Source organism: Camarhynchus parvulus, chromosome 12 (genome assembly GCF_901933205.1).
Source record: "Camarhynchus parvulus chromosome 12, STF_HiC, whole genome shotgun sequence".
NCBI lineage: Eukaryota > Metazoa > Chordata > Aves > Passeriformes > Thraupidae > Camarhynchus > Camarhynchus parvulus.
Genome location: NC_044582.1, coordinates 16,674,876 through 16,739,622, shown reverse-complemented (window position 1 = coordinate 16,739,622; position 64,747 = coordinate 16,674,876). Strand labels below are relative to the sequence as shown.

Here is a 64,747-nt window from a genome sequence, read left to right as displayed (position 1 = left end):
CCAGGGATGCCCAAGCCCTTGCCCTGGGGTTTGGTGGCTGCTGCTGCTCTGGGGTTTGTGCAGGGAGTTGCACTCTCAGAGGAGCAGCTGGGATTGTGTAAGCGCTGCCATCAGGACGGTGCCTGTTGCTATAACTACAGAGCTCAGGATCCTGCCTGGCCAGCAGCACTCCCAGTGGGGAGGGAGCAGGAGGGCTGGTTTGATTCCACATTTATGGTATCAGTTATGGTGGAGCTGCATGCTGAAATCAAATTCTAACAGATTGCATCTGTGCTTCAGAGAGCCCAGGAGGAGATTGGATCCCCGGTGTCTGGGCGCTGCCTGGCACAGCTGGGGGTGCCCCACAGCCACTGTGTGCCAGTGTTGGCAGCTCTGGCCCTGGCACAGTGCCTCCCTGAGCTGCAGGGCTGGCCTCCAGCAACAGGCAGGTTCATCCACCAGGAGAGATGTCTATCTGGGTCAGGGCACTGCAGCAATGCTCCTCCAGCACCTTGGAACTGTTTGTGTTGCAGAGAGTGCTGCCTCAGTTTCCCTCCATCTCTCCAGTAATCTCACCGCTACCCATGGTACAAACACAGCTCCTCTCCCCTTCTGTTAGGAAAATGTGGTGAGGGCCACTGTGACCTGTGTGGACAGTCCTGTCCTTGCTCCTTCACCCCATAGCCCTCAGCCACCCTTTTAGCCCTGCCTGTCCCTGCCATGGCTGCTCCTGCTCAGGAATATCTGCAGTGGGTCAGAATTCCATTCCCCTCGGGCTGGAGGGGTTTCCCTGGAAGCCACACTCTCAGCATGGTCTGATCAGGACACTCTGGCCCAAACTGGTACCTTTAGCATATCCTGCTCTGATCCCTCAGTCCCAGGCATCGTCCAAGGGATGTTTCCTAGCAGAAAGAGCCTTGTGGCAGAAGGACAAAGTCAGTTGTGCCTTGGCAAGCGCCCCATCAGGAGGGATGGACAAAATCCACCACCATTTCTTCCACTCATTCTGGAAGCTGCAGCATCTGGGACATGATGGAGGCATCAGGCAAAGCCCCCAGGGCTGCTGCACCCCAAAGTGCATCCCTTGCTTTATTCCCATCAGCCCCAGAGCAGTCAGTTGGCTGTGAGGGAGGTCAGAGGGCATGAAACCCTCTGCAGAACGTGGCCAGGTTGGGCCAGGGTGGTTTGGAGCAGGGTTTATCTGCTCCCATCAGCTGCAGCAGGATGAGGTGGTGGCTCTGCAGGGCCAGTGGTTTGCAGCTGTGCTTCATTTGGGGCTCTGGGGTTTCTGGGATGAATAAAGCCTCCTAGCAGACCATCTCAGATGTGTGTGCATCCTCTGCTGCCTTGCAGTGAGGATCTCAGGCGGGTAATGACTTTGCTTGGCTAATTTAGCCCCTGCCCGGCTCTGACTAATTACAAGCCCTTTTAGCTTTATTCTTGCGTAACCCTTTAAGTGTTTCCTTTGGAAAAGGCGTTTCTTGTGCTAAATGCAGAGCCTATGAGCTTCTCAGAGCCTTTTTTTCCAGGATAGCATCAAATGCAGGCTGCCAAGAAACCAGGCTGCAACACGTGTGGAAGTGCTGCTGAGCCAGCTCGGGAGTGCCCGGGGCAGGGATGGGGCCAACAGCAGCCAGCGACTTCATTTTCCTCCTCTCCTTTATACAGAGGGAGGGAGGGAGGAGGAGGAACTATGTTGGACATCTCCTGACTGCACTTTGAACTGAGTAATAAAACTGTGCAGAGGGATTGATTTTTGGTGCCTCGAGGCACCTCTTGCAGGAGAGGTGTGAGATGTAAATTTGTCTGTTGGGTCAGGCTTTGCAGCCAGGCAAGGAGGCAGTGTGGGGCTGCTGCCCTGCTCCCTGCTCCCACATCTGCAGGGTGATCCTGTGCCCAGGGCAGTTGTTTGTCATGGGCTGCGTGGGGGAGTCACCAGCAGCCTGAGAGGCTTCTTCTCCCCCAGCCGTGCTCATGTAGGGCTGCTCCACGTGCAGAGGAGAGTGCTGCAGATGTGCACCCTGCACTTGGCACTGTTCGATGAGCTGGAGGTCATTTAGATTCATTTTATAAACGAGATGGAGCAGGAAAGGGTCTCCCTAGGAGAAACTCCCTGGAGGGAGCAGATCTGGGCTGTGGCTCCCTAAAAGCAGCAGCCTCAGCAGCAGAGCCTGGTGCTGCCCCTTGCCCAGCTCATGCCCACATCTGTCCTGATGTGGCAGCCTGGGGAGGCAAAGGCTGGGCAGGGAGGGGAGCTGACAGTGCCCTCCTGCTGGGCACCTGCAGGCTGGGATCCATGCATAGTACATGGGCAGTGATGGAGTTAAAATAGAAACAAATTGTGTGGCACGGGCAAAGGTGATTTATGGCAATAAGCAGCTGCCAGAGTTATGAGATGGCTCTGACAATGGCTTGGTGTAATAAGCTGTGAGGAGAAGACACAGGGGGGAACACGTGGCAGAGTTATGCAGGGATCAGCAACCCCTTCAAAATTCATTAACAGCAAAGATTCTGTCTTGATGTTTTAATTATCTGCTAGACACAATGCCCTGGACAACCAGTGGCTTATTGTCTCTCCTGGGCTCTAAAACAGGAATGATTCTCTCTCTCCCAGCTTAAGAAGGGATGGAGCAGTGCTGGAAAAAGGCAGCATGCAGGCTGGGGAGATGGGGAAGGACCTGGGTGTGTTCCCAGCATCACAGTGTAACTTGTCCTGCAGCCCCATGGAATATCTGGCACCCAGCACACTTCCAGGACAGGGAGGTGTGTGTGGCATGGCTGTGACACCGAGATGTGTTTGTGAATGTAAAAGAGTTATTTAGCAAACTGCCAGAACTGGAGGCTAAGTGATGGTAAATGGAGCAGCTGTTGGCTTCTATTTTCCTCCAGCAGCTTATCAGAGATCATCTCTTCAATCAAAGGCACTTAAAAAATCTTTGACAATCAATTCATATTCTCCTCTGTGCCGGGGAGAGAAGAAATACTAATAAAAGACCTCCCATGATTGCCTCTGTAATTTCCTTTGTACAAGATAAGTTTAAGTCCCAGTTCATAAAGTACAACACGTAGGACATTAAGTTGTTGTTTTATTCAGAAAAATGCTGCCAGCCCCTAAAGAATTCAATTTTGTGATTCATAAAACCTTTATTCCACATCTCTATGTCACGCTCTTTGAATACATAATCCCAGACAGACTTGATTGGTAAAAAGATAGTCCTATTTTTAGCTTGGAAAAACATCTATACAACAGCAAGGAAAACTTTCCTAGCAGAGCAAGGAAAAATATAAGATCCTGAAACATTAGCTAACAGCAAAACACTCATTAAAACTGATGGCTTTATAGAAGCTACCTGGAGCCAGGGGAAAGCCCGTTCATAAATACTTGAATGGCTCTTTGTTGTGTCCTTATCCCTTGTTATCCGTGTCCTTGAAGTGTCTCCTGCAGGAAACACGGTGCATGTTGGGATCCCGTGGAGATGTCTGAGGCTGGGGCTCCCAGTGCCAGGGGAGGATCTGCCTGGGGCAGGAGATGAGAGAGGAGGAGAGGAGCTGCTCTGCTGCTCTGCTGGGACAGCCAGGCAGCTTCTGCCCCAGGAGTGAAGGGGGCACCACCCGAGGGGCTTCAGGGTTAAGATGTGACTCTGCTGCTTCATTTTAACCTTTGCACCTCAGTGATACAGGCTTGCAGATTCTGTGCTGCTCAGCTTTCCTCCTGAAGAATGAGCTGGGGTCTGTAGTTTTATTGCCTTTTCCTTTTGGTTAAGGTCTGCACAAGAGGCTGGCTGCCCCAGAGCGCTGGAATTGGGATGCTTGGGATGCTTCAGAAAGCAGCTCCACTCCACTGGAGAAACAAGCCTAATAGGAAAATGCAAATTCACCAGAGAGCAGGTATCAAGTGGAGATATTCTCCCTGTGCAGGTGTTTGTGCTCAGAATACAGGCATTTGGATGTGCCAGCTTGGATTTTGCTCTTTCTCCTAATTGTAAGTAATGGGAAAGCAGATGTTTAGGGCAATACTCAACAAGGCACTGAGGTATCTAATGGCCACTGAAGGGTTTGTGAGCCCCAAACACACATACTCAACTCCCTTCCTCCAAAACCTCAAATCCCAAAATGTTGGGGTTTTTTTCACATGATGCTCTTTCATCAATTTGAGATCAAACTAATGAGCAGATGGCAAAACTGCACCTGCAACACCTCTGCCAAAGCCTCCCCTGGACCCAGCTCCTGAACCTCCCCAGCTCCTCCTGACAGATTTGGGGTTTGTGATTTGAATTTTTCGACGGGGCAGCTTTGGGCAGACAGGTACAAAGGTGCCCAGCACCCCCACCCCGACCAGGACCCCCCGTAAATCCCCAGGATCCCCCTTCTGCCTCTCTTTCTGCCAGCCCTGCTGGGAACAGAGCTGTTTGTGCGTCCTGATTGATGGCAGGCATAAAACGCTGCCGCCGAGAGGAGCGTGGTTTATTGCTCTGTAATTCATCCCCGGGGGGAGGCGGCTGCCCTGCGCCCCGGCCGTGGTACCTGGCTGTGCTGATGGATGGCTCCAAGGCCACCGCGGTCCCCAGCGGTGGGACAGGGCTGGCAGAGGTGGGGACAAACCCCTGGCACTGCAGGGAGGGTTTGGTTCGGGCGCTGGAGCTCTGCCATGCGCACTGCCAGGGGGTGTATAGATGCATTTTTATGTATTTATGTGTACACATACATCTAAAGACCCTCTCCTCAGGCTGGGTGGGTCGAAAATCTCCAAATTAGCTGGAAATTAGCCCCGGGCCATGCAGGGAGCAGCAGCCTGTGGGCATCCGCAGCTGTCTCAGGGCAACAGGTAGCGGAGGCAGCGTGGCGGAGGAGCATCCCATCGGCTCACGGCTGACCTTTATCTGCCCGAGGAAGGAGAGTGATAACTCACCGGCAGCGCTGCCACCTCCGGCTTAATTGGTCTCATCTCCCGAGTGAAGATAAAGGTCGCCTCGGAGCTGAGTTCAGCCAATATGTTCTCCATATGGACAAGAAATGTTGCTTTTGTGTTAGCCATGTGCTGAAGTAAGGCTTATTATTTTTTTTTTCCACGGGGTTTAAAACTTCGGTGTAGCTAAGCACCAGTCATTAAAAGTAGCTCCAGCTATGACAAGAACTTATGGTATTTATAGGCAGTTAAAAGAAATCGCTGCTTCCCATTTAATGCTGCAGTTCAGTAAATCACTTAAGTGCACGTTCAAATTGCAGCGTGTGATGAATCCTCCCCACGATGGGCATGGTTGTACCTTCTTGTGCTCTCCGAGGGACTTAAGTGTGCTCTTAAGGAGGGAAAAGCGATATTTATGGGCTGTACTCAGAGCTGGGCTGAATCGAGGCCGTTTTATTAGGAGAAAATGTAGCGATATTACATCAAAGCTGATGTTATTTACAAAGAGAGACAGTCCTGATGACGAGACAATTGTGGGCAGTGATCAAAGAGGGTTTGAAAGCCACGGCGAAGGCATTGTTTGTGGCACATGGGAGAGGACTCCTCACCTCCTGCTTATCTGCTGCCGCTGCTCCCAAGCCAATATTGACACGGGCTCCCGGCTGAAGGGCACCGCGTGTTTAAGTAGGGCTATTTAACATAACAAACACGCTAATCATTGTATCAACACTCCTGCCTGGGAGATCTTGCATATCTGAGGAGGGCTGCAGCCCCCTGGGGCTGGCTTTGCGGCAGTGGCGGGGGTGGCTGGGGCAGGGGGAGCATCCTCTCCCGAGCCGGCTCTGGCAGAGGTGCGGAGCAGAGGTGCCGCAGGTCTCCATCCTGTGCCCCGCTTCTCCAGCGAGCCCTGGGTGAGCAGGGCAGGGGCATCGAGGGCAACAATCCAAAATCCAGTCCAGGGTTTTGGATTCCTGACGCTGAGCACCGTGTCCCTGCCCTCCGAGGGTCCTGAGATGCTCAGAGCTGGTGGCAGCAGGAGGAAACTGAAGGGTCCCGGGATGCTCTGAGCTGGTGGCAGCAGGAGGGAACGGGAGGGTCCTGGAATTGCTCAGAGCTGGTGGCAGCAGGAGGGAACGGGAGGGTCCCGGGATGCTCCTGCCCCGTTCAAGCAGCTGTGGGCATCTCCCACACCCTGCTGCTGCTGAGCACAGCTGAAACCTGGGCTAAAAAGGTGAAGTCCGAATTCTAAAGCCGGTTCTGGAGCGAGGAGGCAGGGACAGGGTGAGGCATGAGTTGACGTGGAAACGGAGGGTCCCTGGAGCCCAGCCTGGCAGGGACATTGCCTGGGCAGCCCCAGCTGCATGGACCTGCTGGGACAGCGGGTGGGAAGGGGTGGGAGAAGGCAGGGAGGGAAGCCAGCCACCCTGTGCTGAGGAGTTCCCTTTCCATGTCCCAGGGTGTAGGTCTAGGATGGCAAAGCATTTCTGAAGGCTGTGTTGTGAGCCTGCCTGCTCTGACATTCTCAATCCTTTGCAGCAGGGCTCACAAAAAAAAAAGGAATATTTCCTCTTTTGGATTTTTCCCTGCCTTTTAAAGGATTTTCTCCCTTTTCTTGGAGTGCTGGCTTTCTTCAGAATATAAATGCCTGAAAAATCTCAGCTGATCTTTCTTCACTCTCCTCTTGGGACTGAGGTGTGGAAGATAAAATTCCTCCCCCTCCTTCCTGGAGCCTCAGTTTATCCAAAGCAATCCTGTTGTTCTCTGAAGAAATGCTGTCCAGGGGAGCTCGGCAGTGGTGCCCAGAGCGGGTGCCAGCCCGGGGAGGAGGGAGCAGAGCAGGGCAGCATCCTGCAGGGATGGCCCCGGCCCAGCCTGGGCTTGGCGGGGTTGAGGTGAAATTCGATTGCTTCCTTTGCAGATGGCAGAAAGGCTCTGACCCAAGGGCTCGGGGACATCTCCGGTTCCTGAATTTGCTTCCCTTCGGATTCTCAATGCCAAAAAAAAAAAAAAAAAAAAAAAAAAAAAAAAAGAAAGAAGTAGCAAGATCCCAAGATGTTTTGGTCTGACAGCACTGTGAGCTCAGAACCATTTGTGTGGGAGATGGTGAGGGCAGCACCACAGGGGTGGTGGGGCAGACCTGCCTTGGAGGAGAAGGCTGCATCCAGGACCACTCCTCCCTTAGATATCTGTGAAGGCTTTGAGCCCTTGAAATCCATTATTAAAAACTCTCTTTGACTTCAGCAGGAGCCGGATTTCATCTTTAGTCCGAGTTTTGAGCAGAGAAGGGATTTCAGCTTGGGGAAGCTGGGCTGGATTAATCTTTTGTGTATGGGCTTCAAACATCTTTCACATTCACTTTAGCTTTACCTGTGTTGAACCAGGAAATAAATAATGGATATGGGAAGTAGGGTAATGCATTGTGGCACTGAAACCCTGGAGATGGCTGAATAATAAATAAAAGCCTTTTATCAGTGGCTTATGTCCTCGCTGGCTGAGTATCAAGCTGGGCAGCGAGAAGAGCAGTGCAAGGGTGAAGGGAGAGGAGAGGAAAAGGCAGCAGGAGCACAGCAGCCCTGGGGGAAGCCCCTGGGACAAACCAAGAGCAGCAGCAGGCTGCCAGTGCACTGTGAGGATGGGGTTCTGTGCCACAAAGCCCCTCCCAGGGGGCTGTGACTGCTCACAGGCAGGATTTGGGGAGTTCTGCTCATTGCCTGGCTGGGAGCTCACACTGAGCTCTGCCAGGGGAGCATCAGCACCTCCAGAATTCAGAGGGGAATCCAGTTCAGACTAGTTTAGAGAAGAGTGTTAACTCCTGACCTCCATCAAGCCTGGAGTCATGAATTGCAGGAAATGCAGGGAGGGACCGTGGGCAAGGGGAGGGCTGAGGGGGGAGCCTGAGGCTGAGCTGAACCCCAGGAGGAGAACGTGGGGTAAGGACCCCAAAGCAGGACCCTTGTCCAGGGAAGCAGAACCCAGCCATGCTGCTGGGAGCTATGTGTGTATCCCAAGAGCCATCAGCTGCTTCACACAGAGATGCCTTGGAGCTGAAAGGAGGCGTTGGCAGCTACAGGCGTGGATTGCTTCTCTCTCTGCACATCTGTCTCCAAACCCTGTAACTGCGTTGTTGCTATTTGCAGCAAAAAACCCCTGTTTTCTACTTAATGTTTGTCTCTGAGGAGTGATCCCAGAGGGGCTGGCAGGTTCTGGGGCCTCTTTCCCCTGTGTGTGCTCCTGGAGGGTTTGGGACATCTGAGAGAGGGAGCAGATGGGGGAGGAGGCACAGGGGGATGAAACCACTTCCCTACAGAGAGAAACACGTGGAGGAGTTTGTCTCTGTGAGACCTGCTGAATCCCAGCTAATTCCTGCAAGTCTCTGTGGCCGCTGGAGTTAATCGATGCCATTTGTTTGCCTTTGGGGCAGAGGGTATCGATCCCTTTGTCTCCCTCCTTCCTTGTGTGATGCCAGGTGTCTGAAACACGTCCAAGTTGTGCCTGTGCCAGGCCGAGTGGCAGCTGAATTATCACCTGGGTCACTCGGTTGCTGTTGGAAATGCACAATAAGCTCCCAGCCATGAAAGAGAAAGAAGAAAAAGCCAAACAAAACCCCCAGCAGCTGCAAGCTCTCTGTGCTGGCTGGAGAAAAGCGTGGCCAGAACAATGCCCTGACCCGTGTGCTGGGCCTGCTGGAGAGGGTGTCCCCATCCCTTTGGGGCAGGGACCCCCTCCACGAGGGCTCTGGGCAGGGGCTGGCTCCACGTGGCTGCTGCAGCCCTGGTTGGTCGCTGTGGCTCCCCAGCTGCCCCTCGGCTCGGCTTTCCCCGCTCGGCAAGCCGCGGTGGCTGCGGCACAGCTCTCCCCCTCCTCCCCCTCCTTGTCCTCCTCCTCCTCCTCCCTGCAGCTCTGCTCTCATCCATAAACAGCCTAATGCAATTCCCTCCAGCCTGGCTCTGCAACAGGTACCAGCTCTAATGAGGAGAACTGGAGGGGCTGCGTGCTGGCTCGTGAGCCGACTGAGCCGCCCCATTGCTGGGCTGCTGGAGGGGGTCCCTGCCATGGAACTGGAGGGTTTTAAAGGTCCCTTCCAATCCAAACCATTCTGTGAGTTCTGCTGGTTCTGCTGGCTCCCAGCATGGCAGCTTCCCTGGCAAGGTTTGTGCAGTGAAGGGGTCCATGGGCCACCTTGCTACCAGTGGAATTCCACCCTGTCCAGCCAGAAAGGGGAGCAGGATGAGGCCACTGCTGGCCCCATGAGTGTGAGTGCTGTCTGTGATGTGTGTGGCCAGCTGTGCACATCGGCATATCTCTGTATATGTGCTCTATACTGTGCATGTGCTGAGGGCACAGAGCAGCAGCAGCCTCCCCCCTTGGGCTGTTGGATCCAGCCTGGTGAATTTTCCTCTGACAATCAGGACGTGGCCAACTGCTTAAAACTATAGAGTGGGTGCTAGAAATGATCTAAGATTGGCATTCCAAAGAAATAATTATTGCTGCTTCATTCTTTTTGCTGTGGTCATTGCATGGACCAGGATTCTTGGGGCAATTTGGAGAAGCAGAAGAGAACTGTACACAAGACAGCGACAGTCACAAAACTGCCAGAGATGGAGGCTTGGTGCAAGGTGATTAGCATTAATTTCTCAATCAGCTAACGAAAGACAATGTTGCCAGTGCCTTTTCAATGCTAGCAGAGCTGGTAAGAGCCGGGTCTGGTGGCTCCTCTGGTGCCAGCCAAGCCTGAGTAACCAGAAGGGCTCAGCCCACATTAACTGCAGCTGGAGTCTCGCTCCTGTTTGAGCACAGGGATGATGTGGCAGCATCTCAAAGCCTTTGGATGCTGGCACCTCTCAGACTGGCTGAGGCACCCACAAGAGTGCTCAGAAACCCATCCCTTGAGCAGCCCTGATTCAGTGGGAGTTGCCTGTGCAGCTCCAGGAGTAGCAAAGCGTGTTATTCCAGCAGAGCAGAAACCATCAGGAGTGCCCCTGCTAGGGCTGCAGAGGCAGGTTTAGTGCCTCTTTTGATACACAGCAGAAGCATTAATAGGAAGCAAGGAGCATTTATCAAACACCTGAAGCATTCGCCTCTGTGTGGCCGATGGGAGCCAGCTGCAAATGTTTGTATGTGTGCCCTTGCTGGGGAGCAGAGAGGGCTTTCTTCTGCTGCAAGGAAATGGTGTCAAGACTGTGAGTGAGTGTGTTTGGGCTGGGGCTGCTGGCCCACAGATCTGTGATCTGTGACCCTTGGGCTGGGCAGTGTGATGGGACATTACAGTGAGTCAGAGCTGAATAAATGGCCAAAGAAAGCTCAGCACGGGCTGGTCCTGGAGCTCTCCTCAGGTGTTACACCAGGCTGACTCCATCACCCCAGGCAGTGAGGGGAAACCCCAAACCAGGGATGAATTTTCACCGCAGCAGCTGGAATGCTTGCACTCACATTCCTTGATCGCTCCTTTTCATTTTCCTGTGGGAAATTGTAGAAAATGCCTTCTCCCTGTGCCATGTGCCACCGGGGAGCTCCCAGATTCCCTGTGCAGCTGGGAACATCTCTTAGCAGTGCCAGGCATCTCACCCCCACAGCGTGGCCCTTGGGTACCCGTGCTGTGGGAGACAGGAGCTGCAGGGCCCTGGGGAGCTGCAGAGCTCTTGGAAGGAGCATCTTGCAGATGTCATGTCACCAGCCTGATCTGCACTGCCAGCTGCTGTGTCCCCAGGCACCTTCCCTGTTAGAAGATGTGGGGGGATGAGTGCCACAGGAGCAGCAGCACCCACGAGTGCTGGGGGTGGTCACCATGTTTGTGCTCCTGCTGCTCAGCCAAGCATTGAGTTCCACAGCTGCTCTCTAGACGGGGTTTAAAATCCTGTGCACACGTTATTGCCATTCACCAAAAGGTATTTTGACAGGGCTCTGTGATACACTAATTAGAAACAGTCACTTAAAATCCACATCTGAAATGCATTGTGGAATTGAGGTTCAAGGAGTGCAGGTTTGCTACAGACACCAGATTCCTAAAGAACAATTTCCCACACCTAAATAATGATGTTTTCCATCATGTTACATCCATTAGCTATAACCTGGCAGTTGCATCCATCATAATATGGTATTTCAGAGAAATAAATGAGTGTATTTTTCTCTGTGAGAACCAAGGCAAAAATATCTCGCTGCTGAAATATCAAGCAGGTTTATACAGTGAGACCAAGTGCAGATTCCTGCTCTAATACATTGATTCAGCCATTTACATACAGCATAGACTAGTCTGCTTTCTCCTGATCCTGTAACTTCAAAACTAACATTTTTGTAGTTACTTCTTATTAAGGTTGCTTTTAAACCATGCAATCAGCTTTCCAGCAATGTTATTAAACAACATCATGACTCTGCCAGCACCAGCCTGTATTTGTGGCTGTTCCCAGTAGCTGAAGCGCTTTTTAGTCTCCTTGTCTTGGGAGGGTGTTGGCTTTCCCTTCACTTTTTAAAAGCATTTAAAGCGAATTTCCCAAGTTCTTTCCCACCATACATACGTGCCAGCAGATCCCCGATTTTCTATTTCCAGCCTGGGGACTGGGGTGGTGCGTTTCAGGAAGAAGAGTGACACAGCTCCACACACATATGCTCTCCCTGCTTTGCCCGTGCTGGTGATGGGAAGAGCACTGACATTCCCGTCGTACTCGGTCAGCGTCACTTCTGCTTTGCGTTGGAGCGGGATGCGCTGCTCCGCCGGGATGAGCCAAGGAGGAGGAGCAGAGCAGTGCTGCCCCAGCAGCACCCCTCACGTGTGCTGCCTGGCTGTCCCTGGGTGCCTGTCCTCTCACATTTTTCCAGCTGGAAAGCGGGAATGAGGGCAGTCCTTCACGGGAGGGATTAACGAGCAGCTGGCAGTGCTGGCAGCTCAGGGAGCGCCAGGTAAAAGCTGCACCTTGCCAGGATGAGGGGCTTCCCAACACCTCTAAGGCTGGTGGGATTTGAAGGGGATTTACCACCCCTTGGAAGGAGGAGAGGGATCATCTGGGCTTGATTTAAACCTGGCCCAGGCTGTAGTTTAACAGCATCCATGAGACGGCTGATGTGAAACTGCTCCTCATTTGGGAGGAGGAAGAGGAGGGAGCAGCAGCTGCCAGATGGGCACTGCCTGTCCCCCTACAACCCCTTGGCTCTTTGAGGGATGGTGCATCATCTGCTGGGGTGTTACTGAGCTGTGGGTGAGGTGAACAACACTGAATGGAAATGAGCAATGAAACGTAGCATTCCTTCCATGCTCCAGCCCCAGAATTTGCCAGCTGGGAATCCTTTCCCTGAACAATAGTGGGGAAAAATGCCTTGGGGATTGGGGATTATAGTGGGGTATCATTCTATCTTGCTCTGGGACTGACACCCAGGAAATGTTGTATGGAAACAAGTGTGTTGAGAGATGGACAACCCTGGGATGATTGATAAACAAACCACACACAAACAGCACAGACTTTGGAAAATGTGCCAGTTAAAGATTTCCAGTGATATAATCACAGGATATTTAAAAAGCTTGATTCTCAGCAAGCCTAATAAAAGGGCAGTTCCTGAACCTCAGCTACAAAGCGAGACCACATGCTGGAACAACACGAGCACTAATCTCAGGTTTTAATAGACTACAAGAGCTAAAAAGTGCTCCTGGGACGAGGGCAGCAGATACCTCATGGAGCGAGTGAGCAGCAGAGAGAAACAGGCTCTGGAATCAGCACCTTTGTCTCTTCCACCGGGTGCTGATACAGGAGATGGGGAAACACCAGTGGGATCTTCTGCTTCCAACAGTGCAGCCCCCATTGATTGCTAAAGCAATAAAATCGGCCTTTAGTCAAGCACTGCAAAGTTGCATAAAGCATATTTGATGGATTACACCTATCAAAACTTTTAGCGAGAGGAACAGTTACAATTAACAGGCTGCGAACAGGATCTTCTCTGCAATTTTTTCCTTGACATCATCAGTAATTACCTGCACTAAACGTGCTGCTGCTGCTTGGAGGGGGCTTGTCAATCAAGAGGCAGCTCAGACCCAGAAGATCATAAATTTGCTGTCGTAAACTTTGCTGCCAGACTGAGGGAGAAGCACTGACAGAAGGGTATGAAGCATCTGCAGGGCTTCACATCCCTCCCTGTGCCCTCGTGGTTGAGGATGAGGGAAATTACTCCAGGGCTGTGCCACACACACGGGCTGAAAATGCCAGTACTTCCAGCTCTCCAGAAGAGCCATCCCACAATTACCTTCTGTGAGCCTGGCAGTTCCCTCCGCTGGAGAGATACAAGGTTATTAAGCAAATATGATTAATGAATAAAAGAACCTCTGGCATGCTGGAACGAGGCCTGTTGGGCTCCAGGAGGATTCATCAGCTTGTGCTTTGGGAACTGCGTCAGATTTCTGCAGTAATATGATTAACACGCTGTGTAATGGGCTAAATCCATCCCAAGCGTCCCTCCAGTTAAGCCTCTGTGTGGACACCTGGGATGAATTTGGCCCTTTTACAGTGGATGCACTTGACAGAGCTGGAAGAAGGAAGGGTACCGAGTTACTACTACAGCTGGGAAGGGGGATGGCAAAAAGGATGGAGAGGAGGGATGGGTCTGGAACGGATCCAGACCAGCCCCTGCCCTCAGCACCCTCCGGGTCGGAGCAGATGTGTGAGGAGCCCTGCCACCCCCATGGACAGCTGCACCTTCCAGCCACAGCCGTGGGACCTGGCCCCGCTGTCCCTGCCACGTGGCGCTGCCGTGCCCAGCTCCAGCAGGCGCGGAGCCGCCAGAGCTCACCGGCGGCAGGAACGGGAAGGATGGGGAGCGCTGCCTCCCTTATCTGCGGGGCCAGATTACGAGCAGCTGCGGGCAGATAAAGAGCGATGGAGATCGGCTGCAGGAAGGCGTTTGCTTCCCCTGCAGAGCAAACTCGTTCTCCCTTTTTCCAGGCTGCCTTCTGGGCAGGGAATCTTCTCTGCCGCAGGGGTAAAAGCTGGAGGGTAAATGATGTAAGAGCCGGAACCCGAGTGACCCATCTCAGTTCATTTGCAGAGTACTGCTTTATCTCACCCTGTCGCGGTTGCTGCTGCTTCCTATCTGCCCCAGGCCAGGATGGGTGTCCCCCAGCACACTTGCCAGGCTTGGCCACAGGTTTTGCTCCAGTACTGGAATGCTCTTTCATAGGTAGGCTCTGTCTTGCTTTCATATCCTGCACTGCATTAATTGCAATATGATATTTCTTATTCATTCCAAGGTACCTTCCATTTTGGGTAAATTCCATGTTTTTGCGCTGTTTTAATAATTTCCAGAGTGTACCTTTGTTTTCCATCCTTGGATGGTTTCATCTGTGTGTTCACTGTGGTCTCTTACAGTTCACTTTAGTCTTGTAATTCCTGAGCAAGGAATGGAGCCTTTAGAGGAACTGCCTAGAAAGGGATTAATCGCAGCCAGACCTCGTTAAAATCCCGTTGCCACACCAATTCCCCACACTTACAGAACCTGACCACAGTGTGAAAATTGATATTTATGCTGAGGAGTGTCAATGCACTGCCTGTGCACTATTCCCTGATTTACTGTCCTCTGGGGATGTGAGCTCTGGGGATGCTGGTGAGATGTGCTGGTCCATTTCCAAGCCCCCCAAAATTAAATAACTGCCCACCTGGGCCCTTCAGCACCAAATGTGATCAGCACATTAATGCTGCTGGATTCTGTGGAAGATCAGCCTCCAGCTTTATTGCCTGATTTCTAAAGCCTGGTTCCAGCAACTTGTTGAACTACTGTTGCAGCAGAACAGCCAGATTTTGTGATAGGGACTGCAAATCTGCTTTAAATTCATTTCTCTCAGCCTGTGGTCTCCCTCTGTCCTGCTGGATAATGGGGGACAGCCTTGGCACACTGGTGGCAGATTTCCAATGAGACTCAAACCACTGGGGAAAGTTTTTCCAGAGGGGACATGACCCTGCAGGATTCCTAGAGACCTGTCTTTTCCCTGGGCACCACATCCCATGGCTGACTGAAGAGTGCTCCTTCCCCAAGGTCTGTAACGAGTTTCAGAGTTTGTTGAAACTGATAAAAATCTCTCTTAGCTACCAGGATTATGACACAACAAAATAGAAACTTTTGTGATTTTTCTCTACAGTGGAAAAACTCTGCAAAATAAGTGTCTGTTGGCTTTGAAAGGCCCTCGCTCCAATACTCTTACCAGATGGCCGGTGGCTCACAGGGATGTGGCTGCTCTGTGTTTGCAACCCTTTAGCTCCCGTGGAGACCTGGCTGTTTTGTCAGGAAACAGCAAGTTCTGCCTGAGATCGGGGCCTCTGTGGCTTTTTGGGGGCAGGAGGAGAGTGTGGGAACCCCACATATCACACCTGGCAGGGCACAGCCTGCCCATGAGATACCCAAGCAGCTTTTCCACGGGATGCTGCTGTGGCCTGGAAGAGCATCCTGCCCAAAAGGAAGCCAAGGCACTGCAGAAGGGGCAACGGGTGCTGAGAGTTCTCATGGTCCTGGTGTGACCAATAATGGATCTGTTAACACAGTGTCTGCAACTAGGAAAGACAGGCTTATTTCTGTACCTCCCAGGAGACAGGCTGAAGCTATTATAAAGTTATTAAGCTATTATTATACACAGGTATTAAGGCTGAATGAAGAAGTCAAGTGATAGGAGGGCATACAAAAGAGAAACCTCAGAGGTGTGCAGCAGAGTCAGGGAGAGAGCTGGGGAGGCATTTGTTGTGGGAAGGGGCTGGTGTATCTGTGGGATCAGAAGAGATAAACAGTAAGTCACCTCTGAGCTCTTGACAAGGTGTGTAAACCATTTTCTTCTGCCATATGGCTGATTTGTGAGGATTCCTGCAGGGAGCTGAGCCCAAGGGCCCTTGTGCTGAGGACATCCTAGTCACCAGATCACTAAATGCTGTTGTGCTCTGCAGCATGAGCAGGGACCAGCCAAGCTCCAAAACCCAGGGGAAAGCCCACCTGGGATTGCATTTGTTATGAGCCTCTGCAAGGATTATGTCATGGTGTGCAAAGCTTGTGTTTTTGTGTGAGCAAGAGTACAAAGCCTGTAAGGCCTGAATTCAAGCAGCCAGCTGGAGTAGGGAAGCTCAGTGAGGAAGGAGGATGCCTCAAAACCCAGCGTGGGTAGTGTCCTGGATCCACTCAGAGCTTAGAAGCTCTAAACACAGTGGGATACAGCAGCTGGATCTTTTTCCAGCAATCTGAGCATCCACCACAGGGAGCAGAGCCGGCCTGTGACAAACAAGTGCAAAATGTTAGTCAGAAAGGACAAATGGAATGTGAAAAACCACCAGAAAGTCCCAAAGTGGGTCAAATTCCTTGAGGCATCTAACAATAGATGTAGGGCGGGAAGGACAGGGTGGATTCAGTTGCTTGCCCTCCTGTGCCTCCTAAAATTTGGGCTGCACTGTGGGCCTGAGTCTGTGGTGGTGAAATTCAAAGCAGGTGGCTGAAATTGTGGAAGCTCTGCCTCCTCCACCCGGGCCTGCCTGGCATAATATTATCTTCACGCCTGAGCGGGGAGGACTTGGCTTATTAAACTTGCAAACCTGCCTTGTGCTCACCCTTGGGTATCCAGGACTGCCTGGTCTCTGGGGCAGGATGTTCTAATGCTCCTTTTACGCCACGTCTACCGCAACGAGGCCTCCTTAATTGGCTTGTGGTTCCCACCAGCACTGCCAGCACGGAGCCAGCCATGCAGGAAAAGCTGCCAGCCACAGCTCCCGCTCGCTGTTGGTGCATCATTAGCTCACATGTTGTCTCTCTCCCCAAAGACAAACACACTGTGTAGCCAAAGAGGTCTGTGGGGAGGATGCACAGCAAGATCCAAGCACAAGAAGTAAGGGGAGCACAGGTAGTTCTCGTTCCCATGCCTCATTTGGTTTCCCCGCTCTGCCAAATCTCAGATTTTCAGTAGCATGGGGGAAACTTGCAGTGAAACATCCTTTTTTTTCCCCCCCTATCTTTTTTTAAAAGGACATCCTCCCCCTTCCTTGCTTTAATCACTTTAAAACAACCCTAGAGGAGCAAGACTTGGGTAAATAAATGTGGGAACCAGGGGAGTTCTTGAACTGTTAAAGAAATCAATATAAATCGGAGTAACCTTGCCCTGATGTCTTCCTTATCACCTCTGAAGCTCTACCTGCCTTTGTCTAACAACAATCTCAGTTAATTAGATAATTAATCTAATTATCTAATTAGGTGGAATCACTAATAGCTATTCCACCTAATTAGGCCAGTGGCTGTATCTCAGCAGTGGTGGTTCTCTCTTTCTGGCTAACTCTCCACCTTCTGCCATGCCTTGAAACCAGGCTCTGACACAATTCACAGCTCTTTGTTTGCTTTAACCAAAACCACCTGGAAGCAGTTTTACATTTTTTTACTCAGGCTTTCCTTGAATGAAAGCAAGGTGGCCAGTTGGAAAGTAGAAAAGGAAGCTCTCAGAAGATTAATTTTTTTAGCAATGAATGCAGGAAGCTCTTCATTGTTTTAATTCATTCTCCTGATGTAAGATTAATTTTAGCCCTGAACACAACAACCTGTTATGAATTGATCCTAGGGAAGTATATTGCTCTGAGGCTGGGGAAACAACATAAGTAGCTTTCCCCCCCCTTTATTTGGACAAGTTTAGCTAACTCATGGCTACAGTCCTAACTACAGTCTCTTCCCTGCGGAAATGTGGATTGTGCTGCAGCTTTCCCAATCCGTCCTCTGCGTGACAGCACAAGGGAGCTGGCAGGAATTAAAAGCAGCCTAAGGTTTGGTCCCCTGGCAGCAGAGTCCCACTGCTCCTCTCTGCAGGGATGCTGTGGTTGGCAGCACCACCATGCTTGCTTTGGATCACCTCTGTTCCTTCACGAGCTGTAGGTGCCTTCAGGGCTGCAGAGCTGCCATAAGGCACTCGTGCAGTATTTTCCCATTAATGCCTAAATTGGATTTAAGGGTGTTTTGGTGCATTCCAAAACAAATCAATGTCTGTCTGCAAAACAGCCAGACTTGGCCCTGAGAAGATATGGATGTGTTCATCCCTTGTACCCAGAGCTCTGCTTCCCTGGGATCCCACCTTATGCAGCAGGAAAAGCCATTCAACACCTGAGTGGTCAGGAACTGAGACTCTTCCAGCCCCAGGGATGTTTAATGGCTCACTCCATCCCTATCTGTCACTGGAGAGCACTGCTGGATCCCCTGTGACACCCACAGCCTTAGTGAGTACAACTTGGAGCACCATTCTGTTGGGCTCAGAGTCACAGAGACCATGGGAACCCTGGCTGGAGTCTGGATGAGGTAAAAGGGCCAGGTAGGCTCTGCAAGAGCATTTCTGCAGTGAACCCCTTCTCTCACCTGGAAATGCTTCCTACCTGTAGAGCTCTCAGGTTATTCTGCTGCAATAGCATCCAGATATGTGATCTGGTTCTGGGGAGTGACCTGTTCCTGCCTGACTGGAATGATGGGCAACTCACAAATCCACAGCTGTTCATTTTTTTTTATTCTGTATTTGGTTGGGTTTTTTTTCTATATGTATATGTAACTGAAACACAACAAAATGTCTCCTTGGGGTAGTTGGATTTTTCTCTTAAAAAAACAAGTTATGTATTTCATATATATATATTTATTTTGAGCTGCTTGGAGCAAAGTTGTCTCAGCATTCTCATTTTGAAACCCCCATATTGAGGTGTTTATTACAGAGTCGTGAAAATCCACATTTAGTTGAACTTGGCGAATGTTTTTTGGCTTGAAGCAAGTTTTCTTTTGAAGGAGTATACTATTAAGTGTTTAAAGGGTTTTTTCCCCTTTCTCTCTGTTTTTTCTTTTGAAAAAGCAACACCTTCCAGAACTGGGTTCAGAAGCAGAAGGCCAGCTCTGCAGCAAGTGTGAAATCTGTGAGTTGAGCACAGAGCTGCAGCCATTCATGCTTTTTTCTGACATCTGTTAAGAGAATGGGAGGAAGGGAAATCAGCTGTACTCTAGGAGAAAAGAGGCTTTTTTGTTGTTGCTGTTTTGGTGAGTCCTGAGTAGCTGCACTCCCCCAGATGCTGCTGATCCCAGTGCCAGCTGCACAGAGCACAGCATCTCTGGCTGCCTGGACCTGGTGCTTTCACACGCCCCAGAGCAAGCCAGATCTGCTGTACCTGGGAGAAAATTGAGCGAGCAGCAGGCTTGTTGCTGTTGTGTGACTTAGATGTGTATTGAACAACAACATTCCTGACAGGGGCTGGGATCATGTTCTTACAGTTCCACTGGAGTAACACAGCTACTGCTGCTCTGCTTTGTGCTATGGCTCAATATCCATGACAGTCCACACTTGGCTTTATACTCCCAAGTTTCTCTGCTTTTTCAAGTGTGCAGACCCATTGTTTCCAAAGTAAGGCTGTGCAGTGGATAACCAGGTTTATGCAACCCCTGCTAGCAAACTGCACATCCCACAGAGCCAGAAGCAGGAAATGGCTGTTGGTGTCCAGGGGAGCCCTGCCAAACTCCTCTACTCCTCTGCCCCTTTTCAGCCTGCTAGCTGGGAGATGGGTGAGCATGAGGATGGCCAGAGCAGACAGCCAGATCCCAGGCTGCACATCGGCAGGACCAGCCTTAGTGACCTTGTGTTTGCTTATGGAAGTGGACAAACATCTCCATAGAGAGCCAGGACCTCCCTGCTGCCTGAGCTGGCTCCTGAACTTGAACCCAAATGGGATGGCTTCTGAGATTCTGAAATACTGTAGACTGAACTGACTGGAGTTTTTTCCCCACTTTTTCCCCACTTCCAGTTTCTGGCAGCAGCTAGAAGCGTGAGTACCAAAGTCTCCAGAGTGAGCCTGCTTTCTCTGGCTCTACCTTGCAAAGTCAGGAAGTTGGAGGAGGTCTGATAATCACCCTTACCTTGCGTATTTATCGGCTCAGTCTCCACCCGAGGGTGTTCCCAGTGCCCTGCCTGAGCTGGCTTTGCTCACACCACCGTGCTGGCTGGCTGCCACTGCAGTGCTCACTGTGGTAGGAGTACACAGCATTGGTACTTTTGGTTCCATCCTCCCGGGCTTTTCCCATTTTTGGTCTCCTGTTGAAAATGCTTCAACAAAATGGTGTTTGTGCTGTGGAGATAGCAATGGACTGCCACCACTTTGTATCACAGACAGGACAATTTCACTGCAATAGTTAAGGTGCCTGGCTGGAACACTTGTGGCTGGACAAGTGTGAATTTGACTTTACCTGTACTGGGGCTTTTCTGACCCTTCCACAACACATAATTCACTTAGGTGATTGAATTGCGATGTTGACTTCACTCACTCATGTCATCCTAATATTTTTTAATACATTTATTTATAAATACAATTTATTTTTTGACACTGTTCTCCCACATATCACTGCTATGCAGATATTACACAGATGTAATGACAATTTTCCATTTGTTGGGTTTCACCAGTCTGTCCAGCAACTTTGTGTGTTTCCTTATCACAGGCTCCAGTGTTCTACAAACAGCATGGACCTAGGAGATCAAGGTGCTTTTTCCTGGTTGCCAGCATCTAGCCCAAAGGGGGAGGTAGATTTGGAGATGTTGCTTGTTTCTATGGATAATAATCAATAAGATCCATTAGGGAGACAAGTACATACATCACTAAACTTTGACCTCTGCTCTCCAGATCAGTCCCAAGATGCCTATTCATATGCTGGTGACATCCAGATTGCGCTGTTGCAAAAGCCTCTTTGCTTGGGAAGGGATTACAGATTTAAATTGCACAGCCTTTGCTATCTGTAGAGTACAGCAGGCAGGATGCTTAGCTAGAGCCTCTAGTTTTTGTTGGCTTTCTTTACTACTCAGCCGAGTTTTATATTTAACGCTGTTGCATGCAGAGTGTTTTATGCCTCTCTACCTTTCAGGCTGTTTTTCACTCCAGTCTGTCTGGCATTTTAAGGGTTTACAGACCCTGGAGATTCCTGGCACTGGCTGCTGCTTGCATATTGCTCCTCATCTTTCAGATCCTTTTTCTCCTACGTTGCTCTTCGGCAGGCTGTTTCTGATAGAAAGTTTTTGGCTTGCTTTTTGAAGTTCCTGATAGTCGCCATTTGATCACTTGCTAATTCAGTTCTACAACTTTTTTCCAAAGAAACCATGAAAGAGCATCTAAAAATAGATTAAAAAAAAGAAGAAAACTTTAAAAATACCCTTATTTTGCTGAATACAGGAAGTTTTAAGTTTTCTGGGAGGAAAAAACCCACATTCCAAATTTAGAAGCAAATCAGAGATCCCAGGATGTTTGAGAAATCCATTTCTAGGCACAAAAGCTGGATGAAGAGTTTTCCTCTCCCTGTACGTCTTCCCTTCCCTTGAGAGAACATCTACTGAAGTCTGTTGGCCGGAACAAGCCAGATGAGATCCTTTGGTGTGGGTGGGTGAGAAGGGAGAGGCAGGACTCTGGTGACAGCATTGGGGTCTGACCTCAGCGGGATCACAGGGACTGTAAGCTGCTCTGCTGGGTGATTCCTTCTGTGAGTGATCAAGGTCCATCTTTACACTGAGTGCCTCTGCTCCTCCCTCTGCAAAGCTGTTTCTGTTCCGTGTTCCTCTGAAGGTTTGAAACAGATGTCTAGTTTCCATCCCACATTTCCAGCATGGATCAGTTGCGCTCTTCATTCTTGTCTAAGAGCTCTTTCATTGCTGCCATGTGCTGCCTCCTTCCCCACTGTATTTTACAGTGGTCATACCTACTCCTTTGTTTCCCCAGGCTGAGAAAGTTGAGTTTTTAGAAACTCCTGTCATAAAATAGGTTTTCCATTCCCCTGACCATCCTAGAAACTCTTCTCCATGCTTGTTCCTGCTTGAATGCATTTTTGTCTTCAACTGGAGAATTCCAACAAGATCTTGCCTGTGCACTGTTCAGTGGTGTTAAATGCTTCCCTGTTGCTGTTCATTGGTACTTCTGATGCCCCTGCTTGGCACTGGCCTTCCCAGGAGCTAAGTCACACCTGTGGCACTCAAACACCTGAGGCAGCTCTTCTCCCTCCTGCGTGCCAGACCAGTGAGCTTCTGCTCCAGGTGAGAAAGGCTGATTACAAGCAACCAGCTGCCAAAGTCAGTAACAGAGTATTTCACCCCATTTCCATTTTGCTCTCTCAAAGTTGCTCTCTTTTTCCAGTGTGACATTCTCATCTTCAGGTTATGAGCACAATCCCTCCTTTTCCTAATGGAGTCACTAAAGGAAATATCATGTAGTGTTCATCCACAGGATTTTATGAGTTTTATGAGGATCTCTATCAATTATCTCTCCAGCTTCTTCTTGCTTCATCCCTTGCCCGCTTTGTTATGCTTGTGCTCGCAGCACAAGTAAAAATATCTCACGTGACCTTGCATCCAACTCATTCCTGAAGTCTGGAAAATGGAACACTGTGTCCAACTTCTGCTTATCACTTCCCCACCCCCCAATTATCAGTAAAGTCTCTGAGTGTCCCTGTATTAAACCAAAATGGTTGTTAATTCAGTAAGTTTTGCTGGAGCATGCATACATCTCTGTGTCGCACCAGGACCATCCATCAGCCAGCTCTGTGTTTACACAATCCCTAGCACAACGCTTTTCCCAAAAAGCTTATGAACTCAGCCTGGGCCATATACTCAAAGATGTTGTCAAGTGCTACGTGAGATTTCCAAGAGTAGTTTCCTCCTGACTTCTCTCTGGCATCAGCACCCAAACCCGATGGCAGTTAATGCTGTGCTTTGAAAGCAAGAGAGGGTGCAGTATGTTAGCACCAGTGCCTCTGGGCAATGCTTGTTTTCTGGTTTGGTATTTTATTTTGTGGTGAAGACTTCCAGGCTTCTGAGCAGAGGCTCTTGCCTGCCTTGCCAAGGATGCTCTTATGTACGGCAAACATTATGCTGCTTTGTGTGAAGTCTGCCGGCCTTCACACAGCTTCTTTTTCTTCCACTCCTGGACAGTTTCTCCTCATGCTGGAAACCTGTGGAGGTTAAACACATTTAACCCTCTTCAGGAGGACACAGCAAAATGAATGCTGGTTGTCAAGGCGCTCTTATGTAGCTGGTTCACCCTTTCTACCCTCAATTGCTAATTTCCCTTTCTACCCACTTCTACTAAAAGGTGCTAATTGTGTGGTGACACGCAACTTCCCTGCTCCGGAGAGCGGCAGCATCACTTCTGATCCTTCTAGGTCTGGCTAAACTAATAGAGAGATCTGTGTCCTGAGCCTGATTCCAACTCCTATATAACAAATTCCTTATTAAATCCACAGCAAAGTCATTTACTAGTGGTTAGACTTTGGGCTGTTCAGGGCAGCAGTCAATTCTGAGAAGTTACACGTCTGATGCAAAATTTAAAAAATGTGTATTTACCACAGTGACCAAGGGGGCTGAGAAGCTCAAGTTAATATTTATATTTGGCATTGAACGCTATGCAAAAATAGTGACTTTGGCTGGGTGCAGCATCCCTGTTTATTTTTAAATCTTTTTTATACCGATGGTCCAGGTGCAGGGAATTACCCCTGTGGTCTTGGCACCCCAGGTTTTGGAGGTCTCACTGTGCTGAAGAAGCTGCTAACAGGGTGCTTATCTCGGGAGTGCATCTCGGAGCATCTCTGGCCAGTTGCTCTGGGGAGGGGTATGGACAGCCACACTGTGGGTTTGGACTGCTGCCTGCTTTCAGGGCTGAAGCAGGAGTAGCTGCGATGCCATTGGGGTGAGGGGGATGCTAAGCTGCAGAGGGGGAATGAAGCTCCATCTGTTTCATCCCAGCATCTCTGTACAGATATAAAGGATGTACTGAAGTTTACTCTGGACCTCCCAGCATATGCTGTGGCTGCAGGGTTGGCCTAAGAGGTTTGTGGTCTGTGTTGTGAACCTGCCCTCCCCACTGCCATGTCTCTTGTGCCCTGGAAACACCTGCAGTGAGGTCTCTTTACAAGGATTTTGTCATTAAAAATCCACATGGTGAGGGAAGGGTGGGAAAAAGTGGATTAACAGGATGCTCTCCCAGATGAGAGTACTCTCAAACAACACACATTTGGCATCATTGAGAAAGTGGCATCTTCTGTAGGCAAGAGTGGGAATTCCTTCAGGCGGATTAAGGACCTGCTGAACATCACTGTGAAGTTCAAACCATTTAGCTGGAATGAGCTGGAAAACTTGTGCCATGTGGGAGCCTAGAAAATTCATTCCTTAGAATTTTGAAATCCAGACTACTGGAGTTAAGGAGAAGTGTTAAATAACTTGCCCAAAGCTGCCTTGAGAGGACATGAGAGCCCAAACTCCATTAAAAATCCTGAGACGCTCACAGGGGTGCACTACATGTGCCACCTCAGTGAATTTTGAGGCTGGCAGGATAACTCACTGTACTAATACCAGACTGTGAAAGAAATACTCCACCAAGGCACTTGCCCTTTAGTTTGACTGTATTTTCAGCCCTGACTTCTGCCAGTGGCTCCTGTCTTGGTGTGTTGGTGTCTGGAGATGCCAACAGGGACGTGCTGCTTGTAGGACACAGCACCACAAAAGCTCTGGCTGGACCAGCCCACCAGTGACTGTGGCACTCCTCTGGAACCCTCCATGAAGGAAGAGACCCCAAACTGTGGCTTGAAGGGTGTTTAACAAACTGGGAATGATCACCTCCTGATGGATGTATGGGATTGAATGAAGTCATGCTGTGCTTGGCTTGCCAAGTTTTTAACACGTGACGTTGAAAGGGTTATTTGTCAAGGAAGGAAGGTTTCCAGGGGAATTGATAACGAAGGATGTAGCAGGTTTTTGGAAAGAAAACAACTTTTGCTATGAAAACAGCAACCCTGAAACTTTTTTGAGGAGATAAAATGCTTTCTAAAAATGGGCCACAGCTCCCTGCTGTTTCAACAAAAGCTTACCTTATGCCTGTGGTGGCTGTCACTCTGCTTTACACAACACTGTGCAGCTAAAGGAAACACCTGTGGCAGAAAATGGGAGCTGGACCATGCCTAAGTCAAAATTTCAGTGCTTTCTGCCTTTCTGGGCTTCTCAGGTTCTCCACTGACCTTGTCCCCAAGAATGGTGCTGTTCTTGTCCCCACACTCTCCATTGTCACAAAGGTCTGGAAGTGACTGCACACCAGGTCTCTGCTCACCAGACCCCACAAGCACTGCTGAGTTCCTGTTCCCACACAGATTCCCAAAGCAAACGTTACAGCTATAATCTAAAAGAGCAAAAATGTTTGGAAAACAGCAGATGCAATGGGAAAATGACACTTCCTACATGTGATAATTGTGCAACCTTAACTCTGCCCTTGGAGTATGTCTGCATCTTGCTGTATTGTTCAGGAACTTGTGTGGTGATGAAAAAAGTCAGTGGAAGTCTGTCTGGAAATTAAAGTGGTTGGTGGAGGTGACAGCAAGGGTTAAATTACCTGGGTGGGCATGGGGGGGCTGGGTAGAGTAAATGGATTACAGGAAGCTCTTAAATATGGGAGGTGACTCTGCCAGCATGATTTGACTGTTAAAATGGGCATTGCTGGAGGGAAAATCCTCTGTAGCTTGTGAGTCCAGATTCCTAAAGCTTTAATGCACAGGACATGGTTATGTTGCCTGCTGCCATGTAGGTGCCTATCCTGCTTTAAGCCACTTACTTACATTGGTTTGCTTTCAAGCAATAATTTTATTTTTTCCCCTTGTACTCAGCCATGGATTAACCCTGCTCAGGCTGTCTCCACGCTCTCCCTGCAGTCCCACTCACCACTCTCTCAGGTACAGCCCTGTGCTGCCCACGTCCCTCCTGTCTGCCCTGCGCCTTGCCTGGGGATGAAATTTGCTGTTCACCGATGGGAGATGTTTGCCTGGCTTAGTCACCACTGAGAAGGTGGGAAAGCACAGTGAAAAGCACAGTGGAAGAGCACGGTGAAAGAATGCCTGCACTGCAAGCCATGTGTGGCTGTACCACCTTTTTAGCCTTCACTCATCGCCCCTTGCGCCATCATTGCTCAGCTGCTCACGGCCCCCGTCCCCTCTGGCTGCCGCAGAGGAAGCAGCCCCATGTGCGAGGGGCTCAGCAAAGGCACTGACAGCTCATGCCTGGCATGTCACCATCCCAGCCCGCCCTGCCAGCGCTTCCACAGGCCCCCGGGGGGCCTGGGGAATCTCAGGGCAGGACTGCTGCTTTTCGGGAAACGCCACTTTAGGAGAATGCCACTTTTTAGGAAAGCCACGTTTTGCCACCTCAGGAGTTTTGCAGAAGCACAGCTCGTGCTTGGTGGAGTCGATAGATCACTGAGGGACTGATGGGAACATTTCTGGAAGCAGCACTACAGCAGCGCTGTCGAAACACCTTGGCCTCTGGGCGGGCCGCTGCCCTGACCCCGATCCTGAAGCCAGCTCACGGAGGCGGCAGCCGAGGCATCCGTGAGGGCACCGCGAGCTCGTCCCTGAGGTCAGGGCACGCCGCAGGAGTTATCTCCCTCTGCCCAGCCGCTCCGGCACTCCCAGCGCAGCCACCGGCCGGGCGAGCCGGCTCTGGCCGCCCTTGCCCTGACGGAGCGGGCCTGCCGTCCCCCGTGCGCCGCCGTCCCGCCCGCGGCGGCCCCGCTCCCCGGGGGACAGGCGGGCGACGAACCCTCCGAGGGGGCAGGGACGGGAAGGGGCCACCCGCGGGCTGCGCGGAGCCCGAGCCCTCCCGGCGCGGAGGGGCCGCGGCGCAGGAGGGGCGGACCCGCGGGGGCTCCGTGAGGCGGGGGTGGGACTCGGCGGGGCGGCGCAGGGGGCGCTCCCGGGGCGCTCCCGGCTCCCCCCGCTCCCTCCCCGGCAGGGCCGGCGGCGGGGCCGCCCCCATTGGCCGCGGCGCGGCAGCAGCTCCGCCCGCCGGAGCGGCGCGGCGCGGGGAGGGAGAGAGGGAGGAGGAGGAGGAGGAGGGAGGGCGCCGGGCTGCGCTGCGCTGCTAGTCCGGAGCGGAGCCTGGCAGCGGCAGGATCGGCGGCGCGGGGTGCGCAGCAGCCGGAGCCTGCTGGACGGAGGCAGCCCCGTCCCCCCGCCCTCCCTCCCCTCGCCTCTTTCTTTGTGCGCAGGGCAGGGGCGGCCCCGATCCATGGTCATGGGCGACAAGAAGAGCCCGACCAGGTGAGCGGGGGCGCGGGGGCGGGCGGGGAGAGGCGGTAAGATGGAGGGAGCGCGGCGCGGCCGCCTCTGCCCCGGCCCCGGCCGAGGGGATGGCGGCGGGTAGGCCCTGGCTGGCAGCCGCCGGCGTGTGCTTGGCCCCGGCGGGGGGAGGCGGCGAGGGGCGCCTAAGATGGAGGGAGCGAACGGGGAGGGGGCGGCGAGCCCGCGCCGCCCCGCCAGGTACGTGGGGGGCCGGGGCGGAGGGGGGGCCGCGGGCGGGGAGAGAGTGAGGGAGGCTCCTAAGATGGAGGGAGCGTGGAAGGGCAGCAGGAGGAGGAGTGCCGGTGTCTCCCAGCCTGCCGCCGGTGCCAGGGCTGGTGCGGTGCGAGCGCAGCCATGGCGGCTCCGCTCGCTCGCACTCCCCGCTCCGCGCACTCGCCGCTCCCAGACAAAGGGAGGTTTAACAAGGTGGAGGAGGGAACGCGCCTCCCAGCCCGCAAACTCGCCCACCCACCCTCCCACCCTCCCGCCGCGGGCGGGGGGACGCGGGCGGCCCGGCCCGGCGGGTTCGGCCCGGCGGGGCCGGGGCGGAGCTCGGCGCCCCCCGCACCTCTCCGGGCCCGGCCCCGGCCCCGGTCGGGGTTTGTCGGCTGCTCCCGGCCCCGCGGGAGAGCGGCGGTGCGAGCAGGCGCTGGGTTTCGGGGCTCTGTAACATGGTTTCTCATGTGTGTGTTTTCTTTCTCTCCTCCTCCTCTCTCTCTCCTCCTCCTGCCGCCTCTCTCCTCCTCCCCAAACACACACGTACACACACACGCTTCCCTTCTCCCTCCCCCTCCTCAAGGCCGAAAAGGCAAGCCAAACCTGCAGCCGACGAAGGCTTTTGGGATTGTAGCGTGTGCACCTTCAGGAACAGCGCCGAAGCCTTCAAATGCAGCATCTGCGATGTCAGGAAAGGCACCTCCACAAGGTACGTCCGCGCCTTTGAACGCGGCTCGTGCTCCGCGCTGGGCTGCGCCGACTTGTTGATTTTTTTCTCTGTTGCCTGGATATCGGCTGGATGCATCCCCTCTCTCCCCCGATACGGTCCCTTCTGTCCCTGTTCAAAAGCTTGCGGATTTTAAAAATTCTCTTTCAAGCGTTTAATTGGAACTGGAAGACATGTTTCATGGATGTGGCAGTAACCTGAATCTTTTTGTTCTGTGCTTTTTGTTTTTTTTGTGGTTGTTGTTGCTGGTGTACAGAGATCCTTTTGGAGATGCACAGCCAGCCAGAAATGCTCTGACTCGGTTTGGGTCAGATGGCTTTTTGTGGTTTGGGTGGAGGTTTACCTGTGTCTCTAAAGGAGTGGAAATGATTTAGGATTAGGGAGCGAGAAAGGAAATGGCTGAAATTAAAGATGCCGTGAGAACAACTCTCTCCCTGAGATGTTGATCTCTCGGTGACTGTTGTCATCGGAAAGGAATTGGCTTTGTGCTCAGTGTGGGAATGGTGCGGGTTTTTGAAAGCTTTAGCTGTCAGGTCTCTCTGATTGCCTTGCTCTGAGAAACTGTGGAGGTCTTTGTGAGGTGGTGAGTCTGACATGCAGTAGTTAATTTAATCTCAAGAAAACCCCCAAACTTGCTATTTCTCAGTTAGAGGGTTCGGAAAGTTTGTCCTGGCAGTATCAGTTGTCGCTAAAGCAGGCATCTGGTGCTGTGCTTTTCCTTTCTTTTTGTGATTTGTTCTACCATGTTGGTTTCTGATTTTGTTCATATTGTACCTTCCAAATTTGAGTTCCCATTGCAGTTCTCTGCCAAAGAAATAGTCTGTGAGGTTTCCATTGTGAGAGGCGTCGTTTTCCTTGAGTGCAGCTGTGTATTGAGGTGCTCTCATCAGCAGGCTGTTTGCATGACTTGGCTGTCTTGGCTTGATTGACAAAGGAGGTGAAAGCGTGTTGGATCGTTATTGTTCGCTCTGTGCTTTGGACAATGTGAAGTGCCTACATTTTTAATGGGGAGCATGTTTTCGGGCCATTGAAACTCTCCCAGTTACAGTAACAGAGCACTGAAGTGCTTCACTCTGCTTTTTGTGATGCACATCAGCTACAAGTATCTGTGCTTTTTTATAAAATGCACGGAGGTGTTGAACTTAAACCACTAAATAGCGTGGTTAGAGCATTGAATTAGGGGAGCTTTGGGACAGCAGTGTTCTGTGCGCACCTGGAGCTAATTCTTGACTCGTTCAGTGTTATTTAGTCGTGCGGCTGAACCTTCCCAGCACGTTTGATTCGTGTGGGTTTCTGCTCCTTGGCTTCTCGGTAGGCTCAGGTGGAATGTGTTGCTCTTGGACTTGCCTGGTCCTGAGCTGCTCCTCAGGAGCGTGGCCATGCTGTCCCCTCACGCTCCCAGTGCCACCCCAGTGCCTGGGTGTCAGTGGGAGCAGAGCCCTGATGAAATGTGGGAGCCCAGATGGGATCTATCCTGTATCAGACACTGTTATTTTCATTGGCCACCATGCTGCTGTTCATTTGGAGAGCAGCAGCCTGCTCTCACAAGCCTTTGCATTTTTATTTTTCTAAGAGATAATTTTCAAACTGTTTGTTGCAGTAGTAGGATGGTTTGTCTTTTAAAAGGCCATTAAGAGCAATAGCAGTCGATGATTTCAGGTTAAGAGCTGTAGCCTTACTTGCAGATGTGATCCTCGGGTCTAGAACATTGTAATTCTGTTTAGCTTTTAATGGACCCTTATGAATGGCTTCTAATTTTAATTCATTTAATTCATCAGCTTTCTATTCATTTTTGCTGCTTTTAAAATGGCTTTTGTTTGTAGAATTTGAGAAAGTATTTAAAATATTCAATGGCCCATCATGTCTTCTTGCATATTTGTATAATTTATGAATAAATATAACAGAAAGCAGGAGTGATTGAGTGTTGTGAGAGAGCATTGTGTACTGGGAAGTTCTGGGAGGTCAGAGCTATTTGTGGTGTTACTTTGAATTTTATAGTATGTGACGTACGAGTCAGTGCTTGGAAATTATTCAGAATTTTTAAAATAAATGACTGATGTAAAGATACTTAATGAGTTATGATTGATAATTTATTACTTGAAATATAAGGTGTCTGATGAGCTTGACTTTTAAGTTGCAATTTGACAAGTTGATGACACTTTTCCACAGTTAAAACTGCCTTGCTTCATTGTGACTTACTTCAATAACACTTACGGAAATTTATCAAACTCACTTTAAAATAAAAAAACTCAACCAAGTAGTGAAAGACATGGTGAGGCAACTGTTTTTCATCAAATTATTGTGTGCAATCACAGCATGCCCAGGGATTTTTTTAAGATCGGGTATGACCTACTTCCCTCCCTCCCTCTGCTGTGAAGCCAGTTATTTGTTGTGGAATTTACTTTGGCTGATAAATATTCTCTTATTTAAGAACTGGTGAGGCCCTGAGCTAATTCTCACCGTGTGTATATTTTTTCAGACTCAATATAATCTGTTGGCGTGTGGGAGGGGTGGTTGGCAGCAGTTAGAAGTTTTATCTTCTCAGATCCAACTATCTCCTTTCCCTAGGATCTCGTAAAAGGAGCTTCAAACAACAGTGAGTTTTAGAGGTGACCTGCAAAGTTAAAATCGTTGTAGAGGCTAAACAGTTAAATTGCACTCGACTGTTTTTTCAAGGAGCTGTTTATAAATATTTCAGGTGCACTTTTAAATAAAAATTAGGTCAAATCCATCTCTGAAGAATTGTTGTGCAAAGATTATACTAAACCTGTAGCACTTGAATACTGGATTTGTTACAGTATGTCACTAACTTCCTTTTCTCACCTGGATTCTTGCTATTTTACGGTTAAACTTTTATTACTTTCTATTTAAGCAAGTATGATGAGTTTTTTTACTGTTTCCCTTCTGTGAGGATGATGGCAAAGACACCAGCTCTGTTCAGCACAGAGCTCAGCTGGGTGAGATGATGATTTAGCTGGCTGCAGAGTGAGCAGTGGGGAGCTGTTTGCTGGGGCTTGCAGTGCCTTATTCCTTTCCTGGAGATTTTTATTGGTGTCACAGCACAGGGAACTGCTGCTCGTCACCACTTTCACTTGTGTCCTGTGGCTCTTCTGGTGGTTTGCTCTGGTGTAAAACACCAGCCCCTGCACTCAGGAGAAGACTGGAACTGCCAGGAAGTTTGCTCCACAGATGCAGGTTCCTTTCCAATATCCATTACTCCTTCAAACACGGAAGGAAAGTTTACTTTGGATTTCATAAGAATGTGAGGGCAGGATCTGTCCTCGTATTTCCTGTGAGTTCCTATTTGGGGGTAGGTGATGGCTGTCTATTTCTGTTTGTTTTTCTTAGTGGCATTCTTGCTCCTCTTCTCCTTTGGTTCTCTGATAGTTTACATATATTGTGTTCCTGTACACCTCTTGTAGCTTCGTCTCTCCTCCCAGGCAGGGCTGTGTTTCTACATGGGATTGTTTTCAGACTTCATTGTGAAGTGAATATTTGCTCCCCTCCTTATGATTTCAGGGAAACTGGTTTTTGAAACTTTCTTTTTGGATGAATAGGCAAGTAGCGTGATGTGGTGGAGCTTCTCTGATGTTAATTGTTCTCTAAATTTGGGATGAATGCTTTTCTTTTCCAAACTCCACATTCCCTTATCATGAATGTGCCTTGAGTACAGAGAAATGCGCTTAAAGTCAGTGGAAAATGTGGAAGCAACAAATGGATGTCTGATATGCAAATTAACAAAACAATGGGAGCTTTTACTACAAAATTGAGTTGAAATGTGTGTGTCCTCTGCAAGTATAAATTGAGCAAGCATTTCTGTTTTATTTGTTGCTAATACCTGTATACTTGAAGTGCAAGGTTTGGAGTTTGCATCAAGTGATATGAATGTACACTTCATTGTGGAGTGCCCAAGGACTGATGACAGTAGTGCTTCACCTTCTTGCCATCCTTATTTTTGAGGGGAGGCTGAGCTAAAACTGTTTATATTTATAGATGGAATTCTCTTGTATGGAACAGATGTGTCAGATACTGGCCTTTGTTTCCCTTTAGTTCTGCAGAAAATTTTCATGTTTGCAGGATCTGCACCTTGAAGGATGCAAACTACTGTCCATGCCACCATGGAAAAGCATTCTCTTCTGCATCCAAGCTGGGCTGACTAGAATAGGCACCAGATAGTCCTGCTATTCCTGGAATGAGGAATCAGGCTTATGATCCTGACCTTCATACAAATAATATGTGCCCTGCTTATTTGCCATGTGTTTGCAGGACTGTTCTGAAAACTCTTGCAGTGATGTGTGGCTGTGGTGTAGGTTGGAAGCCAAGTGGTTTAATTTGGTTCTCTCAAGTTAGTTAGCTTTCATTTGCATAAAGGTGGGTTTTATTTAGCATCATAGCTGGCCTTAAGATGGCCTAATTTCTATAAAAATGGAATATGTAACTTGTCTAAAAAAAGCTGTTGTGGCAGCAGTGTTGGTGCTTTTACTCTGGAATATTTGTTTTACTATTTGGCTGTTTAAATCTGTTGTTAAATCATCCCTGTTTTTCCTGTTGATTGCTGAATTTAAATGGCTGTTGGATTAGCAGGAGTGAGGCATTGGCCGTACCAGCCTGGAGTTGTGGCAGTGTTCCACTGGAGCATCCACATCCTGAGGATGTGTCCCCTCAGGGACTGCTGTTGGGGTAGGGGAGGGTGCAGTGTAACTCTGCCTGGGTACTGCTGAGTCAGTGAATGCACAGTACCTATTTGCAAAATGCTTGCCCACGTGCCAGGAGTTCTCGAGATCCTTTTTGTCTCATCCCTTATTCACCAGCACTGCCTAAAAGTGAGTGATTGTTACTTAGTGGGTTTGGGGAGTGCTGCTGCTAGGTCTGGCAAACCGACCAGGGCAGAGGAGCCAAGGGCAGGAGCAAACACCATCTGACAAGCAGACAATGCTGACGGTTCACAGCAAACCCTGAATTCTGGGGCTGTGGTTTGACAGCACACCAAGTTTGAATCTGTGACTTGTATTGCGGAACCACATGTGTCTCAGCCACATGGCTTGGAGTATTGATCCATTATGAACTGACTTCTGGTACAGATTCATGCCACACTTATTTTTTAAACTAGCTTGGAGTTAGTCTGTGAGTCTTCAGCTGAGCAGATGAAGCTGTTCAGCTTCAGATCAGCTATTATCTGTCAGCCTGGTGCAAGCATAACCCTGGCATAAGATCTGTGTCTTGTACTTTGGCTGTTTGAAAGAAGTGAGAGTTGTGTCCTGATTTGCTCTTTGCGGTGTTTGGCTCTGATTAATGATCTCATTACCATCACCCCAGGATTTCTCTTAGATCTCAGCACCTCTGGGAAATCATTCTCAGCAGGGAGAATCCTCAGTGTTGACGTGCAGCACCAAGGCAATACCCCTTTGCTATGGTTGTCAGATTTGGGTACCTGAGAAGCTGTGGGTGGCAAATTCAATAGGGAGTATGGTGGTTCCTGTGACTCACTTTGCTTCTATCATATTTTTTCTGAATGTCCTACTAAGTAACAATAGCTATACCTGGTTGTTTTCATTCTTTTATTAGGATAAAAAAATCTTTTGGTTAAAAGAAATAATAAAATCTTCAGCATGAAAAAGGGGCGTTGATAATATTTATGTAGAGTATGTTCAGGTTAATTGTGGGTGGTAGGGTTTAATCTCTGATTTCTTGTGGAGACTCTCTGAAGATCTAATGGATAAACTGCGACACTGAGCGTGTTAATACATCACTGATAATATGCAGTGTGGATATTATTCATTTTTCCCTTCCTCCATAGGCTGCTTTTCTGGGAGATGGGAATCTAAATCAAAGTGTGTATGTGTGTGTAGGAGGAGAGGGCATGCAGCTCTCTTTTATTGCTGTGAACAGACGTGGAGTCCACTGGGATGCTGACCCCTGGCTCCCAACAGGTCCTTGTGGGGAACTGGTAGGCAGAGGAATGCAGAGCAACTTTCTCTGCATGCCTTTCTTAATTGCCCTGATTGTTTCATGTTCCCTTCAGCTGCTGCTGCCTTTGCAGCGCTGGTGGGTGTGTTTGCACCCTGATGTGGGGTTTGTCTGGTAAGAGGAATTGGTTGAACTGGAAATAGGACAGTGTGCAGTGTTGCCCAGAGTGATAGTTGAGAGGAGGGAAGTGGTGGATGCAAAGTGTGGTTCCCTGTAGCCATCCTCTGCTCCTGTGGCATCCTGGCTGAGTGTCCTCTGCTCAACATTGGTGTTCCCCAGCAGCATGCAGCACTCTGGGACTCTATTTTGGCTGAATTTTTAGGTCCCTGAAGAAAATGCATGAGACCCAAGACCCTCATGAGGAGTGAGAGGAGTCAAGAAGTGTGCTGTGGGCTGGATGGGTTGTTTTGGCTGGCTCTACCTGGCTTTTGAGCTGTAACTTGGGCACCCCTGCCATAACTCCAGGCGAGTTCACTGCTGATCTTGAATTGAGTGTCACTCCTACTCCAGCTGCTTTGCATTATTGGTAGGCTTACTGTTCCTTGCTGTGGCACTGCTCCTTTTCTTCCTGCTGCACTGTTCTTGAACAGACAGGTCCTTCCAGGGTCCCTTGGTGAGGGACACAGAAGTTCACAGCACTTCTGGGGAGTCCTGCTGTCTGCAGGAATATGGCAGCAGAGTGAGACACACAGCTCCTGTGTCAGGCAAAGCATGTGCTCTGCTTGTCCTTTATTTCATGTGCATCTCTCCTTGTCTGGGGAATTCTTCTTTGGAGGAAACCCACTGACCTATTTTGTGGGATTTCAGGTGGTTCTGTAGGTTAGTGGGTTCCAGTCCTGCAATGTAGGTCACTCGCAAGGTGTGCTGGAGTTTTGTAATGCATAGCTCTGACCTGAAACAGGATTCATACAAACTCTCTGTGGCTGTCTTGCAGCTGTACTTTGTCTCTTTGCACTGGGCTATTTCTTCACAAGATAAAAGGAGAAATTTGGCCATTTCCAGAGGGAAGGGGTCTTACAGGAGGGTTTATGAGTGTTTATTTAAAGTTGTTTCAGACAGGTAAGGGCAAATTTCCCTTACTGCCACTTTAAAAAGACAAGGAACACTGAGTAGCCCATCCATGCTACCCTAAGCAGATGTCCAGGATTACAGGATACACCAGAAATAATGTGGAAATGCCTCCATTACGTTTATGTAAGTTCCTTTTACAGCTGACATATGCTAAATACATTGATTGTCTCTTTGTGCAGACAGATTTCCTTTACATCAAGCAGAGCTCCTTTTTGCACTTTTTTCTTGCATCTGGAGGTACAACCAGATCCTTAACATTGCTCTTCCCATAAACCAGCTATTAATTAGGAGCATGTTCTTTGTAGCAGAGTGCTAATTGGTACACCAGCAAAATCACTGCCTGTTAAACATGGGTAAGATAGTAATTCTGACTGGCTCAAATATAAATGAGAGAGAACAGCATCGCTTCTCTCGGCTGGCCCACTGGGTTTTGTTTGACTGTTCACTAACTCATTGTATTCCAAATCATGTGAATCTCAAGTTCTCCTACAATTAGTTGCTTAAAACTGGGTGTTGCTTTGATAATATTTTATTCCTGAAGTTCTCTCTGTGTTTCTGAAAGTTCAAAGTACACCCACAGCCAACCTTCTGTTAAATAATACTGGAAATACACAAGGAAAAGGGTTTGTAGGGATCTAAAATATGGATCATGGAAACAGGCGACCCGATTTGAACTGAATGTGGTCTTTTATAAGATGCTTGCCTGGGATTGTGGAGCACACCCTTGTGCCACAGGGATCAAGGTACTGAAAATTTGGAGAGGGAATTTTTGCTAGGGTGTGAAGGGACAGGACAAGGGGAATGGCTTCAAACTGGACAGAGGGCAGAGTTAGATTAGGTTAGGAAGAAATTCTGCATGGTGAGGGTGGTGAGGCCCTGGCACAGGTTGCCCAGAGAGGCTGTGGCTGCCCCATCCCTGGAACTGTTCCAGACCAGGTTGGACAGGGCTTGGAGCACCCTGGGATAGTGGAAAGTGTCCCTGCCCATGGCAGAGTGGTTGGAACAACGTGATCTTTAGAATCCCTTCAAACTCAAGCCCTTCTATAATTCTCTGTTCAGAAGTTCCAAAAACTTCAGTTTTAGGATCTTACCAGATTGGTTGTCTTTAAATAAAATGGAAGCAAAACAAGTCAGTTTTGGATTTTGTTTAGGGCTAAACAAGGAATAAATGTTTAGACATGTTTTCTCGAGCAGATTGTTTATGGGGATTTCAGAGTTATAATGAATTGTTTGTAACATGCAGAGGTGCTAAGTGAGACGAAATATCTTGCCTGAGATAAAGCTGTCTTCTTCAGATTTATATTTTTGAGTAGACAGAAGTGAGACTGATCATAATCTAAAATATTTTATCTGAACTAAATTATTTTTGTGCATGTGGAACTGTGTCTGGGTAATTCATGTGCAGCTGCACGTGGTTGATTTGGGGAGGTGGACAGAAGATGCAGAACTGCTGGGATTTGGTGGCTTCAGTGGTGTAAAGTTGATCAGAAAACTGCCCCAATGAGTAGAGAGTGTGGGTTACTCCTTGCACCCCAGTCTCATATGTGCAGTGTTTTATAAATTACAGGGATATTTATTAATGGGATATAATTGCTGTCTTTTTTGGGTTTTTTTTAGGGGGTGGTTTTTTTTGTTTGTTTGTTTGGTTTTTTGTTATCTATGTAGTAAATAAATACATGGAAGGATTTATATTTTTTCACTTTTGTTTGCAGATGACAGTGGGGCTTGTATGATGTTAATGTGATTTCAGCCTGTGTGAGAGATGCTGGAATTCACCCTTTAGCAAGTCAGCTAGCTAAATATCCTCAGGATGCCATTTTTAATCTGTATGGTTATATTCACTGTCTGTGTTATAATTTGATCAAGAAATTTATGCCTATGGTACATGTTTCATTCCTTTGTTTAATTAAAAAGAAAAAAGATCTAGTTTAGCAGAAGGATGTAAATCTTACTTGTCCTGGCTGGACAAAGCATGCTGATCTGTTCAGATTGCTGGAAATATGTGTCTCTGCTGAAATATTTGGCTCTCATTATATATCTTGGAGCTCTTATTCTGAAAGTGCTTTCACTGTTTTTTTCAGAAGTGGCACAGAGCACTTTCTCTTCCTGAGATGAGATTTCAATAAGAGAGGCAATACATTGATGGATGATGGCCCTGTGATGGAGTCAATCAGCCAGTGCAGTCATTTGTCTCCTGGGGATACAGGGTAGAGCACATCATTAGCAGCAGAAGGGGAGGCTTTCCTCTGTAATGCTAATAGGGCCAGGGAGCTGGTTGGTGTCTGTTTGCTGCCATTGCTCTGTTATTACAGGTGCCTTGAGGAGAAATAAAACTATTTTCATTTGTTATCTATGGGTGTGGATCAATTTAACAGAAATATTTAATAAGCTTTAGGAAATATTTGTGATTCAGCATAGTCTTAGCAATTTGTAAACCTGCATCACGTAAAAATGGTGAATTATTCTGAGGGAATTGTGTGTGTCTTTTTGGTTTTACACACAAGTAGCTTGACTGGTGGAGAAGAGACAGGCAGCTGGCTGATTTGAAGGGCAGTGGGTCTTAATTGGAGGAGAGGTGTTGAAAGGGAAGCCCTTGGGTAGCAGAAGTTACTGCAGCAGTCTGGTGGTGCTGGGTTTCTGTCAGAGCGAAAGGCAGAGCACGAGGCAGTGAGGGAGGGCGGCTGGGGCTGTGCTGGTGAGTGGCAGCAGCACTGAGCTGGGCTCAAGGTTAGCTTGGTGTGCTGGGCATCACCCAGCTTTGCCCAGGGAGGGTGAGTTAACCTGCACACTGCTCTTCCTCCATGGCTGCTTTGCTCCTTTCTGGGCTCATGGGAGCCACAGCAGTGATCCCATCAGGAGCAAGCATGGACTCTGCTCAAGGTGGGCAGGAGTGCTCCTGTTCTTGGATACAGGGCTGCAAACCTCGTGTAAGCAGAGTCTGTGTCCAGAGATGGTCAGTTCCAACAGGGCACACACAGAAGTTGGAAATGTTGGGAGGACAGGGTTGTTCTGAGTGGCTGGTGGGTGTTTCTGTACCCTCCAGCGCTGTGAGCAGGGGCCTGGCAGTGTGGACATGACTTTTTTGGGGGAAAAAAAGCTTTTACTTACTGTGAATCTGGACATTTAGGTAACTCACCTGCATGCATTTACCTATCTGGAAAGTAAAGGCACTATGAAGTCCACATAGAGATTGTAGGAGGTAAAGTTCATTGTTGGGAAGCACTTTAGGTTCTGAAATGTCTTCTCAAAAACTGCGTGTGAAGTCAGACTTAACAAACAGTGTTTATCTTCTTTTCTCTGAACTGTATAGATAATGGTTAAAAAAAGAGAGCAAGGGCAGCCAGAAAGCAAGTGATGTTGAGCTGCTGGAATGGTGTGGTGGGTACTTCTTGTACACTTCTTTTCTCTTGTGTACAGTGATGTCTTTGCCTCTGAAGTATGGGAGGAATGGCTCAGCTGTGTGGTACTAAAGGCATGGATTGTCAGAGTTGTGCAATTTTACATAGGGGTTAGCAGAGCATGCTTTGTCATGGGTGTGGGAATACAGGGCTCTGGCAGCAATTAAGAGTCATTAATTAGGAGTACTTAGTGCCGGATGTGAGTCAAGTTAGTTGTAAGTTGCTTAACTTCTGAGGTCAAGAAAATCTGATGCATCTGAGACATGCATCCATGGGACTGTGGGGCTGTCCACAGAGATGGGCTGGAATAGCAGAGCTCAAACGGAACTGTTGAGCTTCATTAGATGATTTATTGCCAGTGACGGTTTGGCAGCACCTCTGCCAGCTGGGAGCACGCATTTGCATTCAGAACCTCTGAAGGGTTCCTTGAGGTTCCTGGCTTCCATCAGCTGGGAATGTACAAGTGCACGCCAGGAGTTTACACTGCTGGGCTGAGACACCTGAATCAGCATTCAAAAAAAGCAACAGTGAAACTTTCTGGTGAGGGAAAGCTGTTCTGTCTCTATGAAGGGGACGAATTTTTTCCAATTACAAGTTAACAAATTGATAGAAAAATCAATGACGAGCAGAACATGGGCAGAATATCATGCCTGTGTGCTGCATACCTGTTCTGAGTGTATGGGAGATCACACCTTCATGTTCAGCCTGTGCACTTACAGAGATGTAAAACATTAGGACAATCTCACTTCTTGTGCCTGAAAGAGGCATTCGTGCTGCCAGTGGCCCAGCATGTCAAGCAAGTAATGGAAAAAGATCTGTAATAATGTACCTGTTATAGTTCTCAGGGTTTTCCCTAATGTGCAGGGACAGTGAAGGATAGCACTGAGCAGTAGTTTGGTTTTATTTCTATCTCTCTATTTTTCCTGTCTTGCCTTTTTTTTTGAGTTTTAAGCCAGACTAACTTTCCCACTGGCGCTCTGAATTCACAACTCTGAAGTTGTACAGCTGTGTACTGCACTTACTTGTTTATAAAAGCTGTCACAAGCATGAGTGGTTTATTTGGTTTTCCCCACAAAGGTGTAGTGTGAGGAGCAGGTTTATTTAGTCACGGGTGTGGGAATACAGACATTGTGCTTGGAAATGAGTTTAATAACAGTTGGTTGCTCTATTTCCGAGCGTGCTGGCATCTGCAAGTCTGCCTTGGTTCAACAGGTAGTTGATGCTTGGGGAGAATGTGACCTTTTGCTCCTTGCATTGATTTTTTGGAGTCATTTCCAGAGGCTGCAGAAGCACAGCACTTTGCTGTCAGCTGCAAGGGCTGGCTCAGGCCTCTGGGATTGAGGCACTGAGAAGAAAGGGAATAAGTTGACATGAAACTTAACATGGTTGTCTTTTGTGATCTTGCTTTTTTTCCAAGACTGTTTGTTCAAGTAGATGTTTTTAATAGATAAAAAAGATTAGAGAAATGTGTTGAATAAAGCCCTAAACAAAGACTTCAGGAAATAGCATTTTCTGTGTCCATGTAAGCAGAGAACTTCTCAGACTACTCTTTGCTCTTGGTCTTCCTGGAGCCTATAAAGTCTGAACAGACTGAGACTGCTACAATTCTGGGTCTGGTTCTTTTCTGTTTGTTTTTGGGTTTGTTTGTTGCTTTTTTTTTTTAAGAGAGCACCTCTGTGACCAAACGTTTTCTTGTTTTCAAGCAGAATGTAACAAAATTCCCAGAAAAACCCAAGAGATTCACCAAATTTTGCAGAGCTGCAGTTTTCAATGAGCCTCATCTATGTGCTCACTTGTATCAAAAAGATTACATTCCCTCTCCCTGGAGTTGTAGCCACATCCTTGCTTGTATAGCCAGCAGATTATTACTGGCTAAGACAGGTTGATTATTGTGACTTGCTGCTTTCCCTGCTTGTTCCAGTTCAGGGTATTATTGTTAACAGCTTTTAAAGTCAAGTTCCTCCTGGAAGAATTGCTGGCTTCAGGCAGAAAAAGTTTTCCAACCAGTTCTGAACTACTGGGACTGTTGAATTTTTTGAAATGCTGTTAACTGCTGCGAGTACACCTTGAATCATGCATAGCCTGAAGAGCATCCTGGGGGTAGGGAGACATAAATAATTGTTTAATTGCTCTGCTGTGTAGCTTACATCATGTTGAGTATCTAGAAAAAAATTACTCTAAACAGTGTGTTTTGGTAACAGTTCTCTGAGTCTGAAGATGAGCATTTATCCCAGTGAAGTTTAATGTGGTTGTAAGCAAGACATGCAAATGTGTCTTGACTTAAGTTTGTTAATAAAAATGTTGCCAATCTTTCAGCTTTCAGATGTTTGGTAATTATGCTAACTGAAGTCTTGAAGAGTTTTAAAAGGAAAACATTATTCTATTAGAATGAAAAACTTTGTCATTAACATGTACAAATTGTTAATAACTATTTTCAAATTTCATTAGATTAATGAATAAACATGTCTTCTGTGGTTGTTAGCAGATACAGCAGAAATCAAATAATATACTAACATTGTTTTAATTAAGAATACATTGATAATTCTAAAAATTCACTTTTGACATCCAGCTCTTGGGCTTGAAATGAATCAAACTTGGGCTTTTTTATACTCCAGGGAAATATGCTCTTTTCTCAAAGCATGCAGCAAAAGCAAGCTCATGAAAATCAGTATAACAGAGTACAGCCACTGCAAAATATCATTATAATAGTTAAGTAATTATCTCACTGCATGACTTAGCAGGAGGGATAAATAATGCATGTGAAATTGTGTTGGAGCTTGCAGGGAAGGTCCCGGCTGGCAGAGTGGCTGGGAAGGGCAGAGCCCTTGTCCAAGGACGGTGTCTGCTGGGTCCAGGAGCTGATGGCTGAAACCTTTCAATGCCTCTGAGGAAATGCAAACCCGATGCAGACCAAATTTTCTCTTTTCCCTATAAATTTGAAGGTGGCCATTGGGAAGGAATCCTCCTTTGCTGTGTTAGCAGAGCTTGGCTCCTGCTGCTGCCCAGAGCTATCCTGTGGACAGCATGTCCCAGCCCCTGATAGAACTGTGGGTCTGGTCAGCAGGAATATTGGCTCCTTTTGCAGCAGACAGATGAGGGGTTTGATTTGTCTTCCTTGCAGCTAGAACTGAATATTCTGAATCTGTCAGTTGCTGTCAAGAGGATTGTGCTTTGGATTAGTGAGCTCCTGGAAGCAGTTTGAATCATTGCAGTTAAAAGCACGCCGAACAGCGGTGTAATTAATAGTTATATAATGTACCCAACAAGCTTAGGAAACCAGGATGTAACTTGGAAAGAAACACAGCCCTGTGCAATCCCTGCATTGCCTGAGGACCACTGTGCATTTCAAGGGTGATGCTTTTTGTCCCAGGACCATTATGGTGAGGGCAGGTTTGTTGCTGATGTGTCAGTTCCCTCACGAGGCATCTTTCTGCACCTTTCTCCTTCCCTTCCTTTTCTCTGATGTCCTTCTCATCAGGCCCTGGCCAACCCAAGAACATTGCTCATGTTAGGCTTGTTGGAACTATTCTTTGCTTCTGTGTCTGCAAAAATCTTTGGCTGCTGTGTAATTATGGATGCCACATGAAAAACTCCCCAGCTGCTGAGAATAATGCTCATTTCTGTTGTGGAGTTTTTGAATAGACATTTCAGGGCAATTATGCAATACCTTTCTGCTATGCAGTACCTGTCAGCCCTTAACCACTTGTGTTTTTAGGGGAGCTGAAATGGCTATTGAGCCTTCCAGAGTAATTTCTGCTTTGTGACAAGCTCAAACGTGTCAGGCAAAGCTGTGTATTTCAGCGAGGCAGCAGGTGAGTCTGTGCACCTCAGACCTCCTGTCTTGTAGGGATTGGATTGGATTGGAGGTGTAATGCTTTCAAGTTTTTTATATTAAAATCTGTGAATAGCTTATGCACAGAGATAGTTATCAAAATTCTGAGGTGTTGCTCTAATTCTGGGTGAATTTGATAAAAAATTAATGTAATTTTCTTCCTTTAGCTGACTGTTGAACACTTTGGTTGCCTTAAACCTTTGCACTCCAACATCTAAAAGTGTTTTTTTCTCTTAGCTGATGTGTAGGTGTGATGTTTGGAGACATGGTTTAGAGGTGGACCTGGCACTGCAGGGTTGGACTCTGTCTTTAAGGTTTATTCCAACCTATGTGATTGTGTGAAAAAGGGAGAATTTTTCTGGTACAGAACTTACTATTTCTCTTTCTAGAAAGGTACCTTATCAAATGTGATTGGTTGGTTGGTGATTGATTGGTGATTAATTAGAAAGTAATTTTCATCTCTAAAAAGGGCTGCTTTAATTTAAAATGGGATGCTACTGCTAATCAAATGTAAGGTTGCCTGCCCTCCTGGTTTCTATCTACATTGTTTCCCCCAGTCAGTTTGCTCAATATTCACTGCCACTGACCTTGGATAATTAAGAAAAAAGCCTGCTGTTCTGAGATGATAAATGCAGCTTCTCTTTGGAATGAGGCTGATTAGCTCAGTTGTGAAAGTGTCATTTAATGTCTGTAGTTTCTGGTGGGATGGATGCTGCCTCTGCCAGGCTTGATGTCCCTCTTCTGCTCCCTGATACCCAGCTGAAGCTGTTGCTGAAAACCCCCTGGGCTTCCAAGATCTGAAACTTGCAGTGGACCTCTTCAATTTTCAGAGAAAATGAATTTAAGGCTTCTTTTCCTTTCTGGATCACTGACACTTCCAGCCTATTCCCAGTGCAGCTCCACGGCTGCAGTTGTGCCCTGGGTGGGAGTTTGAGATTCCTGCTTGGAGCAGCCGCTGGAGCAGGGCTTGGTGCATGAGGCTGTTCCTGTTCCACAGCACTGCCAGCCCTGTGCGCTGGGGGCTGAGTGGAGACCAGAGAAACACCAATGGAGAGAAAAGGCCAAGTCACAAAAACAACAAAAAAAGTTAAGGAGGAGAAAAATTTTTTTCAGACCTGTGAAAATATTTCTCAAAATTTCGGTTGGACAAGTTCCTTGCTCTCTTTATTTTTCTCTGTGCTGCTGCTTGGGCTTCATTATTTACTTTTGTTTTTGTTCTCTGAGTTACTTGGATTGTTTGTGACTTAAAATACCTGCTTGTTTACAGTGTGAAGGCTGTTTGTTTTTTAAACATCTTCAGGTTGATCATTCAGTTGCATGGTATTTTAGTGGGCTTTTTTCTTAGTCTAGGCTTTCCACATGAGACACTCACTACTGTATTTGTTCTGGCAAAGTACTCCAGGCTGAAGATGGTTCATAAAGTTGTGTTTTATTGATCTTTTTTTGGTTTTGTTTTTCTTTAGCTGGTGTCAGCCTCTTCTTGAGAGACTATACTCTGGTAGTAGACAGTGTATTTTGTCAGGTTGTCTTTTGTTGTTACACAGTGGGGGACTGTTCCTGATGGGATCCTTGGGTGCTGATGTGGTGGCAATAATTATCAGTAAGATTTTGAATGGCATGTGGACTCTTAGCTTTTGAAGCCAGATCTGCAGCCTTGAAAATCTTCAAGTCATCATAATCTTCCCCCCCCACAAAGGTAAAAATTTATTTGGGAAATTGCATAAGACTTGTTATGCAAGCAGTCTCTTTTTAGCCTCTGTGTAAAGTGTATTATAGAAAAAGGTGTTATTCTTTTTTTTTTAATTCAGGCAGCAAGTGGCACAAAAATCTCACAACTGAGATGTTTTCATGAAGAGAGGTTTTATTGACGGTTGTGTTGTGCTTGGAACAGAGGTAATGCAGAACTGCACACAGCTCCAACAAATGCTCACACCTGTTCCCACAAAGAGATTCAATTCCCACCATGCATCCAGTTCCAAGGAACACTGATTGAGTGGACAGGCTGTAGATAAAATCACCATAGGTCTGTTAATTGAAATACATTTTTCCTGGAATGTTGCTAGTAAACAACTGCTTAAATGAAATCTATCCATACCTTACTTTACATCTCATTTAAGGATTTGCTGCTTACCCTAAGTTCTAGGTCATTTTTCACATGTCTGTGCGTGTCCTGAAGCAACTCATTTTGTGGACATCTCTCCCTTTCCTCTGCAGGCTTTGTTTTTGATTCTCCCTGAGAACCTGGTTTTAAATAGAATTAGTTGATAGAATCAATTGATACAGTGAGGTATTGCTGGGGTTGTAGGAGGCCACTGGACCCCTGGTCCCCTTTACACCTTTAACTCCACAGCATTAAAACAGAGTGTGGCTGCTTCCCAACACCAAGGACCTTATGGGTTTTACATTCAGGTTGTAGCTGTGTGCCTTGAATAAATCTGTTTAGTTGAAGAAGGGTTGTTTCATGTAATATGTCTGAGTGGAAGAGTTACTTGAACAAAAGAGACTTAAAATGAAGCTGTTAATTGTCACAGCCGGTGACTTTTTTCTATGCATTGCTGCCAGCTGAGAGCACTTTAAACTCCCATCTGAGGTATGAGAAGGCCCATGCCTCTTATCTGCACCTCCCTGAGTAAGGAAAGCAGTTGTTCAATTATTCTCTATAATTAGTGCGCTTCAGTGGGTAGGCAGGTATTACTTATTCACAGCCTCTTTCACTCCTGCTTTTCCAGGAGTGTTTGCCTCCCAGTCTTCTGCCTTCTCAGTCCTGAGGCATCTGGATGTACCTTACCTGGGTAGTGGGTGGGCTGTTCCTAACAGCTGTGAAAACGGGAAAGTTCAGATCAGTACAAAAATCAGCCTAGCAGATATAAGAATGTCTTGCCTAGGTTGAAAGAATTTGAGAGATGCTGTGATTGCAATAATAAATGAAATATTTAGAATAAATAATGAAATATTTAGAATAATTTTTCCAGTTCTCTGTGGGTCCCTTGAAAGGAGGCTTGTCCACTGCCTGTGTAAGGCAAAGAAGTTTGCTTGAACCTGGTGGAATTGGTGTCACTGAGGTTAAACTTCATTGTAGGATGTATTGTCTGAAACACCACCGGAGTGCATTTGTCTGTGAGCAGGGAAGCCAGATGCTTCCCAAGCGTTTGGTGTCTGTACCAGCATCTCTGGGAAATGCCTGCAGCCTCCAGGGAAGAAGCAAAGGATTCTCTTCCAACTCTCACAGGTAGTTTTTTAAGCAGCATTTAAGCTACATCAAGCTTTGACTGTGTAACTTGTTGGCTTCCCCCTCTTCACCTCCACCACCTTCTTTGAGCTTAATGTGACACTTGGGCTCAAACATAGGAATTCTTTTCAGGAAGCTCTGAGGTGATTTGCTGCCTTTTCCTTTAGAGGGGACTTGGAGCTTTTTCCAGGTTCACAAGGACACTGGCTATCTGTGTCTCAAAGAGCAGCATGGAGTGGCTGTCAGGATCAAGGGCTGCTTGTTGGTTTTGGATGGAGCTTCCTGCCCGTGCTGCCCTGGCTGCCACCGGGAGAGGGAAGAAGTTGAATAAACAGGGAAACTATGAAATAAACAGAAACAAAACCAAACCAAGCCCCTGCCTCGGGGCGTGGGCTCGAGTCAGTCAAGCGGACTTTCTTTTGTTAAAAGGAGGCACATAAAAGCTTTTCTGCTTTTGTTTTTGTGCCATAATGATAATTTCCATGTGTTTTTCTGTGGTGTTTGATTGCTTTCAACTTCTTCTGAGGAAACTTAGTGGAAAAGCAAAAATTTGTGTTACTGCAGATGAAGGGGTTGATTCAACCTTTCCTGCCGCACATACCCCAGTGTTTTTAGTAGAAGTGATCGATTTCAAGCAGTCAGCTTAAGCCTGCATGTTTTTCCAAGTTGCTTCTCAACTTTTAAAGATGTTATTAGACGTTTTAGATTCCAGGTCAGGCTGCAAATACTCATTCTGGGACTTCAGTACTCAGAACCTTCCTCACTGTTTTCCATGAATGACAAAACTGCCGCTGCACTGGTGCCAACCCTTGTGGCTTCGTGGGTTCATCAAGGGGGAATAGGTGGGTTTGGGAAGCAGGAATGGCAGGAACAGGCAGGGCTGTCTCATGTAGGCAGTGCAGACAGATGGGGGAGGTTTGTTTGGTTTGAATCCTGGCACTTGCTGCTGCTCTAAGTGACTCCAGGCATGAAAAGAGATGGTGATGAAAAATATTTTCTTGTTTTTCCTCTAGATGGTTCATATGTGTGTAATTGCTCACAAAGTTATGCTAACCCCAAAGCTTGTACTCTTTTACTCCCCAGTTTTGGTGCAGAGCTCCTTAGGAAGTGGTTGCTCAACTATGTTTTCCGCAATGCGTTCGAGTAAAAACAAGGTTCTGTTTTTAGCTTGCTTTAACTTGGAAATTCTAGTGATAAGCATTTAGCTGAACAAATCCAGTAAGAAATTAGAGGAAGAAGCAGCATAACATAGTAGAATCCCACTGAGTCATTTTTGTAAATCTCCAGAAGTGAGTAATTTCTCTAATCTGGTAGATGTGTATCACCAGTGGGGTGTAGTCCCAGAGCTCAAAAAACCTTCTCCTGTAGTTAAATGGAAATAAACCCTAACCAAGGGGTATCTTAATAAGTACACCTGAGATTGAGGTGCCTGAGTATTGTGGTGCTGGGAGATAGATGATTCACCTGAACCAGAACCCAACCCAATGTAGCTTAGTAGTGTCAATTATTTTAGATTAGCAAGCATGGTAACAAAGTTGTTTTGTTAACAAAACAAGTTTTTTGTTACCATGTTTGCTAGTGTAAAACAACTGGTATTTGTTTATTAGCACAAAAAAATAAATTAATTAATATGTTGTCCAAAAATCCCTGTATTTAGTTACATTGTTGGTAGTTTTATCTTTCCCTGCTTATGTAATTCACAAACTTTCTGTAACATGACATCAGATATAAAGTAAAAAGTGTTGGCGTGTCAGGGCAGTGTGTGTTGTCTGAGGAGATTGTAGAGGATGTGCCATGTGCTTTTCTTGAGCTTTCTGTTCTCTTTTGTTGTACAGAGGAAATGAAACTTCAGCTGTGTTCTGAGTATTCTTTTCTTCAATTTCCAAGTAAGATCTCTGACGGCTTCCGTATTTCATTCATCTACAAACCAGTTTCACTTTTCGTTACACTTCTTAGTTACACATGACGGTAAATTTACATTCATTTGCTATTTGCACGTTGCATGGTATTTCCTGTTGTATATTCAACCTGTCAGAATTTACAGTGGGATTTACAGGGCTGATTCATTGTCTCACACCTAAAAACACCTCACTATATGTTTTCTACAGAAAAATGCCCAAGCCTCATTTCTTTCTGTCCTGACTAATTGACAGGCATAGGGACAGTTTAACAACAAAACCTTAAATGTAATTAGTGGCAACTGACTTGATCACAAATAATTTTTTAGTCTGTGGCTTTGAATTTTCACTGTCATTATTTAGTTTAACAGAAGGTAGGTCATATAAAAAGAAATTACTCAGATCTATATTCTTGATGTGCAGATTGTGAGTCATTGCAAGACCACAGTCAAGCAAGGACGGATGTTTTGTACGAGAAAGCCTTGTGTTGACTCTCCAGCCTTTGGGTAAAGGAATTGTGCTGGATGCTGCTGTTCTTACCTCACGTATTTGCCTCTCGGAAATGAAACGGTGGCAAACACCCAGACACACTTCTGTACCTCCTTTCCCACCAGGGCTGGGAAGTGAAGTAGCTGGAAGTGTTGGGAGCCGTGGGGCCTGCTTCACCCCGAGCCTGTGCAGATGACAGAGTGCATTAGGCTGACAAACCCACACGTGTTGCGGGTCAGGCAGGCTGCCAAGAGCTCCGTGCTTGGCCAGCGGGGAGCGAAGCATTAGGAATCCCAATAATCCACACATCAGTCTCTGTGTGCTGCCTGGTCAGTGGAGACCGAGCGAGTGAGCTGTGGAGAGATTGTGGGTATTAAGTGGGATGGGTAATGAAAGGCTGTGCTGGTGCTGATGTGAGAGTCTTTAAATGGAAAATGACTTTAAATGATGGTGCCAGGGCAGTTGGAGTGATTTGCCGCTGGCGCAGGATCACAGTGTAACCGGTAGTTTTCAGTGAGACTAACCACTTCTCCAGGGTGGAACACCAGAGTTGTTTGAAGAATTAAGAAGTGGGGGGAAAAGAACTCTTCACTGAATTTGCCTGCTTTCCCTCCTTGGGACTTGTACCAGACTGACGGCAGTTCAGGATTTTGGTTGGGTGTGTTCATGTACGTACAGATAAACACAAGCCATGTGAGTATATGCAAAGCTGCAAAGTAGGACTCATCAGGGTGAAAACAATGGTAGGACAATAAAGTCAGCATTTAGGCTCAAGATTATCTTATCTGAGAACTTTCTTGAAAAATGATGGTTCGTCTGGACAAGTAGTTATCATTGTTATCCACAGATCAGAAGCTGGCTCGCGGAGAGCTCGGAAATGTTTCTGTTGTTATAATTAGTTATTCCTGGCTTTTTGTTGTGTAGGAGAGCACTCTCTGCTAGTTTTATTTACAGAGGTAGCTGTACCTACATCATGCTAGGCACATACAGGTAACTCACACTGGTACTCCAAGTGGGAACCAAAGTTTACTAAGTAGCTTCTTCTAAGGCTTTCGGGCCTAGTGGGAGGAAGAGCTTTCAAACTGAGTATTGTAATATTGTTTCCTGGCAAATTTTGAAACCATCTGGGTCAGTTCCTCACGCCCAGGAGTAATAATTCTGAAAGCAAAAGTTTCAGTGCTCTGGGGCTGTGTTGTTCCCACAGTGCCTGCACAGCAGCTATCGACGGCAGCCTGGTTTTCCCTGCGGCTTTCCCGGGCAGCAGCAGCGTGTGCAGGATTGCTGGAGCTGGACTCCCCCAAATGTCACTGGTACATCTGTGTTCACTTATCACATTGTGTTGAGAGAACACAATGGAGAAAAAGAGCTCCTCTGAGCACATGGTGGCCTTTTGAAAACGCATGTCTGCCTGCCCCGTCCTTCAGAGCAGCTTTTATTTCTTGGCGTGTTTAGAAAAGCAAGCTGGGTTATTGAGCGGTGGGGTTTTCTCTAAACCACTGGCAGTGACCTTTTGATTGCTGATGGTGCTGGGACAGAGGTGTGAAGGGGTAGGTGGGGTATCACTCACTGGTACCAGTGGGACCAGCTCCCTCCACCTTGGAGCAGCCCTGATGTCTCTCTCAAAGTGCACGGCTGCTGCAGGCTGGGGCTTTGTCATGAAGCTGCATTCCTGGCTGTTCAAGGGCTCTTGAAATGCTGCTTTCATATGAAAGGAAATCCTATCATTGATGTTCTTTTAATAAAAAGGAGGTTTGGCTTGCTGGAAAAGCTCAAATTTTGCTCATTTAGGTAAAGCTTGCAGTGTCTGATGTAGCTGAATTAAGATTACTGCCTTGCTCAATTGGTGCGCTTTTTATTTTTTATGACATCCCTAGAGATTTAGGGCCTATTAAGTTTATTCAGAATCTGTGGTAGAAATGGTAGTTTGTCATTTTGCTTCTATCTGGACTGATTCTGGTTGGTAAATGATAGAGAAGTTTTCATTTTTAAGTGTACAATATTCCAGTGTCATGCAAGTGTAGCAGAATTTTGCTCTGATAACCCAGCCCACGTATTTTGAGGTCACTTTGCAAGAGTTGCTTAGTAGAAATTCTTTCATTGTTTTTAAGAAAAGCCTCTCTGTCCACTGGGTGTGTATTCAAGTGATTTGCATTTTTCACACAGTAAATATTATGTGCATTTAAGCACTATTCTCCAAATTCTGGACTGGTGATAGGGGATCAGCTTGAGAATTTAACTGACATATCTTTTTTTTTGGTAGGGAGGATATTTTCTCTGCATCTCTCCTTTTTGTTCCTTGTTTTCTAAGTTTGGTCTCTCTTGTGGTGTGATTTTGAAGTGTGAGACTCGAGTATCCCAAAACCTGGAGGCAGATGCTCACAGATGGGACATGTCAAGATGGATTATATGTGACAATTTCCATTATTGGTCAGGATTTCAGTGAAACAGAAAAACAAATATTGGCTCCAGTGATAAGGTACTTTTGTAATGCCAAGCCTGGTATTCCTAGTTTCTAGCTTTAGTGCTAAAAACTATTATTTTCCTCATATTTTTATTATTTGAATTTATTATGCAATAACCATGAGCAGTTGCTTTGAGGAATCTACATGTTAAATTTTTATCAGATTCATTTATCTCCTCATGCTCCCCAAGTGCACTTTGTTACTCACCAGGAAGTTTTGAGCCAGTGTGCTTTTCTCAGGATTACATGTAACTTAATAAACAGTTAAATAAGAAGTATTTTAAGTAATTGTTTTTGTTGTAAATCCATGTACTTTATTATACACATCTTGGTTGCTGCCAGCTTTATGAAGTGTTTTCGAATTTTTGCTAGTGAGAGCAGCTTATTTTTGTCAAGCAAGTAAAATGGCTTTAGTTTTATCATCATTCTGGTGCTTGTAGGCAAGTAAATTTTGTGCTGAGATCAGTGATTTTCCTTAACAACTTTGTAAGTCCCTGTAAATCATGGAACATTTGGTATTTTGCAGTAAGGTATGGCCATAGATGAAAACACCAGAAGCAGCTGCATGATAAATTCTTCTCTTTGGGAGTGCAAAGCAGCGATTGGAATTTTCAGTGATGGATTAAACTGAAGCTCCAAGTGGATTTGGGATGGGTCAATAGCACGAGCAGGGCAGTTGCAGTAAGTTTCCAGAAATTAAGCTTGTGCAGCACTCGCAACATAGAACTAAAATTATTGGTGACCAAGGAAATTGGCATAGCTAAGTGGAATGATTTTGGAATCTCACGGCCATCTTTTCAAATTTGGGCTTGGGATGATCTTTACATTTCCAGTTGCATCTCATTTCAGTTGTGGTTTTTGTGTATAGTCACACAATTTTTCTGTTGCTGTAGAACTTCTTCCTTGTCAATGCAATAAATGGTTAGAAATGCTCTTTCTAGAGTGCACAGGCCTGGACCAAATCTCTGCTGGTGGTAGAGGGCAAGAAGGGGAGTTGTAAAGTTGTTTTTATTCAGCTGGAATTTAGGGTGATGTTGCAATTGGGAGTTGATGCCATTTTAATCTATTACATATTGCGAGTTTTGTTTTAAGCAGAAGAGATGTATTGTGCTGTATTTTCTTAATTTATGATTTTTTTAAATGGACCATTTAAAAATCTTAATAGAAACCTTTTTTTTTTTTAAAGTAAAATAATGGAGCAAGGAATCATCTGAAAAACTGTATTTCTGGCTATGTACTTTAGTCTTACAGAGTCAGAAAATCAAATGGTTTGAATGGGAAGGTACCTTAAAGGTCATCTTATTCCACTCCATTGCCATGGGCAGGGACACCTTTCACTAGGCCAGGTTGCTTAAAGCCTTATCCAACTTGTTTTGAACACTCCCAGGGAGGGAATATTTTGTATATAGCCATGAATCAGAAGTAGTAATTTTATAGTATTTGTTAGCATAATGAAGTTGTGATCATTTGGACAGTTCTGCTTCCCCATCAAATGAGACAAAAATGGTCTTAAAACATGGTAAATTTGGTGTTTTGCCAATTCTTTACTAATTTTATACTCATTTAATTAAGGGTGTTAAACCCCTTATTTAAGGAAATGTTACTTTTTAAATGAAAGCAGAAAAAGCTATTTCACACATTTCCCCACTCCAGTCCTTAAAAAATGTTCCTATTGGAAGCTAATTCCAGCAGATGAGCACGGAACAATCCTTAGTTAGAGTGCACAGCTCTTCAGCACTGTCCTGCTGGGTGTGGTGTGTGAATATATTTGTTTATACACACCCAGAGCTCCTGCAGTGCCCACTGACAGGGAGCTGTGGGGGCTGCAGCTCCAGGGATTGGCTGGGGGCATCCAAGGAAGTGTTTTCCAGGGATTTGGATTGTCAGAGACAGCAGCTGTGGGATGAGCCTCTGCTGGGCAGCCTCGGGGCTTTCACTGGCACTCATTAGTACAGATTAGATATGAAAGGATCTGCTTAGATGGGTGCTGCAGGTGAGCAGGCAGGTGAGGCTGCCAGCACTGACTGTGCTTCCAGGCAGGCTTTTCCTCTGGAAGTAGGCACAGCAGCCTTTCTTCCAGAACTTCAGCCTGACTTTTGTTTTGCCTCCTGCAGACACAGTAAGTTAAATTTCACGGTATTAGCGCTTAAGTAAACGTCAGGCTCTGTTCCAATAACTGATACTCAGCGTTGTTACTCATCATCACTGCTATTTTCAATCCTCACTCCGGTAGCAAAGAAGCATGAAGAACTTCTGTTTAACTCTTGCTTTTGGCTCTCTGTCCTCCAGAGTGTGCAGAAGCTGCTGTTTGCTGCTGTCTTGAAACTGCTTGGTATCAGGAACCCTCCACAGAGGATTTAACACAGGGTTAACCCTCCACAGGATAAACCTGTGGTCCAAAGCACATGCACCATACAGTGTTAGATATCTCTTTTGGGATGATTTTATAGTGTTGTGTGATAGGCATGGACAAGGAGCAGAGCCCATGGGATTTGGTAGAACAGACCCAGGTTTGTGGTCACACAGGTTCAGCCCTTTTTAACCAGAAAACTCACTCTGTGATGTATCAATTTCCCAGTGGAAAAAAACCCTCAAAACAAACGAAAAGAGAGACCAAATGTTTGTAAAAATGAAAACAGTGATGCTTCTCTGCTGAAAATTTTCCAACAAAATCCCAAATAGCCCCATTTTCTGGCTCAGGGCTCCTTTCTTGCTGGCTGCCCACCAGGTCCCAAGTCCAGCTGTGCAAGAAGCACCATATAAGATGTTTCTTAATTTGATAGGAGGTGAATGGTCCAGATTTACTCTCATGTTTGCATTTCATTTGCAGTTTCTAGTTTTGTACTGTATTAGAATGGGTGTTTTGAGGACTACTGTGACTACTTTGTTTTCAGGGGCAAAACTCGGATCAAACTGCATCCAAAAAGTTCTTACAGCCCTGACTTCAGATTTTTGTAATGGCATTGTATGGAACAATGTATATTTAAAAAGAACTGGACAAGTACTGAAAAACCTATTACACTGTGCAGTTGAGCAGTCATAGTGGAATAGTTTATAGAGCAGTTCTGGGACTCTATTAGAACTGTTTTTGCATGTTTTCACTAAAAAAAAAATCAGAAACATGAGCTGCAGAATATGAGCAGTGACAACTCTGGGAATAAACCTCTTTTATTTATACACTTTGATTTGTAAACCTGCCCAAATATTTTTAAAAGGTAGTGCTGAGGCTCCTGTAACAAGCAAGAATGGAGTATTTTTTTTACAGGCATCATTTGGAGTCTCAGCTCTCCTCTGGTGGCACTGACCCGACACTTCCCAGCAGTCAGGAATGCATGTCCTGTTCTGTATATGCCAGTGACAGCTTTCATTTCATTTAATAACATTCTCATTCTTATTTGATTCAAAAGAAAATTGGAAAAAATAGAAGAAAAGCACATTTTCATCCAAAAAGGCAAAGAACTGGCAGTTTTGTGTGAGGCCAGGAAATATTAACTACTGCAAATAATTTTGAACTTTTTAAAGTTTACAAACAAAAGTATGGGATGGTGTGGGGGAAGATTGTTCAATCTGTGAGAAGTGACCTGAAATCTAAAAACTTCTGGTGGAGAAACAAAAAGTTTAAAACACTCTTCTGAAATGTGAACAGCTCAAGGTTTGTAGTCATGGCCAGGAATAGTTATCAGCAAAGCTGAGGCTTCTTTATCTCTGTTGCCTGTTCTTGACTCTTCCAAGGAGGTGGAACACAGGCTGGATGGTCAAGAAGAACGGAACAGTTGAACAATTTTTGGAGGTTGTTTTTTTTGTGTGAACCTGTTCTTTTCTTTCATGTTTTTTCTAAAATATTCAGACTTACACTCAGAGTCTTTCAAACTTGTTGCTGTGCCCAACACCTGGGGCCCACAAGTGTGTGTTCCTTAGATGGACTTCTGTATTTTTAAATGTCTGTCTTCTAAATAAAAACACAGTGCTAGCACATCAGTGTTAAAGGAAAAATCTGTTCTTCCACCTAAATATTGCTCAATCACATATTTCTCACAGTTTGTCCTTCTAATCTACTGTTGTTATTGTTGCTTTGTTTCCTGGATCATGTGGGGAACTGGAGATAAACGTATACAGCTTCCATACTGCTTTGCAGTTCTACTCTGAGGACAATGTGTCTGTTCATCCTTGTTCTTGTTGCTAAAACGGACCCTGTGGTCATCACAAATGAGCTGGAAAATATTCATGTAGGAATGGGGGCTCACCCCATCGTGTTCACAGCTTAATTTCTCCAAAGCTTTGGTTCTTCTGGATGTAAAATTCTTTTGAGGAGACGTTAATTTAGTTTGTGCTCATGGGTTAGTTTCTAATCCTGCTTCATGCTCAGAAGGATGCTTGTTTTATAAGTGTTTTGGCACTGTTTTATAAACACTGTAAATACTTTTAGTCTTGTTTTCTTGTTTTTCTTTGAGCAAAGATATATTCATGTGTGACTGGGGTTATTAAAATAATCATGTACTTCACACTGCGCAGTGCATGAAACACATTTTCTGAAAGCACCGCGGAGCCGTGCAGAGGTCGGCCGGTATCACCGCGTGCATCAAAGGCAGAACAGCATGAAATTGTCCAAATCCTCCCTACTTCACGTTACATGAGGCTTTTGACTCTGAAATCCCACTCGATGGCACTTTCATTCTTCTGATAACATAGTTGTAGGGAAGTCAGAGCAGTTGTAATTAGATCCATGTTCCTGGGGATTGCTGGGGTCCCTCCCGGTCTGTGGTGCTGCCGGGATAAAGCCCAGTCAGTTCCCTGCTCCTGGTGTCTGCAGGAGGCAGGTACCTTCCCTTTTCTCAAGGCAGTGGGGCCAGAGAAATCCCAGACAGATACAGAACTTAGTCACTTGAAAAATGAGGTGCAGCTTATCCTCCTATATCCCTCTTGAAATCCAGGTCAGAGTAACTCCGGTGTTGGATGTGTGGTGATCTGTGCTGCTGCACTCCTAAGCCTGCTTGCAGGGGGTGTGAGTGGAGCAGCAGAATTCCTTGGTGTCCATGCTCTTGGATTTGGTTCTGAGGCATGCTTTAAAGGAAAGCTTTGAGACACAGAAGGAAATGCAACAGTGAAACACTACTTGCCAGAACCTTAAAGTTGCACTTTGCTTTTTAATTTTTAATTTATTAAAAGAGCACAGTGGTGTAGGTAGTGAGCCCTTCAGAAAAGTGCATTTATTCCGCTTCCCATGAGTGAAACATCCCAGAGTCATTTCACATGGCAATCTGAGGGTACAATATTTGCATATAGTGTGTATTTATATATATGTGTATATTTGCATATAGTTTATATTTGCAGGCACAGTGTTTCTGTGAAGCCTGTTACTAAAAGGTAGTAAAGATTATTTGTGTGCATCATTTACGGGAGTTGATGGTGAAGACACCCAGATGCCACAGCCATTCTTAGAGCAGACAAATATATTTCAGCTTTTTCATGCAGCAGTGTGTCCTTGCTGCAGAGGTCATGAGTTATTGTGCAGATGTCTGCTCCTGGGATGTAAACTACTCTTCAGTTCATGTGAAATAATTTATTTGTCTGTACATAACTTTGAAAGCACAGTTTAATTTCGTTTAATTGCTCTTAGGTTTAGAGGGGGAGAAGACAATCCTCTTCATGTTGTAAAAAGAAAAATGATGTGCATTTGTTTGTCACATCAGTGTTGGATCTTTACTCAGGTTGTCACCTAAATTAGGCAAAAATTATCTAAGCATAACTTCAGTATCATAAAGAAGTTCAGATAGGAGAGAGCACACCTATTTCAGATACTTGCATTGAAAATTCAAGAACTAAGTCTAACACTAAGTATTGCATCTCTTTGGATAATTTTTGGGAAGTTGAGGCTTTTTAGCTGTGAGTTGTGAGCGGTGTTGGTACTTCCAACCTTCTAGTAGGTTACAACATAGTTGTTCCTTAAGCATGAGTGCTGGTTACAAAGCCTGAAGAGGCTGAGCTAGGGTTTGATTTTTGTCACTTCGATCTGCTCTCTGTGTACCTGAACACTTGAATCTTGCAGCAAGTAAACCAATGAGAACATTTTGGGATAAAAAATGGTTAATACTTGTTTCTGTAGCTGTTTATTCTTAAAAATAAAGTTTAGAAGTAGTTGCAACTTCCTGTTCAGATTGTTCTGCTTAAGTGATAACTACTTTAATATAATAGTGGTGTATCTGGGTTGAAGCATTCGCTTTGGAGGTGGCCAAATAAATCATTTTTGGTACGCAGGGAAACTTGGAGTAACTTTTGGATGTTGCAGCTGCTTTACTCAATTGTGGTTCCTATGGTTATAGTTTGCTGTGGTTAAAAATGTGCTGCTCGACTTGCTTTGCTTGGCTTTTTAGTAAAGGGCTTTTAACCAGTGTGTCCTGGCTGTAGTGGCAGTGTGGGCCTTACTTGAAGGATTTTATTACTCCTATTATTATTGCTATTACTCTGCCAGTTACTTAAATTACCTGGGTTTTACCCTCTTCCTAAGCTTGCTGCTGGCATGGGTGAAACAGTGAGATTAGGAACTGGAACACTGTTGGGTTATTTGCATTATTAAAAAAAAATATCTGTTCTAGTAGTGCAGCAGACCTTGAAAGATGCTCAGTGTTGACCAAAGTCTCAGCAGCTTTGTGCTTCCTCCGTCATGGCAGGAGCAAACCCATGGGCAGGGCTGGTTCTCCTTCCCACGGGTCCCTGGCTGCTTCCTGCTCTCTTCCCTTCCACCTTTGGCTTTGCCCTCACCAGCAAACCATCCTAAGAGGGAATATGTAAATAGGGATTTTGGAGAAAATGTGCTGATTAGGTCAGTGACTGGCCAGAAAATGATCAAACTTAATAAATGCAGTGTGCTGTCGCAGGTACAGATAAGGAGCAGAAGAGCATGGGGCAGTGTCTCCACTGGAGTGCTTTAAGGCTGGTCCTTTTGCCATTCCAGCCTTCTCTGGGGAAATACAGCGGGACATATTTATGCAAGTTTGGTTTTTATTTTAGTTTACATTTTAATATTTGTGTCTCTGTTCAAGCAGTGCAGCACTCCTGCAACAGGAAGGGCAGCTGCACAGGTTGGGCACAAGGCTTGGAAATCACATCACAAGGAGCACGTCAGAGTTGTGCAAAGTGGGAAAACCTCTCAGAGTCATGAATTGTGATTTCCCATGAATGGCTCAGGTTTCTGACTTAGCTGGTTGTGTAAACAGCAAATAACTGTAAGTCTGGGCAGAAGTGGCAGCTTCAAGCAGTGAGTTAATCATGCAGGGAGATGGTATCTGCCCTCTCTTTGAAGATTTCTTGACATTTGATCTTTTTTTTTTAGTAGGTGGTGAGCAGGTTGCTTGACACAAGTTACTGTTGTCAGCTTTTAGTGTGGTTGCATCAATCTGAAAATCTTTTCCATGTATCCAAACCACTTCTTTTTACATGTTCCTTCTCAGTCATACAGACAGAAATTGCTGTATACTGGACTTCAGGGATGCTAAATATCTTCACTGTTCTGTGGAACAGGTAACTGCTTGATCTAATCTGCAAAACGTTTCAGTATTACAGTTACTTAAGGCTGAAGACCAGATTTTTGTTCACTCAGATGTGTATGCAGATTGCAGCATCAACTGAGTTACAGTTTCTATATTGGGTGAAAAGTCTGATTGCTGGAGGTGTTGAGATGGGTCAGGGGCCTGATTTCAACTTGTTGCATAGACTTTATAATAATCTGTGGTAGAGAAATTAAATAATTGGGTATATCTGGCTTTAGTAAAAACATCTTGGTACCATTTTACAGGAAACCAGTACCAACAGAGGCTTAGCAGCTACTTGGATTTTCCCATGACAGGGAGTAGAAATTCTCTGGGTGTTCCCTTGTGTGTATAATCTCTCAATGCAAATGTTATGTGTGAGCAATTAATGTTTTAGACTTTTTTGCAACACATCACACCACTAAGTAGGTGCTTGAAACCTCTCTGGATGTTTGTAGTAAAAGCTGGGTGCAGGTACAGAGTTCTGCAGCACAAAGCCCTGGGGTTCACCAGCTGTAGAGCTGATGGTACTTGGGTGCAGCTTTCACTGGCAGTCTGTTGTAGTGTGATCTGTGTGCAAATTTGATTTGTATTTATGAACAATTTAACAGCTCTGGACAAGCCTGGGCAACTGTTGCAATTAGCATTTGGTTTATTATGGACTACTAAGGGAGTTGATTACCTGGTTTTGTTCCTCTCCCATGAGCTGTGTGTGTGGTCACAGGGAGCACAGATCTTTCTGGAGTGTTGAAGGGATCAAATCAGTCATGAATAGCTGAAGTATTCAGAGTATAAATTGCTTTGTGATATGCCAGGGGGGGAAAGTTTTTGAGTTGTCAAGAGAGAACATGAGAGTTTGGATGAGGAATGCAGGAGAGACCAAGGTACCAATTCCTGTGGGATATGTGAGGATCAATAACCAAGATATTGGTTACATGCAAAGCTCCTCTCTGTGTAAGCCATAACTTGCAGTGGAAGCAGCCTTTGAAAGGCACTTGCTTGTGTTTTGTGTCTGAGCACACTGGGACAATGGTGCGAGGCCGGTGTGTCGGAGGCTGGCACGGCTGTTCCCAGTGCCACTGTGAATGCCCACTTGTCTCCTGTGCTCCTGCCAGCCCAGTCCTCGGAACAAAGTCATCTCAGTTACCTTCTCTTGTTCTTTGTTATTTGTGCAAGGTTTGCTGCTGCTGAACCAGAAGCTTATTTGAGAAATTAAACTGAAGGATATGAAGGAGGCTGATGTTTATCAGGAAACTTTTCTTTTTGTCACATTCTGTTCCTTTTCTTAAAGTGTAACCACAGTGTATGGCTGGCAGCTTCTGGAAAGCTGATTTTTCACTGCTGTTCCCCCCAAATTGGCTGTGATTTCATGACATAGATGAAGAAAGGGAGCATTATACTTCATAATGTTAGATACTAAAACCTGATGAAACAGCAGTTCAGAGTATTTCTTTCTTTTAACGTTTCTGTCTTGTTTGGTAACAGCAGTAGTACTTCACATCAAATAAGGACATCCATTTGGTTCTTTAAGTGGAGTGTTCTTCCCTGGCTGCTGAAATAAATCTTCATACTGCTCTCAGCATAGTTATTTTTACCGTGTAAGACTGACTATAGATCTCTCTTTTCATTGTCATTATAGAAAACCTAGAATAAACTCTCAGTTGGTGGCACAACAAGTTGCCCAGCAATATGCAACCCCACCACCACCTAAGAAGGAGAAGAAGGAGAAAGTGGAAAAACAAGACAAAGAAAAACCTGACAAAGAGAAGGAAATTAGTCCAAGTGTTACAAAGAAGAACACTAACAAGAAGACTAAGTAAGTTTGAAGGATGCAGTATTAAATGTGATGTGATTTCAGTAGCACTGTGCGTTGGTTAATTGTGCAGTTAAACCAACATTGTAATCTCCCTCTTCCCTCCAATTCTCACAGACCAAAGTCGGATATTGTGAAAGATCCTCCTAGTGAAGCAAACAGCATACAGTCTGGGAATACTACAACAAAGACCAGCGACTCAAATCACACTTCAAGGTAACTCTAGACTAAAGTTAAGCCTGTGGTATCTGAGAACTGTATTAAAAAGCAAACACTTTTTTTGATGTACAAGCACTTGAACATTCCACTAGTGAGGACAGATTCAGGCTTTGGAAATATTAATTCTTTTGTCCATTCCGTTTTCATTTCTCTGCTAAAATAATTGTATTGTCAGTTGGGTAGTAGTGCTTTTGACTGTAGACACAGTGGGGGAAAAACATTAACCAGCAATCGTATCAAATTCTTATCATCACTTGATAGCAGTAACAAAGGTTACTTTTTTACTTCCTTATCTGTAATTCAGTCACTGTAATTGTCAAGATAATTTTCCAAGTATACAGGAACTAAGTATACATGAACAGATTTGCTGGGATCTTGCTATCAACAAAAAGCACAAATGGCTGGTTTGATATTTGACTAAGTTTGAAATGAGTGTATGGAGAGAGGTTTATTCCTAGTCTTGCCTATACTGTTCTTCTATTTTTTAAAATCAAAAATTCAGCATCACGGAACAGTTTTTGTATTACCGAACTTGAGAGCTACAGGAGGCAGAACTGAACTGGGTGCTTTGCCTGTGTGGGCTGTATAAGAATTACATTTCTCTTTAAAATGTGCTGTAATTGGTGTTTATAGCGAAGCCTCATGAACTGAGGCAGTATTAGCTGCAAACACTGGTAAAGCACATGGGAAGTACGGTTGGCACTGCTGTTGGCATTCAAGTTGGCAAGGTGTGACTACAGAAAACTCTTGTCTTGGAAGTTTTTAAATAATAGCATGAAAATCTTGAAAAGGAGGGAATATCCTTTGCACAGTAACCCACTGGAATGTAGTGAGGACAGTGTGAAATCTGCTGTGCTACAAGACTGAGCTGTTTGCAGGGACTGCTTTAACTCTTCTTCAGCCCCAAAGAGAGAAGTGTCCATTCCTGATTTGATTACAGAGAGGCAGCTTTATTGCAATGACTCTTTTCTTGTCCTGTTCTTCTTTAAATGGTACTTATTTTGAGACTTAGGATGCAGGAGACTTGATGTACTTGACTAATGACATAATATTAAATTGAGAGATTACATCAAATAATTGTTTTTACTCATTAAAGGAGTCACTCTGTCTACTGCCAAAGTCTTTTAGTCCGTGTTTTGTGGCAAGCTTTTGCCAGGCCTAATTAAGCCTTAATAGTACCAGGTCTAGCTGGATATTTTTAAAGGATGCCTCATCTCCTTTACTTCTTAAACTGTCTTTTTAAGTGTTTTATGTAGTGGAACTTCTCTTGCAATTTGCTTTCTCAGGAGTGCTGTCAAGAGTCTTTTTCTGATTTTTACAGAATGATAAGTTTTTTCATGCCCAGATTGCTTAACAGTTTTTCTGGGTTTTTTTTTTGTAAATTGTCTTTTAGGGCTCTCTGAATTTTTAAGAAATCCTGTTTAAATTTCTTGGATACCATGCCTGTTTCTGACAGTATGTCTTGGTTTATACCATGCCTTCCTGTGTACTTTCAGATTGAATGTTTTGAAACACTTCACTTATTTGGCCATAAAACCCTTTTGCTATAAATGTGAAGCATCAGGGTGTTTAATTTTGCAAAATAACGTGAGTGGGCCAATCCCTTTCTTCTATAAGAAGCAAAAATTGTATGCATGTGCTGAAGAGATTGGTGGTTTCCATCTGTGCTTAATCAACTCTTTGTACAGGGGAAACCCTGAAAACCTCCCAGAGAAATGGTTGGGAGGCTCAGTTCTAAAAGTGATAATGTGAATGTTTGTGAGTGGGACTGTGGGGAAATTCTGTACCTCAGCCCTGCTTCCCACAGCCCTTCCATGTTACTTTGTCCTGGCATTTAAAGATGCATAGGCAGCTCCATTTTTTCTTTTTTTAAAGCTAATTACACCTCTCAGAGCTACCTTTAACGAGCAATAGCCAGAGTTCACATCCAACCCTGTAGGAAGGCGGAGGCCGCGGGCTCTGTTCCGGTATCTGGGCCAGCATTTTGGCTCTTTCTGAGTACAAGAGGAAACAAATGACCGAGGCAAATTACAGGAAGGACTGGATTTCCTGGAGGAACTCGGGGCTTGGGGAGGAAAACACGTCCTCGTGATTCGCTTCCGGGAACAGCGGCGGCCGTGCGGGGGATCTGCCGGGACGGCACCGCAGCGCCGGCGGAAACCTCAAACCCTGCTGAGCCAGCTGGCCTTTCTTGGAAGCCACAAACGAGGTGGCATCATTTCATCTCCCCATGGTTGCCTGTGCAGCTTGGCAGCTCCTGTGACTCTGTCTGTGCAGCGTGGGTGCATCTCCCTGCCCCGGGAATCCAGAGCGCGGCTCTGGGTTTGGAAAGGCTGGTCCCGGAGTGAAGGGGCTGCTGCAAGGAGGAGTTTTACTGACCCCAGTGCAGCAGTGTTTTGGGGTTTTGTTTGTATTTTCTGTCTGTTAAAAATGCTCTTCCTGTGGTACTTGTTAAGAATTGCAGCATCCTCCTAGGTTAGATAGGAAAATACTATTTTTGGTGCGGTAACTTTATTTTTGGTGAGGAAGTTTGCAGAAATACAATTGTTCTATTTTGGAAGCTGTACATCTGTCCTTAATGCATTTTTCTGTTCTTATTCTGGAATACCACTTGGATAACTGCTGCTTAAGGACTTTCTCCTTGTTAACTTACCACTGCAAGCCATTGAGTATTCATGGCGGGTAGAAAATTAGCTTAATTCCCTCTTTTTCTGTTTTACTGCACTAGTCTTGTGTGCTGCAAGTGAGGAGGAGAAAAGGCAGAGTGGTTTAAAAGCTGAAGCTTGATCCCAAAGTAAATTAACCTTCCCTCCATCCCTCTCAATAAGGCAGCTCTCAGCAAGCTACTTTTCACTGATGTATAAAGACTCTCCTTTTTAATTTCCCTATTGGGAATATTCTGCTGCTTAAGTCTGACCCTTAATTAGGAGCAAAAGCTGTAAATTACAGCAGTCTCTGCAGCTGACTTGGAATTTGCTGGTAGCTGGAGGAATGTCCAAGGCTTGTTGAAGCAGAGCTTTGGACCAGCCCATGAAATGTGCTTGAATGTCAGCTTCCTAGAGCTTCGACCCTTATTAGCTACATTACTAATTGAATGATAGCACAGCATGCAAATTACTGAGATAATCCTGAGCAATAAATACCAGTGGGTTCTTTTCGGGTGATTTGTGCTTTTTTCTTTCCCCTTTTCTTTTTCCCCTAACCAAAAGCTCTGGCTGCAAAAAATACCGTTGTACATTTTGGATTTTATTTACAATAGCCTCGATTCCAGAGGGAACATTATGAGCTATTTTATCCATAGGCTGATTGGGCATCTGATTTGTATAAGCTCAAAGCAGCTGAAAGAGAAGCCAAGTTGTCCCAGTGCCTGTGTTGTTTGCAGCTGCAGAGTTCCAACATGGGGAATGAAAGAGCCGTGGCCGAATGCTTTCATGTGGTTTTGTATTGCAGAGTCACAGCCTTGTCTCATAACATCAGGGCACATGATGAGATGGTGAATTTAGATAAGAGAAGTCTTTCATCTGTCCCTTGGGGAGGAGATCCTTTGCTCTGTCTGGCTCCTGTCCGCTTGGCTCTGCTGTGGTGTCCTCCTTTCTGGCAGGGTTGGATAGGGAGAAGCCTGCAGGAGACTCCCTGTGCAGAGCTCTGTGAGCCAGGTTGTTCTTTAGGGCTGAGTGTGCCCCGCAGCCCTCAGAGGCACAGGGAGCCTGGCTGGCACAGGGAGCAGGGCACACCTTCATCCTGTGCTCTGCAGTACTCTGCCTGCCTGGCTTCTCCTCCCATCCACTGCCAACTGCGAGGCAAGGGAGCACAAGTCACACCGAGTTTGTTTTCAAATGCTTCTCCTAATAAACTTTCCCTTTCTCCTTTATTTTTATCCTTTTAATAAATGTCTTCTCATTCCTTTTAGACCCAGACTGAAAAATGTGGACAGAAGTACCGCACAGCAGCTGGCAGTCACAGTGGGAAATGTCACAGTAATTATCACAGACTTTAAAGAAAAGACTCGCTCTTCATCCACGTCGTCTTCTACAGTGACCTCCAGTGCAGGATCAGAACAACAGAATCAGAGCAGCTCGGGCTCTGAGAGCACAGACAAGGGCTCGTCCCGTTCCTCCACGCCCAAGGGGGACATGTCGGCAGTCAACGACGAATCTTTCTGAAAAATTGCACATGGAGTTGTGGAAACTATGAATCAGGGTATGAAATTCAAACACTCCACCTGCCCACGCTGTACAAATCCTGGAGAGCCTCTTCTGTGCTTGAACACACTTTCTCGGACATCGACCTCTTACTGATGCAACCAGGATAATTTCTGCTTGCCGTGGGCATCTGGCCACCAAGGAATTTCTCACCCTAGCGATTACTCTTGACACTTTTATGTATTCCATTGTTTTATATGATTTTCCTAACAATCATTTATAATTGGATGTGCTCCTGAATCTACTTTTTTATAATATCTGCTGTGCACAATTTTCCATGAACATGACAACTTTTTGTTTTGGGGTAGGGAGTGGGTGGGGTGGGAAGGGGGCTTTATTTATTGCATTCACAAACTCCATCCTCTTTCAACATATCCTTTTTAAGTTCAGTTCTTCTTCCAGTTATACTGTGTACTATCAGTTTTGATATAAATTATATATAAATATATATATAAATAAATATATATAAAGGGTTATTTGAAACCAATACATGGAAACGCTGGTGCTTGAAACACTGTGAAGTGATAAAACAAAATAATTGAACCGTTCAAGATCTGGGACAGTCCCCTTCTGTGAAAGTACTGAAACTGAAATGGAACTGGTCTTAGGTGAAAAGGGTTCCTGAGGGTTTGAGCCTGGATGGGACCTGTTCTCTCTATTGTTCCTTCCCCATTTCCTCCCTAAGCAATGGCTAAAGCGTACTGGACATGGTTTTAATTGTTACAGCTTGGGATCTGAGA

The 64,747-nt window shown here is 46.2% G+C and overlaps 1 protein-coding gene across 2 annotated transcripts; it reads left to right on the top strand.

Moving 5' to 3' along the window:
* Window positions 1–26,704: 26,704 nt before the first annotated feature.
* On the top strand, window positions 26,705–64,337 carry RYBP (RING1 and YY1 binding protein). Of its 2 annotated transcripts, XM_030956529.1 has the most exons (5): window positions 26,705–26,938; window positions 27,759–27,884; window positions 59,413–59,589; window positions 59,704–59,802; window positions 63,716–64,337. In XM_030956529.1, exons 1-5 carry the CDS (start codon window positions 26,907–26,909, stop codon window positions 63,966–63,968), a joined length of 687 nt encoding a protein of 228 aa, XP_030812389.1. In that variant the 5' UTR covers window positions 26,705–26,906; the 3' UTR covers window positions 63,969–64,337. The 2 variants fall into 2 exon arrangements, with proteins under 2 accessions (XP_030812389.1, XP_030812388.1); XM_030956528.1 differs by lacking the exon at window positions 26,705–26,938 and having other exon boundaries at window positions 27,589–27,884.
* The last annotated feature ends 410 nt before the right edge of the window (window positions 64,338–64,747 follow it).

Coding starts and splice junctions, on each gene's coding strand:
- RYBP (XM_030956528.1), top strand. CDS start 27,631: ATGGTTTCTCATGTGTGTGTTTTCTTTCTCTCCTCCTCCTCTCTCTCT. Junction 27,885..59,412: donor AGGAAAGGCACCTCCACAAG/GTACGTCCGCGC, acceptor TTGTCATTATAG/AAAACCTAGAATAAACTCTC. Junction 59,803..63,715: donor GACTCAAATCACACTTCAAG/GTAACTCTAGAC, acceptor CATTCCTTTTAG/ACCCAGACTGAAAAATGTGG.